The sequence below is a fragment of the Thermobia domestica genome, chromosome 9 (genome assembly GCF_964235325.1).
Source record: "Thermobia domestica chromosome 9, izTheDome1.hap1.1, whole genome shotgun sequence".
NCBI classification, from domain to species: domain Eukaryota; kingdom Metazoa; phylum Arthropoda; class Insecta; order Zygentoma; family Lepismatidae; genus Thermobia; species Thermobia domestica.
Genome location: NC_137462.1, coordinates 588,670 through 660,758, shown reverse-complemented (window position 1 = coordinate 660,758; position 72,089 = coordinate 588,670). Strand labels below are relative to the sequence as shown.

Below are 72,089 nucleotides of genomic sequence, written 5' to 3'. Positions count from 1 at the left end.
TTTAAGACAAAATTGTCTTATTCCATATACGATACGAAAATAAAATTATAAGTGAAGCATCAAACAGGTTCATTACATTACATAAACAGAACAGCACACTAAATGCAAATAAAACAATAATGAGTCGTGGGCCCTAAAATGTCTACTCTTAGGAGCACTAGAAATAATATATATTCGTATATTATTGTCAGATTTGTCAATACTGTCCCCTTCATTAATTTGTCGTGTATGGAACGGGCCCAGAGGCGTAACTAACGACCCCGCAGACCTTGGTGTGCGGGAGATTCCAAGAATTTAAGATATTCTCTAATTTTATTGGCCGATACAGATAGGACATCAAGAGTCATGACCTACATATAGCAAAAATTAAGGCCAACTGCTGTCGGCCCTTGTTTCCGAGTGTTCTAGGGCAACGTCCTGGTAATGAAAACAGTTTTTGGCGTGAGTTCAAACCTTGCCCAAGGATTTTTTAAATTTTCATAACACTTTTTTCATTAAAATAAGCTTGCACTTTTACTATAGGGATCCATAGTAAAAGTAATAATAATAATAACAATAATAATTAACTAACTAACTCTATGGCCTATGGAACCCGGAGGTTCAATGCCGCCTTCACAAAAGCTCTCCACTGACTCCTATCAGCTAACTGCATCCAGTTTCTACTTTGTATTCCTATCTCTGCGAGATCCATCTTAATATTGTCTTCCCATCTGCGCCTAGGTCTTCTTAATGGTCGTTTTCCGATTGGTCTTCCAGTCAAGATTTTGAAAGTTTTCTACTTTCTTCCATTCCAGCTACATGACTTGCCCACCTAAGCCTCCTAGACTTGACGATCATAACAATGTTGGGTAAACCGTATAAATTATATAGTTCCTCGTTATGAAGTTTCCGCCATTCCCCATTCCCGTTCCTCTTGGGTCCGAATATTCTTCTCAGGATCTTGTTCTCAAATACTTTCAGTCTATGTTCTTCCCTCAGGGTAAGCGACCATGTTTCGCAACCATACCGAACAACAGGCATGATTATGGTTTTATATATTTTAAGCTTCAAATTCTTCGATAGAATTCGCTACGACAAAAGATTTTGAACCGAATAGTAACACGAATTCCCTGCTTTTAGTCGACATTTAATTTCTTCGTGAATATGATTCTCGTCAGTTAATATTGATCCTAGATATTTGAGACTATCCACTTTATCAAAAGTATTATTTAATATTTTAACGCCTCCACAATTTGCCGTATTACGGTCCCGACGCACTTCAATGTATTTATTTTTCTCTGCATTTACTTCTAAACCCATGTCCCTGCAAGCGTTTAATAAGATCTCTGCATTTTTTCTATTGTTCTCCTATCTTCCCCTATTGAATTTACATCATCAACATATGCCATATCCTGGTGAATACCGTTCAACTATAGGCCCTGGTTGCTGTCTTTGATTTTCCTTATGCCATGATCCAGCACAAAGTTAAATAATAATGGCGACAACGCATCTCTTTGTTTCCGGCCATTTTCGACGTGAAAGCTCGTGGACAAAAATTTTCCTACCCGGACTTTACTTTGGGGTTCATTTAAACATATCTTAATTAATCTAATTAGTTTTCTCGGTATTCCAATTTCTGTAAGAACGTCGTATAATATTTCTCTCCTAACCGAGTCGTACGCCTTTCTAAAATCATAAATAATTGAGTGGGTATTGTATTCCCACATTTTTCCGAGTATGTGGCGAATGGTAAATATTTGGTCGATAGTTGATCGATTTCGTCTAAATCCGCATTGATAATCTCCAATAATTTCATCTGCGTCAATCTTGCTAATAGAATATTTGAAAGGATTTTATAGGATGTTGACAGAAGAGAAATGCCTCGATAATTATTACAGTCAGTTTTGTCGCCTTTCTTGTGAATTGGAACAATGATTGATTCTTTCCACTCTTGTGGCAATTCTTCCCTGTTCCAGATAAGGAGAATGAGTGTATCTTAATAATAATAATAATAATAATAATAATAATAATAACAATAACAATAATAATAATAATAATAATAATAATAATAATAATAATAATAATAATAAGTAGAAGTACTACTACTACTACTAGTAGTAGTAGTAGCATCATTGATAATAATTATATTGTGTATGTAGGATACTTGAACAAAGTACTTGAAAGTACACAGCATTTGGCTCGATATTCTTCGTTTTGACTCGACTCAAATTCGACTGAAGCTCGAGTCAAATTGAAGGAAGTTTTTCCAGTTTAGTTCTCGAGTCGAGCCCAAAAATCTCTGTTTTGAGTCGAGTCGAGTCGAGTTTGAGTGAAAACTCGCTTGAACTCTCTCATGCCCATCCCTACAATTCATCTTTACCTTCTAGTTTCCAAAGAAGAAAAGACGATATAAATTATTTTCACATTCTCTGAATTATATCAACTCGTGTAGAAATAGTGTGTGCTATGATTATCTAACATAACTACTAGTTTATTTTCTTATCTTTGTCTGAGAAATTAATTCAAAGTGTTAGGGCAGAGAACTGCCGTCACATCTACTTTAAACCTTGCTTTATATTATGTTGAAAAGTTTAACAGTTGAGAGTTGTAAGTATTCGAAAACGATGCCGACATAACAGCGCAATCCACACATTTTGCGAATATCATTATGCAATGATCCCTTAAGTGTGTAGGTCTTACAGAATCGTGTACAGCGAGAAAAGTGAAAGAAAAGATTATTTTATTTGATAACACCTGCACGTGAAATAGAATATATCTAGTTGAAGGAAATGTTTCTTCATTTCTTTTGTTTTTCATTTCAATTTGAAAAATCAGATATTGATTTAATTATGCTGGCAGTATTTACATTAGAACGGTTAAAAAAAGTGAAAAAAAAAAGCACTTGATTCGAGTAGTTTTTGCGTTGTCCACAATATGAGCATATGTCTGAAATTAAGTTATTGTGTTTCTGTTAAAAAAATGAAGATTCAGTAGACTACGTAATATCAGTACCCTATTTCCTGACGGTATTCCGGATTCAGCACTTAATAATGACTCAACATGGACAAATTCCAGAACAGATACTAGTTTAGACAATCTGAAGACTAACAAAGTTAGTACTATTTTAAAAATATAGTTGTCATTATTTTTCTCTGCTTTCACAAATCCAAGGCCGCGATGTTCAAGTGAACAACTTTCTCTGTACTCAAGAGGTTACTATATGAAATAAAACTGAATTTCTCATAAACTAATTTCTTTATTTCGAATAATGACAATGAGACAGAAATCAGTGTCTACTTCCTACGATTTCTATAACTTATTAAAAAGAAATATAATTTTTCAAAATAAATGAATAAAATGACTTAACAATAAATGTTCTTAACTCCAACACATGAGAGAAATGCAGTCACCTGTGTGTGCGTTTATCACTTTTAAATTACGTATTTGCTTGATACATTTTCACTTTGCTTTGGAATGTGCATCGCCTTTATTTAACATTATATAATTTATTTGGTTAGTAACTTTGTTTCAAGGTATCTAGGACATAGATTTGTTCTTTTCTTTTGTGCAACTGAAGCAGAGTCATTCAATGTGTGTATGTATGAAGTGTACAATAATTTACATTATTTTTTGATTGTTTTCAGTGGCGTATTTACGATTTTGTTTCGGGGAGGGCTTTGCTAACTTTATTCCTGGAAATGTGAAAATTCTGCAAGATACCGGTATTTCATTTACTTTAATATAGTAAATAAGATTTCGGGGGGGGAGCTTAAGCCCGGAAGCCACCCTCTTATATACGCCACTGATTGTTTTAATATGTGAATGACTAAAACTTGATCCAATATGGCCAGATCACAAAATGAACAAATTCTATTTTCTTCATGAATGTTCTTAAATTCGCTTTAAAACAGTTTTATAAACACTTTCGTTGTACGATGACTATTACGTAACTCTTGACGTGCTCCATATATACAAAATACATTATTTACAACTAGAATGTCATTTTTTCTGCTTAGCAATATATAATGGCTCTTTATCTAAAAGCATCACCCACTACTTCAAATATATCACAAATGGTCAATTTGCTCAGTCTCGAGTCTGGAGAGCCACACTGGATTCTTGCGTACAAAATAACTTTGTCATGAATGATGGAAACAACTACGTACAGAGACCTAACTAGAAAATCAGGTACTAACTTCCAAGAAGTACTAATGATTAAAAGTAGTATACGAAGGTGTGTTCACTATACATGTAGATATACGTGTATAACTGAAATAGTGATGGCAACTTTCACAGAACACTGACCATCTATAGAATCTTTTTCTGAGCAATCAGCAAAAACAAAACACTCGGTTAGACGGCGACTATCTTGCTGGGATCCACTTTCACCCTGAGAAACATGGTATCGTCTTTGATAAAATGCCTCTTCTTCAGCATTTCGTGAGAAACAAATCTTGGAAATCCGAAGCCAAGGGAATCAGGTTCTTTGCTTGGTCGCTGGAAATTTTTCCACGTTGGATCAGGGATGAAATTTTCCACAATGTTGCAAGCCTGAAAATAAATTAATTTATTAAAAAAGATTCTCTCTTTCTTGTTACGACAAAACGCATAATTATAAGTCTGAAAAGGCCAACGTTTCACTTTCAGCGTAACGTATCATTTGTATCGTAACGAACAAATTCACTAAACGCATAATGCAAATTTAATGTAAATCTAGCTGAAGTCAGATTTAACTAAATCTTTCAGTGAATTTGTTCGCTATGATACAAATGATACGTTACGTCGAAATGAAATACTTCGATTTTTCACTACAACTCCTATTACAGTAGCATTAAGCAACTTAGCGTGACATAGAAAGCACAAATAGAATATCTTGAGTTTTGTTTGCCAATTATGACATCTCACAAGGATTCAAATTGATACCCAATATAGTTGATTTAGTGTGAGCATTAAAATATGCTCAAAATTATTGTCAGGCGTATGACATAACACTATTGTAAAGTACCCAAAATTCTCACATGTATTTTGTAAATTTATTTTGTTTATTATAAAACAAGGAAGTGATATTCAAATTGTTTAGGAAAATAAAAACAGATAACGTAGGCATCACACCACAATTATAGGAAGTTTACCTATACGGAAATAACGAAGTAAGGCATTCATAAGGAGACCTGAGCTAAGCTCTACGCTACAACCAGGAAGCACCTGAATCCCGGAAAGGGGTTGTGCTGGTTGAGGACGGAGAGTAGACTGGGGAGTGGTAATTAAGATCGCATAGTGAAAAGACATCGATTGGAAATTATCAAAGCTGAACTACCTGTGAGCATTACATCTATTTACGATGTTGGATAGTCATAATGGTTAAGTTTCTGTGCCATTACGATTTAGTAAATTTTTATAGTTAAAACCATTTCTAGTCCTGATAGCTTGTGGTGTGATGTCGAAAATATCCAAAACAAATTGATTATTTCATTTCTTATCCTAAGAAGATTAGTTAAATTCATCCTTGAGTTGTTTAAATACACGGTGTTACAAATTTCAGATGAGCTACTCTCTGCCCCCAAGTATAAAAAGTTTCTAAGATACTAAGTCATTCCAGTTAGAAATTTGTAGCACACGTTAATATAGTATACACTACACTACGTATGCAATTTCACAATTATTGCATTTACAAAAAAATAATATAACTACACACAGTATTTTATGAATACTGAAGAGTTGTTACTTGATCACTGATATTTATTGAGAACGGAAAACTTTCCGGAAAAATATAAAAGAAAATTTTCCACCTCACATCACGGCCAAACAACGATATAGGAATACGTGGAGTATGGTTTTATGAATCGGAAAATTTTCCGGAAAATTTTCATCACTGTACGTGAAAGAAAACATCGCACCATGTGTTTTCCCGAGTACGAGAGACTGTGCAGCTGACGATCCTTAACACTTCAAACACCGCGCCAAAGAATTCCGTGTTCCCTGCTATCAAGGCTTATCGTTTGCCTCTTTGGACCAATCATAAAATCAAAGCATAAAATCAAAGCAAATTCGGTTAATGACATGTTTGGGAATTTCATCCTGTAGGGAATAATTTGTAAACCTATTAAACATTAATGAAAAATGCATTTTTGGATTGCATATGCATGACTTCCTTTATGTTGAGAAGAACAACCATCTACAGTCTCTCGAATTCGAAATAGGGCCACTTGAAATTTGGCTTTGTCGCGATTTTGGACAGCCCTATCTCTGAAACTATGCTCTATTCGCCATAGGTCCATATGAACTTTTCCCCTTAACAAAGAGAACTTAAAGAAGTCGATAATTTCACGTATCTGGAAAGTATTTTGAGAAGAGATGCTTACTGCACTAAAGACATCAAGCCAAGGATAGTCATAATAAAAGAACCATTCAAGAAGAAAAGAATACTCTTAAGTACCAGGCTAATTTTTGGACTTAAGAAGAAGTTGGTCAGGTGCTATATATGGAGCATTGGACTGTATGGTTCAGAGAAGTGGACATTACAGAAGTTAGAGAAAAAATATTTCGAGAGCTTCGACATATTTTGTTGGATGAAATTTTAGAAGATAAAATGGATAGAGAGAGCAACAAACGAAAGTGTTTTAAAACAGATAGGAGAGAAGAGGACAATATTTAGCCACCATCCTTTGTAGAAAGGCCAATTGGATTTGACACATCTTGCGGAAAAATTGTCTTCTTCATACCGACATAGAAGGAAAGTGGAAGAAAAGCATGGAATAGGAAGAAAAACACAACTGATCGATAACTTGCAAAATAGAAGGGAATATTGGGAATTAAAAGAGGAGGCTGAACATTGTGAAACGTGGAAAAGACATTATCATGCCGAAATCTAAAATTGAAAAAAAAACACGTTAGTCCCACAACCTTAGGAAAGGCAGAATATTTAATAATAATAATAATAATAATAATAATAATAACAATAACAATAATAATAATAATAATAATAATAATAATAATAATCCATTATGCTCAAGAGTTATCTTTATTCACTTTAACCGCTCCAGAGCTATTTTAAGCGTTCATCTTGCATAAGAACAATTTTCTCAGCTATAAGGAATTCGGTGCCCAGTAGTTCTATTATAGTTGAATGCCGCTATTCGATAGATATTCTTCGCTCTAAACATGTTAGAATGCTTAAAATACAAAGAAAGAGAATGGTATTTAACGAAATAGAGCAGGAACCAAATTTCAAAATTGCCTTCGAGAGAGAATAATGATCAATTTGGCAAACACTTATAAGTATATATTACAACCTTTCCCTTTTCATACGTACTGTAACGGTAAGAAAAGAAAAGCATAAAATAAGGTATGCCCAATACATTTTATAAATGATCAGTTTTGAAACTGTTAAATCTTATTTACAGAAGAAGCACTAGCCTATAATTAAGATTGTTTAAAGTTCCTATAATACAATAAATCTATAATAAGAAATGTAATAGAAGGGAACCATATGCTTAAGAAATCTCTTCACAACAGAACCAATTATTTGATTTCTAGAATTAGTTCTCAATAATGTTATGTCACTGTTATATCCTAAAAAGATAAAGAAATTTATCATGTCTTTAATGAATCATTCAGTCTTCTTCATCTTTCTGTTCATTAACTGATATTGAATTTTTGCACTTGCTCGGACAACTACATATTGGAAAGCACAATAAACCACGATTTTACATTTACATTTCAAACTTACATACTCAAGTTTCTGACAGCTACACATGGTGATCTTTCAACAAGCCTTCGGAATATCTATGAGTGTTTTCAAAACTGGCTTCAGAATTTTATCCTCCAAATACTATCCGGAGTCTTCTGGCCTTTGTAATCGATCTCACACTTATCATCGTTTCCCAAATTACTGTTTGATAATGGAACGTCTTTATAAGTTGTTTCAGAGCATTTCTAGTTGGAGGTAATCTCTCCAGCTGCATTTTGCTAAAAGTAGGAGCCTAGCTTCATCACAGATCTTCGCATTAATTTTGAGGAGCTTTGTGAAAAACACTTCTGCAGATTCAATACCTTTTACTGATAAATGTATATATCATAGGAAAAATTAGTAATATATTAATTTATTAGTATAATAGAAACACAGATATTCCTGTCAGTACTATCTGTTTGATGTTCTTATGATTTTGTTTGAGATTACACAGTTAAGCAAAATGGTTTCCTGTTGAACAACTGAAACATCGCATGGCCAAGGCACACTTTGTAGCGTCATACCTACTCAAAGCGACCTTTATATCTCTTGTGTGTCCAAGATCGCAGTGCCAGTTTGCTAATTGTGCTAGTAAACTAGAAAATGAGATGTTCTCTGTGATTATTTGCTTCTGTCGGTTACCCATCTGTATCCGGTACATATCTTGAGAACCGCAACTTTTCATTTAAAAAATGAGCTTTCCTCAGCTGTACAGCACTAGCGAGATTAACTGGCTATGAAATGTTAGCACTTTGGCAATTACAATGTCTTTTCGAGCCGCTTTGTTACGAGACTTACATAAAAATTGTTCCCACAAATTATGTTCATGTCTAATCATCATCTCCAGTTACGATATGATGTTTTCTTGGTTTAGGGTGAACAGAAACTGAGCTACGGTTTGATTTTACTTATGTAATATTGGGAGAGAGGAATATTCCCGCAATCTTATTTGTAATTAGAGCAAAATGTGGAAGCATCAACTCTTTTATCTGTTCGAATTTGTTGTAAATATAGTAACGGAAGTTCCCCAAAGAGTTCGCACTTACTCTTTAAACACGAAAAGAAGAAAAGAGAAATCACCCAGAGTGATAATTTCTAACACGAATTTTTATTCATACTTTAAGGTCAAAATTGTAGGCAAATATAAAGACAGTGACGCAATATTTACAACAATAGATGCATTGTTATAAAACAATGCATTTGCGCACTCTTGAAGAGTATGCAATGTGTCCTCCAAGAGTACGCATTTACTATGTGAGAATAATATTAAGACAGCAAATGAAAATGACATTACACAATTCAAAGAAAATTATGACAGCAACGCGAAAAGAAAAACAAAGGTTTTTATTGGTTTTGTAAGAAGTTAATATAAATGAATACAAATATAAGTGTAACATCAAAAGTATAAATTTCTTGATAACGAGAGAAGCCAACGTAGAATATAATTGAGACTTTGAACTTAACAGCAACTTATATGCCTAAAGGAAACAAATAGAAACATTATAATGAAATTATGCATCTATAACCTGGCATTTTTTGATCATTACCATCTGTCACACTTAAAAACACCGAGGCTCTCATAGTTTGAACAGGCAGGCATGACACTGTACAAAAGCGAAGGTTTATTTTAATTAGCTCAATATTTCTGTACCATTTTGAGCTACTTAAATAAACGATGGAATAAATTTGGATGGTCTATTGTTGTACCAATCAGAAGAAAAGCAAAGAAAGTCCATTTTAACTAGCTCAGCATTTTATACCTTTTTGGGAGATTCAAATAAGCAAAAGAATAAATTTGAGTTGTCTATTTAGTTATGGTGTATACATTTTGTCAACCAGAGAAAGGGCTACTTTAAAGTAGCATTGCTAAATAAATTTTAATTGCCTCTCCCGTCATATAAAAACATGCACTATATAAGCAGCTTTTTCCTAATGAAATTACACTAAAACTTCAACACTAGTTTGCCTTCAACACTAGTTAAGGTGCCCTATGCTATATTTAAAAGAAAAACTAATTTGATCTCAATAGAGTGTACCTTAGGACTCTCACTATACTAACAATACAAATGTTAAGTAACTAATTTGTAATGTTCCTTTTTTTATGTTATTTAAAGTGCATTAATGTTGAGAGGCTTAAATATCTGCAGCAACAGGAAGAATAATAGTTCTGAAAGTTGAATAATTCAGCACTTTTTGTAGATGGTGGGCAGCATGTATCTTTCTTATTTAAATGGTAGAAAAAGGTATAAAATACTGACCTAGTTAAAATGGCTGTTCACTTTCTCTTCTGGTTGGTATACATAGTAAAATATCCAAATTTATTCATTCTTCACTTTCTTCTGTTTGGTACAAAACAAAATATAACACTCAAAATTTTCATTCTTCACTCTTTTCTGGTAGGCTCCCTTCGTTGTTTAAATATTACAGAAAAGTACAAAATGCTGAGCCAGTTAAAATGGACCTCCTTCACTTTTTTCTGCTTAGTACAAAACTTAATAGGTCACACAAATTTATCCGGCGCTGTGTTCACAATTTATTAAGGGTTAAATATTTGACATTTGACCTCGATGATCAGTACTTTTCGGACATGTAGAAGTTGATGACCTACTACTAAATGTGTTTATCACCGTTGATCCGCATGGTCCGAGAAAGTAGAGAGGCCTAGGTATAATGCAAATCTTCGGCGATTCACAGGCTCACTGTAGCAATAACAATGTGAATCACAAATGATTTGCATTATAGCAATGTGTCATTAAGCCATTCCTGATGTGAATGAAGTAGGGCAAAATCAAAGAAAGGTGGGAATGGTTATTGTCAGAATTACGTAAAAACTATTAAATTTGAACCTTCTGCATGTGAGCTAACCTTGGAAAACTGTCCCGTAATTAAACTAACATAATGCAACGATTTTTGTTTAGCTATAATTCCTTGTAATTTAATTTTCTAGGGTCTGGGACGGATAAATCCAACGGTGGAGCCCTCCCCAATAAGAGGAATTGGCTCAGCACGTAAACGGTATTACATGCAAGGAACTGAAGAACCATGCATTCGACTATGCAGAGATAAATCAGATCAACCACAACTTCAACACGGAGAAGAAGAAAGCTTGGAAGAATTGGTTATATGCATTTTGCAAAAAGAATAATAACTTAATGTTGCGCTGAACGGAGAAGTGCAGCCTGGGAAAAGTAATTGGCTTCAACAAAACTCAATGCACAGTATTTTTCACCAAGTTACAGGCAATTTTACAAGACTAACAATTTGCATCTCATAGAATGTTTAATATGGATGAAAGTGACACTTGAACTGGCCCAAATAAAATTTCAAAAGTACTCTCGCCAATCGGGAAAAGGCAGTGGGTAAAGTTGTCTGGTGAGAGGGAACAGATTATTACTGTTCTTTGATGTATGTCTCTAACTGAAATTTACGTGCCTCCAGCCATCATATTTCCCAGAAAAAGAATGAAAATGGAGTTTTATGAAGATGGGCCTGCTGAAACTTTACGTCTAGTCTCAGATTATTCAATATAACAAGTGAACTTGTTTGGATGGGTTGAAACTCAGAATAATGGAGTATCTCTTGTTCTTGATAAACACACCACACACTGCATTTTGGAAGCAGCACAGTATTGTAGGAATAATTTCATTAACTTGCTTTCCCTCCGCATTTAAGCCAAATACTGCAGCCCCTTGACAAGGGGTTCGAACCCCTCAAGATTGTGTTTGTAACTGAATATGACAAATGGATGGTGAACCACCATTAATAATCCGGGTGGAGGAATAATACGAAGGGACATTTCCGGCATCTTTGCATTGCATACTTGAGAAAGTTAGGAGTCCCTGGCAGGCAACAAGGATCCACCCTTTTAATCCTGACGTGTTCAGCGATGTAGACTTCCAGCCTTAAGCATTGACCGACCAACTGTGCTCTGCTGATAGCGAAGAGATTGGTGCAACAACATTAGAAAAAGAAATGAAATCTTTGAGTTTTACGTTCCATGGTTATGCCGGTTAGGCTAATGGAGACGGTGATTATGAGAAATGAATGAAATGGTGGAATGAAGAAAGTGGAAGGAAACGGGAGAACCCAGAGAAACCCGGATTCAATATGGGCGCTCTTGGTAACACGGTAGATATCTAGTCGATAGTTCATTTGTTCCTATACTCGAATCAACATGATTTTGTAATGGCAGCAAAGGATTCTATGATCTGCTCTAGCAACTCCTGCAGATGTTTTGTGCTACGATTTTAAATGCTGCATGTTCCGAATGTGTTTTTTCTGTTCCTGCCTCACACAAACAGCAAGTGAGTTGAAGGTGGTTTACTGTGGAATAAAGGAAGGGGAGGAGTAAGCATACAAAGCGATAAACTGAAAACAATCGCTGTTACCAATAGTACAATAATCCCCGACAAAGTACGTCGATTAAAGGAAAATATCTAGCTAACTCAATGGCCTATAGAATCCGGCGGATGAATGCCTCGTTCACAAGAGCTCTCCACTGACTTCTATCCTTAGCCAATTGGATGGAGTTTCTACTTTGTATTCCTATCTCTGCGAGATCCATTTTAATATTATCCTCACATCTGCACCTATGTCTTGCTAATGGTCGTTATCCGATTGATCTTCCAGTTAAGACTTTGAAAGCGTTTCTACTTTCTTCCACTCTAGCTACATTACCTGCCCATCTAATCCTCCTAGACTTGATGACACTAACAATGTTTGGTAAATTTTGTAACTTATGTAGTTCCATGTTATGAAGTTTCCGTCATTCCCCTTTCCCGTTCCTCTTGAGTCCAAATATTTGTTGATGATCTTGTTCTTCAGTCTACGTAATTCTCTCAGAGTAAACAAGCACTCTCCGCAACCATATAAAAAAAACAGGCATTATTATTGTTTTCTGTATTTTAAGCTTCTAATTTCTTGACAATTCTCGAAGACAAGAAATTTTGAACTGAATAATAAGACGAATTCCCCGCTTTTAGTCGGCATTTAATTTCTTCGTGAAAATCATTTTCGTTAATATTCATCCTAGATATTTGAAAGTATCCACTTTATCAAAAGTATTATTTAATATTTAACGCATCCATAATTTCGCGTATTAGGTCCCGGCGTACTTCCATGTATTTAGTTTTCTCTGCATTTACTTCTAAACCCATGTCACTGCAAACGTTTAATATTACCTCTGCATTTGTGTCTGTTGCTCCCCTATCATTGACTATTAAATTTACATGAGCATACTCCATGATGTGGTGAAATCCGTTCAACTCTAGGTTCTTTTTCTATCGTTTATTTTCCTTATATCGTATTCCAGCACAAAGTTAAATAATAACGGCGACAACGCATCTCCTTGTTTCATTCCATTCTCGACGTGAAAGCTCATAGACAAAAAATTACTTACGCGGACTTTACTTTGGGATTCATTTAAACATATATTAATTAATCTAATTATCTTTTCCGGTATTCGAAATTCTGTAAAAACGTTGTACAGTGCTTCTCTCCTGATCGAGTCGTAAGCCTTTCTAAAATCAATAAATAGTTGATGTACCTGGATATTGTACTCCCACTTGGTTTCGAGTATTTGACCAATGGCAAATATTTGGTCTGTAGTTCATCGATTTCGTTTCAGTCCGCACTGATAATCACCAATAATTTCATCTGCATGTGAGGTCAATCTTGCTAATAGAATGTTTGAAAGGACTTCATAGGATGTTGACAGAGGAGAAATGCCTCGATAATTATTACTCAGGTTTGATGCCTTTCTTGTGAATCGGAACAATGATTGATTCTATCTACTCTTGTGGCAATTCTTCCTTCTTCCAGATAAAGAGAATGAATTTCTGTCTTGTTCCACAATTTTCCGCCCCCAGCTAAAACTAACTGAGCCAGAATTTCGTCTACAACCGGAAATTTGAGTTTCTTTAATTTCTTTATAGCAATCCCTACTTTCATTCGGTTGAGTTCTGGAATATACTGTTCTGCGGTGCGTATGTTCTTTCTCGACGCACATTAGATTTTTGCTGTGTTAAGCAAATCGTGAAAAAATCCTTCCATCTATTTAAGATGCTATCTGTATCAGTAGGAACCCCTCCGTTAGCTTTGTTTAATATATAAGCGCGAGGTTCATACCTTACTTAAATTCGTTGATCCCTTTATAAATGTCCCGGATGTTTTTATTTTTACTATTATCTTGAAGTTCCTTAATTTTAGCCATCAAAAAATCGCGTTTCTTTGTTCAATATGTTTTGGAAGTTTACCGCCTGATGTCTACGAAATTTTCTGAAGTTATTTCTTTCGGATTTTGTAGTAAACGTAATTTGGCTATTCCCTATGGAACCCGGAAATTCAATGCTTCTCTCACAAAAACTCTCCACTGACTTCTATCCTTAGCCAATCTGATCCAGTTTCTACTTTGTACTCCTATCTCTGCGAGATCCATCTTAATATTGTCCTCCCATCTGCGCTTAGGTCTTCCTAATGTTCGTTTTCCGATTGGTCTTCCAGTCAAGGCTTTCTACTTTCCAATTTCAACTTTTCAGACAAGCTTTTCTACTTTCTTCCATTCTAGCTACATGACCTACCCACCTAAGCCTCCTAGACTTGACGACCATAACAATGTTGGGTAAACCGTATAAATTTTGTAGTTCCTCGTTATGAAGTTCCATTTCCCATTCTCGTTCCTCTTGCCTCCGAATATTCGTCTCATAATCTTGTTTTCAAATACTTTCAGTCTATGTTCTTCCCTCAGAGTAAGCGACCATGTTTCGCAACCATACAAACCATACAGAACAACAGGCATGATTATCGTTCTGAATATTTTCAGCTTCAAATTTCTCGACAGATGCGACAAGAGATTTTGAACTGAAGAGTAACTCGAATTCAATGCTTTTAGTCGACATTTAATTTCTTCGTGAATATGATTTTCGTCTGTTAATATTGATTCTAGATATTTGAAAGTATCCACTTTATCAAAAGTATTATTTAATATTTTAACGCATCCACAATTTGCCGTATTACGGTCCCGACGCACTTTTCTCTGCATTTGCTTCTAAACCATGTCCCTGCAACGTTTAATAAGATCTCTGAATTTTTTTCTATTGTTCTCCTGTCATCCCCTATTAAATTCACATCATCAGCATATGCCATAACCTGGTAAATACTGTTCAACTCTAGGCTCTGGTTGTTATTTTTGATTTTCCTTAGAGCGTATTCCAGAACAAAGTTAAATAATAATGGTGACAACGCACCATCTTGTTCCAAGCCATTTTCGACGTTAAAGCTCGTGGACAAAAATTTCCCTACCCAGACCTTACTTTGGGATTCATTTAAACATATCTTAATTATTTTAATTAGCTTTGTCGGTATTCCAAGTTCTGTAAGAACGATGTATGTTTCTCTCCCAACCGAGTCGTACGCCTTTCTAAAATCAATAAATAGTTGATGTACGGGGTATTGTATTGCCAGTTCTTTTCGAGTATTTGGCGAATGGTAAATATTTGATCGATAGTTTATCGATTTCGTCTAAATCCGCACTGACAATCTCCAATAATATCATCTGCATATGGGGTCAATCTTGCTAATAGAATATTTGAAAGGATTTTATAGGATGTTGACAGAAGAGAAATGCCTCGATAATTATTACAGTCAGTTTCTTATGAATTGGAACAATGATTGATTCTTTCCACTCTTGTGGCAATTCTTCCTTCTTCCAGATGAGGAAGATGAGTTTCTGTTTCTTGTTTTACAATTCTTCGCCACCTGCTACAATTAACTCAGCCAGAATTTCATCTACACCCGAAGATTTGTGTTTCTTTAATTTTTTACAGCGGTTTCTACTTCTACTCGGTTGGGTTCTGGAATATACGGTTCTGCTGTGTGTATCTCTTTATCTCCACGCACATTAATTTTTGGCTACGTGTTCAGCAAATCGTCAAAGAAATCCTTCCATCTATTTAAGATGCTATCCGAATTAGATGTAAGAACTGTACCGTCAGCTTTCTTTAATATATGAGCACGAGGTTGATAGCCTTTCTTAAATTCACAGATTCCCTTTTACATGTCCCGAATGTTTTTGCTTTTACTATTATCTTCAAGTTCTTTAATTTTAGCTTTCAGAAAATCACGTTCCTTTGTTCTTAAAGTTTTGGAAGTTTCCCGCCTGATATCTGCGAAATTTTGTGTAGATGTTTCATTAGGATTTTGTAGCTAGCGTAATTTTGCCTGTTTTGTCTTTTCTGCTAGTTTAATGCATTCCTGGTCGAACAATGGTTTGTTCCTACGTATTTCCGAGTGTCCCCATTTTTCTTTTGCTGAAAGTTTAACGCTATCTCTAATTTTACACCAAGTATCCTGAACACTAGTGCACTCCGAATCTTCTAAACACGAGAATCTATTCGAAACTTCAATCTGGTATTTCTCTCTTACCTCGCTCTCTTCTAATTTCTTTAAAGTAAATGTCTCCATTTTCCGAAAAATGTCACCTAATAACACTGTTCTACAAAAAATTAGAAGTTCTATTTCTGGATAACAAAGTAGTGATTATGAAAGGATTTTCACTCCTAAATTCAAATCTGACTTAAGTTTTTCTCCATCGGGCACACTTTTGGCGTAATGAGCCCGTAATGTTTGTGTTTGTAAAGCATTACTATATATTGTTGACACCATATATAACATAGAATTATAGGTATGCGAAACAGCTGTGGACCGAAACTAATGGTTTACTTTTTTCTTTTGTGTTGAGTGTCTCTCTTGGCTCTAATGACACACCAGCAATAGTCTGCCAGCATGGTGGTCACCCACTTCCCTTCATAGCGTTTTTCAATGGTAGATATATCTTTATGAATGTACAGCAATTACTGGGGAAGTTATCCAGATGTAACTCCATGATATGCCCCTTCAAGGACATTTTGCACCCTAAATCCTGATAAGCTGCAAACATTTCACCTACCATCTCCTTGTATTTACGGTCCCGTGTTCTCCCAAGAAAGTTTTGGGTTATTTTCGTAAAACTCATCCATGAGAGCTTTTCTTTCTCTGTGAGACATGCCTCAAAACCTCCATCTTTCTGCAGTTCTCGTATCTGCGGACCTACACACACGCCCTCTCTTATTTTTGGAGTTGACAGTCGGGATAATTTGTCAGCAAGGTCCGCAAAAGCTGGCCCATTTGGATCAATTGCCTACACAAGCTGTTTAATAAGTCCAAGTTTTATATGTGGGGATGGAACGAGAACATTTTTAGGATCTACAAGACTGTCCCGTTGCACATTGTCTTAACCAACTGTCCAATTGCGTTTAGACCACTCCTTTTTCACATAGTGGGAAGTTCTTTCCCGTCTATCCTATTCACACAAAAAGCATGCATACTTCGTGTAGCCTTGTTGTGTCCCTAATAATAATGCTATTACTTTGAAGTCACAACACAACTTCCAATTATGTTCACTGTACTTAATTAAGGTAAATATCTTTCTGAAAATTTCGTAACTCTCTTTGGTAAGTGGCATATGCAACTGGGATTGAAGGCATTTATTCCCGATATGCAGCAATACACCTTTTAAGCTATTCTTCGAAACATCCAAAAATAATCTCCATTCACCAGGTTCGTATGTTATGTGCAAGGCTGTCATTAATCCATGAACATCCTTGCAGAATGTCACGGAAATATCACTGGCAAAATAAGACACAAAAGCACGTTCTCTGTTCCTGAAGGAGGTTATGTTGGTTGTTTCCTGGAGAAGGTTATATTCCTGTTACATCGAGCCTAACAATTCTGCTTTCTGTTTACTGAGTCCTAAGTCTCACACTAAGTCATTTAAATAATCCTGCTGTAATACACGTGGCGTGAGCGTACTTGTGGCTTAATACGGGGATCCCTTCTTTTTTTTCGGAGAAGATGTAAGTTCTGTAGTGTTACTTTCTTCACCAACACTCATCTCATTTATATCTGTGGGCCTTGAAGGAACTGGTAAAGCTTCAGAATGTGCCACAGGTGGTCTTGCTAACGGCACATCCGGATAAACAATATGTTTCTTTGATTTGCTGTTCGTGAATCCCTGAATTTTGGTGTGCAGAAATAACAGTCTGTCAAATGGTCCCTTGGTTCACTACAAACCATCGGTACAGCAAATAATGAAACATTTTTTCCTTCCCCCTACTTAATTAATTTACAATAACATGTAGTACAACACATATTAGGTGACCACTTCTTATCAAATTCACCAGCTTCGACGCCAAAGTACTGCTTATATGCTGTCTTGATGATGGGTGTGATTTTCATCCTGTTCCTCACGATAGTGAACTCGCCACAATAATAACAGAAGTTGTTAGGTGCGTACTTACTACCACGAATGCGAGGCAATTTTTCACTTCACTTAAACACAAACAAAATGAATCCACAGCATTCAGTTTACATACAGTAACTAGTACTAACGCCCGATAAAATACCAGGTTCACACGCTCAGTTTAACTCACAAACTACTCCCAAAATCACATTACAACAACAAAACACTGTCAGGCAAGGTTTGCCAAGCGTATTTTCGAAATACACTGAACTCTAGCCATAAGGCATTGTGAACGGGGTTAAGCTTGGCAACAATGTAGGAAAAATGAATGACGTTTACATCGCGATCACGAGTCATGACGTACATATAGCACAAAGTAAAGGCCAAATGCTGTTGGCCCTAGTAGCCGACTGAGTAAGCGCAACATGCTAGTAAGGAAAATCGTTGTTGGCGTGGGTTCAAATCCTGCGTTAGGAAAGTTTTTCTTATTATTTTTTTTAAAATTAATACTTCTTTCGTTAAAATAAGATTAAAATAATATTCAAAAAGTGATTTAACGATTATTTTTTAAAATTTTCATTAAACTTCTTTCATTAAAATAAGATTGCCCTTGTACTTATACAGATCCATAGCAAAAGTAATAATAATAATAATAATAATAATAATAATAATAATAATAATAATAATAATAATAATAATAATAATAATAATAATAGAAGTAATAGTAGTAGGAACGGGTTTGAATGCAATTCAGCACTCATTTATTTCCGTGCGATGTTGCCAAACCTAATGCCTTCTGGCTATGGCTGAGTGTATTTCGAAAATATGCGTTTGCCAACCTCTGAAAAATGAAAGCTGTTAATGTTGCAAGGTTTTATTTTCCAAATACTCTTTTGTCACCATATGAAGTGTTTCGCATGTATATGAATGTATGTAGTACTTGAATGCTTGAATTACTCGTAAACTATCCCTGACGGATCAAATCGGATGTCTCATTTGAACTTCCATGTCACATTCGTTTAATAGTAGAAAATGTTATTTCCGAAATACACCCCTTGTAAAACAGTGTAATGTGACACTAAATCATGCTGAGGCTCATTCCGTACCAGTCATCGAAACATTCTGCGTACACTAACGCAACACAGACACAAATGTCATGTAAAACTTCAATAACGGTTATCACAAGATTATATTCGCGTTTACGCAAACCGTTACTTAATGTGCCCACTGTCTTTTCTGAGAATCTATTCACACCGAAAAATTTATACTGTGAAGTCGAAGTTTAAATAGAGCATGATATTGATGAAAACATGTTTTTACTGTAGGTGACGTAAATGTTATTATAACTATTATGCACATTGTCGCAAGATTAGGGTTGCTTTACGCAGACCATTACGGAATGCTCCCACTGTCATTGTACAGTCTTGAATCAGAACCAAATAATTTATATGGTACTGGCATCCTGACTTAATGAATACCTCTCCCAGTGATGCCATTTGATAACTTCTCCCCAGTGATGCCAATTGAACCTACTTTTGGCTAAATCTAGCCTATTTGGAGAGGCATTCAGTCATACGAATCTAAGAAATGCTTATAGCCTTAAATATAGCTTGTTTTCTAAATTCGCTTGCTACTTTGGCCTTTTCTTATTAGCCGTTAAATTAATTCTAAAACTACTTTTTCTTTGAAAATAAAGTGTAATTTTGAAACCTTCGCTTATTTGTCATTATATTTGTCATCGTATTAATTGATTCCTCTAGACAGCCAAACAAACACTTGTTTTTCATTCTTCTTCTCCCTCCCCCCACTGATTTACAACTACTTAACAATACTTATCGACTCAGAAATAATTTTAATGGCGTTCTCTTAACGGCCCCGTTATTTGCTACTTTTTAATTATTTTGATTTTCCCAATTCATTGCAAGAGTGAAAGTTTTGTAATACACATTTAGTAAACTCTTCGGTTCTTAAATCCACAGAAATTCCTTTTGTTTATGAGAGGAAACTAATATAATATATAATTAGCTTTAAAATCACAATGCAATCATTATGATCCATGTGGGTGTACGGAGAAATAAGAAGTGTTTGTAAAGACTATAAACTACTAAAAGAAGTACTACTGAGAATGGGAACAATGGCAGTATACACAAACACCACCAATCCACAATCCAGCAGTGTTGCATCCAGTTCCACCGTCCACCGATTATGACTTACTTCAATTCAATTGGTAATACGACTGTTGACTTTCACAAATCAGATGAGTTTTGACAAGGTCGCTGATTTCTTTGTAACTTTGGCGGGGGATGTGGGCATTTAGATGGTCGTTTGGTTGCAGACATGTCCGTATCCAAGGGGGTCTAGGGGACCGCCCCCCTAAATTTTTGCTGAATATGGTTTAATCGGGCATCCCCTAACTTCAGCAGGCACGCACTACATCTTCGGGCTTTCCACCGGCCTGGTTGCAAACAAGGGTTTAAGAGGGCTTAAGTTATATGAGGATCCTAAGACAAATTGAATTAAAATTATGTCAAGTATTGCATATTCATAAAAAATACGTATAGGATGTTCGTATACGTATTCATAAAAATACAATAAAAATACGTATTCATAAAAAAATATGGAGCCCACATGAGCATTGTGGGACCGTTCCCCGGTCCCTCAGGATTGATGCCCTTGGTTGTTAATGAATTTTATTGTAATTTAAAGTTATGTATGTTAATTGTTAGTCTTCATCGAATAAAATTCATCATTTCAAATTGTACTATAGCCCCAATTTAGGTCAACAGTTCACAAGCTTATCAAGTTTTGCGTATAAGAGCTTATTTGTGAAGGCCTTCCATCCTATTTTCTTTAGGGGTTGTTGGCAACACTGATTGTCACGCAGCGTTGCCAACATGTACGACACATAAGTACGGTATGTGATATAATTACTCAAAACATTACCAAGACAGCCAACATCTCCAGAAGATAAATAATGCAGGCAACTTAAAGTTAATTGGGTAGTAATTTAAATTTTTTGTTACACTTCGCTACATTTTACGTTTATCATACTTTAAAATATCGTACATCATTTATCGTACATAAACCAATTCACCTGCTTACTTACGTTCATTATTACTAGGTAATTGGCTAATTGGATCATTGCAATTTAAAATATAATTTTAACACCGATACTATGTGAGAAATCGGTGTAAAATTGACCCACAATTCGTACTATAAAATTGATCCAAACTACTACTAGTATTTTGTACTGCAAACACCTGATTTCACCTGTGACGTACCGTCACATATTAGCGAGAAATTTATACCCTGCCGTTTATTTTTGCATTCATAAACTTTAATAGAAATTCTATATTTAATTTTTTTGCGTTCGGTTTAACTTTTGCGGACCTTCTAATTCCTCTAGTCTCTTTCTTTAGTGTTGCTCAATCGTTGCACGAAGCAATAGATAGTGGGTGGTAAGGTATGCATTCGTTTTTTATTAAAAACGTGGGAAACTGAATTTTGTTATTCGTAATTTTCTCGAAAAGGTGAAAAAAAAAAACGCGCCATCCTCTCTGTACGGAACAACTGGTTTTTACAAGTGGAGGTGCTTTTCTCCAACTGTTCAATTTTAAGCAAGTTTAAAATAAAATTGGACGTTCCATGTCTCTGAAACGTATAAAAAAGGTTGTATACAGGATTATTCTCAAGAAGTTACCAATGTTAATCTACATAATCGATGTGAACTAGAAATTATCAATTCTTCATCTGGTCTAGTGCATGTTTGTAACAATCAGTGCAGGTAGGCCATGACGGGATTCTAATTTAATTTGTGAATCGGTGAAACAGCTAGGAATTATACAGATCTCATTTATCTTCGATTGACATATTATTGCACTATATCACAAAAATATATCCTATATCGTATAAATGCCTGACAGCAAATGAATAGTGTAAGTTAAGAATTCGCGTTTTGCAGATTTTACGTACTGAAACACGGCAGTAATGATAAGTGTTACCATGTGCGAGTAAGTTTAATTGCCGAACTGCTAGCCATGTAGGAAGTTGCTGTCAGGATCGCTCCTTGATAGGGCGACCAAAATTAAGTAATATGCCTTAACATCTTGAATTGCCTGTAGTGCTCCCACCATATGTCAACAATGCGCTCTTGTAGGTAGAAATCCGAAATCATAACAATTAAGTTTTGTTCTCTAAGCTGAATTAAATAGTAACCAATACCATTTGAGTGTCTTCAATATTTATATGCATGTGTTAAGTTAGTATATAAGTGTCATTTCTTCTTATTATCATGTTTATTTAGTAAATTCTCATGTTTATATTCTGAAATGTATCCCATGTCTGAAATCAGATATGTTATACTGTATCGACCAATAATTAATGCGCAGTAATACTCTCTTCACAAGATATTCGACTTGTTTTCCCTTCCCCCAAGAGAGGGCTGTTCTAGAAATTTTGTTTTCCTTAGTTAGAGAACAGATAGTTGTGTTGTCTTAGAGTAATAAAATAATGACGTGGTAGGAACTGTCAATAGCACCTTATAAATTGAAATATAGGATAATAATATAGACACCTAACAATTGAAATATAAAGTACAATCCTTGTCGCTTCGAGTTTACTGTTTCGTCGCCGATATTAATAATTATGGGAAGTGTTTCAACCTTCATTGATCAGAACCAGCATTCCTGTTAGCTGTTATTAATGATATTACATCAAATTTTGGCATCCTCAATAAACAATAGCCAATGGCTATACAGAGAAAGTAAAATTTGTTACGTGGTGTGCCAATCTTGTAATGTATATGCCATTATTTACTTTACGCTAGTTAAGCACATTGAAGTGTAGCTATACCTAGTGATGGGATTTTTACCGGTAAATATTTTTTGGGTATATACCTTGGGTAAATACCCAGGTATTTACCCAAATTGGGTAAATATACGGGTATTTTTCATTTTCAATACTATATGTGGAACAGACGTTTTTTCGCAGTACGTAAAAGCAATCAAAATGTAAGAGTAGATCCAGTAGAAACTAGGACAAGTATTAAAAGGCAGTAAATTTATTATTTTCATTAATACAAATGATTTATGTTGTTGTTCCTGTTTTGATAATAGTAACATAAAACAAGTGTGTTTCTCCAGAAAGCAAATTTTAAAAGCTGATGACTGAAAAAGACAGCATTTTTTTTACTACAAATAAAGAAACTAAAATAATACATGGAACGTGGATAAGTACTTTTCTTTCAATTTACATTTTACAAGTGACTATGGAGAACATGTTATTAATATTGACATGATTTAAAATATTTTTGTCACATCATGTGTGCTTTATTAACTAGAAACGGTAGGAGTATATATGCGAGGACTTTCACACTTAAACTACACTTGCTAGCTAAACATCAACATGTAGTAAAAACTGAGCTGTCTGAAGCCAAATTGAAGTAACTGTACTTTCGTGTTTTGCGGGAAATTAGCATTCTTGGAAACAAGATAGTTCAAGGGCCATTGGAAAATGGGCTCCAAATGACAGTTACGTAAGTTTCTTTAATTAGTTTCTGTTTCGGTGGCATTAGATTTGTACGCCTAATTTATGCTTTAATTCAAAATTCAGCAAAATGCAGTTAGTTCATTCTGATTTCAGACATCTCAATTGGCAGCATCATCCACGTCATTTCTATCATAAACCTGGGGCCGCGGTGGCTCAGTGGTAGAGCGTTCACCTTTGGTGCTTGGGGTCCCGGGTTCGATCCCAGCCCCCGCCAAGTGAACTTTGTGGTGGACGAACACCGTGTGCGTGGGTTTTCTCGGGGTTCTCCCGTTTTCTCCCACTTTCTTCATTCCACCATTTCATTCATTACTCATCATCACCGTCTCCTTTAGCCTAACCGGCATAAGCGTGGGACGTAAAACTCAAAGATTTCATTTTTTTTCTATCATAAACCTAATAAAAGAACAAATGAACTACAGAACATTCAAGATTTAGCAGCATTCTCCAAATATTCTATACACATAACTGAAAAGCGTTATCTCGTTATGGGATAGCATTTCTACCAAGATTACTCATCAGATTCATCGGATACATGAAATGAATATATGGAATCATCGCTGCTAATGTCTTCATCTATCTCGCACACGGAAGAAATGTCACTGTCACTGTCGTCTTCAAAGGCTTTCCTTTTCCTTGGTACTATTGTGCATTTCAAATGCGATGAACTAGTATCTTGCGGTAACGTATTTTCTAAGCCTCTCTTCTGCTCTGACTCAACAATCTTCTCTGTCTCTGTACGGTGTGTTGATACTTTCGGCTTTTGTTTCCGGTGAAGCAGTTTCCAGTTATAAGCTATATACGTAATTTTTCCGGCTGTGGAAGTAGTCTATTCCTTGACTTAGTGTGAATTTTTGAGAATGTACTAAAGGATCTTTCTGTGGCGGCTGATGATGCCGGGGCTGTTAATATCCGCTGTGCAACTTCTGATAAGTCGGTACTTCCACACAAACCTTGCCACCAAACTACTGGGTTCATTTCCCCTGAACTTGTCCAAATGAACTTCTTGCCCCACAAACCTTCTTTGAATTGTAGTGTGTGAAGTCTTTCATCACATTTACAAGATTTACTTTCATGTTTCTGCAACCTTGTGTATGAACTCCAACATGTTGTTCTGGAGTTAAGTCAAACCCTGTGATGAAGGATCTAGCAATCCTGCGGCATAGTGAATCGGTTGGAGTGCTGTAACTTTTCTGCTTTCGAAATTATGAAGAATATTTGTTTCTTCTGCTTTGGACAATGGGAATTCGGGAACAGATTTTCTTAATTGCCCTTCGGTTTCTTTGACAGCGGGAAAAATTCGGTGTATGTTATATTCATCAGATTCTAATATATTTATCCAGGATATTATTGGTTTGAGAACGTATATTAGCTTTACAACTGTCACCCAGAAACCTTCATCGTCAAGTAACTTTGCTTTGTGGTCTTTGATAAATGCTGTATATCTTGCAGTGGTTTCGTGAACAGCTAAGTTCTGTAGGGTGACTTTTGTAGATTTCAAATTTTCAAAATATTTTAAGTAGCTTCCCCAACGGGTTTTACATGGAAGAGTAAGAGAAGTGTGTATGTTTTTCTAATTGTTAATTGCATGAAAAAGTGCATACAAGACCTGTGAATTTCTAACTGTTTTAATGATGTCTATAATATGTCATAAATGATGAAATTGAAAAACACTTCAAAATATCACTGCATACAAGGTTCAATGTATGTGCTATACATGACAATGATTGCAAATGGGGGTACTTTTCTTGGACAAGAGAAAAAGCTTTCTGCATATTTGCTGCATTATCGCCAATGAGAACAAAGAACTTACTGGGGTCGTATTTTTCAATGACTTCAAATACTTGATCTCTAATATACTCAGCAGTGTGACGGTTGTGTTTCGTGTTTATAAAGTGAACAAATATTGGATGAGGGTTGGTAATAATGAAATTGATTATTCCCTCATTGCGAACATTACTCCAACCGTCACATTGAAGATTTAGATATTTCGAATCCTATAGCTCTACACGCAGCTGTGTTTGCATTTCATTAAACTGGGCATCAAGTTGCCAAGTTGACAACGACTTTCTATCTGGAAATTTGAATGATGGTCTTAGACGCTTGAAGAAATCTATCCAGAGAGGATGTTCCACCATGGACAATGGCGCTCCAGTTACGTAGGCAGCTTTCGCTAGCATTCTGTTTAACATTGCCTAGAAGATAAAATATAAAAATATGTTGTAAAATAAACCATCCTAGGTTGAACATGTATCTTAACCTATTCCACTAATAAATACATAAGATTATTTGCACATAAAACCAGCATGCACTCAATTTTCACTGTAGGTACAAATTTATCACATGGAAAACATCAGCTACAGCTATATCTGTTACGTGTTCCCTTTACGGAAAGTTGTTAACCTAGAAATCTAGAAATGGAAAACAGTTTCTGATCTTAGCCAAGTACAATTCAACCATTTGTGTGAAGATTGTGTGTTTGGTTGGAATTGGTTTTTAAAAGATAATATTAAAAACGAAATAATATTTAAAATAATGCCCTTGTGCTTAACAATTCTATATTTCATAGATTTTCTATAAGTGTTAGGAAATGACGTCACATTTGACAATTGTCGTTCACCCCCATGCAACCATCATTTTCTAAAAACGTACTAGCAGGAATATGCATTTGTTTCTCCTGAAAACACTGCTGGTATTTCCTAGCTTTCAACATAAATTGCTGGTACGCTGGAAATTGATCCAATACACACATGCTTGTGGTATATGAGAAATTTTGCTGGAGCAAAGTGAAAGCATTAGTTTTAACGTGAGAAGTGAGTATTGTACATATTTTTGTCAATAACGAAGTTCATTGTACACATGTAATGAAAGTAAAAAAATCAATGTTTAAAAGTTTTCTGCTAGGGGTAATAACGCAGATAAGAAACCAATGAATAAAAGATGAATAGTTCTTGAATCAATTCACACATTAAGAATGTCCTTCCATTCTAATTCTGAACTAAGCGAGTAGGAAATGCCATTCTTTTAAGTAATTCATTCGTTTAATTTCGATGAAAACAATGGTAACAAAATTTCTAATAAACATTACTTACGTAGTGATTAACGTGAACCTTGGGAATTTGGATGCATGTCTTAAACTACAAGTATCATACATTTCTTACATAAACGTCAATATTTTCTTGGATAATGTTCCTAACTCTCGACCATTACTTGACTTAACCATTTGGCCATTATTTACAATATGTAAACTGTTTGAGAGTATTTGGAATGTGTTTGACCAATCAATTTTGACCTGTCGTTTCTTAATTCATTCGACAAGGTCACATGACAAGCTCTTGAGTTATATGAAACAAAATATGTAATACAATTAGTAAAAAACACTTGCGTCATTCATTTTTTTCGACTCTTCGATTCCGTGATTTGTTCTTTCGGTGCCGCACAATTTTATAAAAATGGTAAAAACTTCCCTAATCTTAAGCTAACCTGTTCCTACCTGTACTTTACTTATCAGTATCTTGCTCTACTCTATCCTACTCTACTATACTACTCCCTTTGAAAGCGGTCTTACCTTTGGATGTGCAGTTGGAGCATTGGAATCGAAAGAAGAAATCACTGAACCGAAGAATTGAAAAAAAAAAAAAGATTGAAATGGCTAAAGTAAAGACTTCCAGTTACATTAATTACACTAGTTAACTGTTCTTTGCCATTTGCAATTTTTATCTGATTTTTGAGACACGTTATAGGCACTTCGGACGAGCAAACTATTCCCTTCTTGCTCTACACAAAACAGAACTTGATACGTGATGGACATGTGAGCACATTAACCCATTAACTTACATGTGTTACGCTATGCATATGTAAACTTACGTTTTCATCAACTGTCATTGTATACATAAAAGTAGCAATGATACTAGATGAACTTTGTTCATTAGTGGAGGAGCTCCTCTTATATGAAACTGGCATCAAAGTTTTATCAGTCACACTCGTCACTAAAGAGTCATCAATGCTCTTATTGGTACTACAACTTGGCGTAGGTGGTGCACTTTCATTCACTTGTTCCGTCCCAGTATTTTGCCAACAATGCGACAAACTTCTTCCTTGTAAACCTTTTAAAATTATTTTCTTCACATTTTCAGGACAACTGAAATACTTATTCACCTGATCTGACATTTTATTTACATTTGCGTGTTTATAATTTTTACCACAGTACTTGCAGTTTACCGATTTATCACTTCGTACATTGTATGCGCTCCAAACATAACCTTTCCTTCTACCCATTTTCAGTTTCTTCTCTCTCTGAGTAAAATAAAACTTAGGAAACTCAATTAAGGTAAGAGGCACGTTTACTCTCAACAAGTCTCAAGCTAATATCATTACTGAACCAAATTAGAAACGGGGAAGATTGAAACAGTGTCACCAGGTATAAATTGAGTTTCCAGTGTTGCAAGTTTGCATCTTTCTTTAACCACATTGTATCTGGAAGATTTTGTACTGTTATTTTAGAATCCACTATGTCTTCTTATTATGTAATCTTGCAGTTTGTAATAAATACCCATTTTTTGGGTAGGTAAATAAAATTTCGGTATTTACCGGGTATTTACCCAATTTTTATTTACCTACCCGGTGGGTAAATACCCAAGTCCCATCCCTAGCTGTACCCGACCAAAAAAAAAAAAAGCCTTTTGTTGAATGATGGATAGGTAAATTGCTGGTATTATTATGCATGGGTTCAAATGATAGTAGTGAGTGTTCTCTAATAAATGACAGTGTGGTTTAGTAATTGAGTGAAATAAGCTTTTTATGTGTAGACACCAGCTACTCCATTTATTTACGTTGTGACTGTTACTTTATTTGTGTAGCCCCATTGTAAGTTTACGTCGACGTATTAAAAATACTATGAATTTTGTATATGATGTTTAGTCCCTGAGCGGATTAGAGCGCAGCTGTATGCGCCTCTTAGTTATAATTCATGGTAATTGTGAAATTCTTCGTTTAAAATATATTGAGTTTGGGGCTCTTCGCTTCAAAGAGGCAAGGGATACCAAATTTTATGGTTTATTTGGATATGGTGCCTGGTTTTTTTATATGCTTCACTCAATACCATCATGGGAGTATCCACCGTAACAGTATATGATCTGACAGGTTGATTTTCATCTAAATAATTGAGATAGGCTAAAATAAATTCAAATCAAGGGGTAGTCTACCTAAAATAAATTAAATATGTCATTAATATCTGCTGAGTATGTCTTAGCGAGTGATAGGCCACCTTTTTCAAATTGATACTTCCTCTGGATTTCAACATTTTGCCTCCATTTATTTGTTTAAAAAAATCCGTAACTGGTCAGAGGTCGAGTGCATATTAGATAGTAGAAATTATAGGGATTTGCTTGCTTGACATTTGATAAGTTCTATCAATACAACAGAAGTTTTAGAAACTAACAACGTTAGTGGTCCGAAATAGTTTATACGCTAAATACATATGAAGTAACTTATTTCCCATGAGCCGTTTATGAAAACAAAATTAATGTTTACTGTTGTACTTGAAGCCAACATTTTTTTCTTTCCGCCTTTGTGTTAGGGACAGTTGAGTAACAATTGAAGGATTAATGTTACAGATTCATAATATTTCATTTATACTGCGTGAGTGTGAACAATGGTCTAAGATATTTCGCTATTTAGTAGTTTTTTTTATTTCTGCGCTCATTGAAAAGGGCAATCTTAAAAAAAAAGAATCAAGGTTATTTCCGGCAAATGTAGTGCAGCTCATTCTCTTGCCTACTTGAGATTGGTAGTTTCGTGAGTCTATATGACTATTTAGAAATAAGATCCCTGTTTGAATTTTAGGAACATTGAATGTTTTAAGATAGTACTAGCTTCGTAAGCCCAGAACATACGAAACGTGTTACATTGTTGCTACTAGGAAGTTATCATAACTTAATATTTTAGTTTGCATATTTATGTAAGGTTTTGTTATTTAAAGTTGAGTTCATAATTTATCTTCGTCCTTTGTATAAATAGTCGATAATTTTCATTGAATGCCAGTATCAAACTGCGCACTTGGAAAATATTGACAGTAAATTGACAAAAGCAAATAGTAAATCGAATAGAAGTTTTTCACCAGTCAATAATCTTTGAATCCTTTCTAATATTATTAAGAGATGAAACTGTACAAGCGAAGTAACGATGGTGAATGCTCGGTATTATTGACCATAAATTGACATCAGCTTATGTAATCCAACCGATAATAACAATAATAGTTCTCAGTTCACTTATTAAGTTAAGGTGAATGATCAGATAAGCCGGATATTTTTTCTTTAACGATCTTATTGATACTTTGTAAAAACTAGTTATATAATAATCATTGGACTTGAAGCCGGACTACTTCTGCTGAAGAGTTAGTGTAACTTATCCAGATAATAATTTCAGTGGTATTTTGCTCTTTTGAATATATATTTTTGATATAAAAAGTTTCTTAATGAAACTTTCATCAATTTTCTCCACTTTTGCGGTTTACTACTGGGCCATTCCATCGTCACGGGCAGGACATTTACACTACATTTTTGATGCTTTAAAGTTGTATATTTCTAAAAGAACAACATAAATTCTGCTAATTGTATGATATATGAGCAGTACAGACTTAGGAGTATATGTAGCTGATGTTTTCAGTATTTTTTTCTGTTTAGAGTAGAAAATATTAATTCCTAAACGTCTGTCACGGGTGGGGACAAAAAAGAGAAGTGACTTTCCACACACCAAGTGAATTTACAAAACTCTGTGAATTCTTAGCTCAAACTGTTTTTATTTAAACGGAAATGTATAAATGATGAAATTTTTTAACAAACTGTACATAAGAGAAATTTGCCAAATATTTATTTAATTAATAAACTAAACTTTACTGTGTCACGGGCAGGACACCGTGTGAATCAACACAAAACATCTCAATAAGAATGATTTCAAAAATGAAATAAAATAGAAAATAAGTCAATTTCTGCTGTTCGGCTATAGCATTTTACACAATTATATTTACTTTACTTGAGGCTTGCTTTTATCACATAAAAATAATAATATGTCGTACACTTATTTCTCACCACCTACACTTTAGGAAATGGTTTTATTTGCTCATTTACATCCACCTTGTAGGGAAATTCGTGCAAAACACTATTTAACAGTATATAAAATAGGTGTTGGTATCCAGTGCCCGTGCCGTGGAGAATCAGAGCCCGGGGCGAGAGTATACGACGCGTCGCTACGGCGCCACCGTAAAAATGAGTGAGATCGACAGACCAGCCGCAAAGCGTCACCATGGTTGGCGCGACGCGTAAGAAAATTTTCAAAAATAAACCCTGCTTTTCCTTGATTTTGAGCACTTTTCAATACTGTTTTCCTTCCATTTTATATATATATATAATTTTTTCCTCCTGAATTTTGCGCCCCCTTTGGCGCCCGGGGCCGTCACCCCGCTCGCCCCTCTTTCCCCGGGGCACAGCACTGCTGGTATCAAAGGTATTAAGGTATTATTTGATCGAAATGCACGTAAGACACATCTTCAGTCTTGAAAATTTTACCGCAATCGCTTAAGGTTTTCATACGAATTTCCTTGACTTCTTCGTCCTCTTCCACTGGGCTTTGTGCGATAGTTGCATGTCTATGTTTTCTTTTTCTGTCCACTAGAGAAAAATTCCATCAACACAAATGTTTCTTGTGTTATATCTTCAACAGCTGGTCTAACGCAAGCCTTGTTAACATGCACTCCTAAGTCGTTGCTCAGGATAGCTTCATGGCTTTCGGAATCAGCATTTTCAGAATCTGAATAAAAGTCTGTTAGAAATTTAAAGATTTTATGCGGATGAAGCTCAGGTGTAAAAGTTCGACGAACTACCAAATTTTCGCTGTCAAATTGCAGGAAAAACTGCTTTGATTGGGGACATTCAATTGACAAGAGCATTTTCCCGTCTTTTATTCAAAACGACGTTTTTTTTCAATTTCTGCTGATGATAGTATTAAAACAGATATATTTTGAAACGAAGAGCTTAAAGCTGCTACGAAATCAGCAGCACATTCTACAATTACTTTCTTTTGTTTCACAAAGTTCCATACTGGCCGTTTTGTACGTACTCCAATCCCATCTACTGCTCCCTTGAAATGAACAAAAAGCTGACGCTAATGATAATATTTATATGACACTTATTTTACTTTAAAACATCATACTGACAGTAATAGATAATCCTTTATTTAAGTAAATAATGTTCATGCTTAGAAAAACTTTATTTTGGTACACATTGAATCATTTTCTATCATGAATAACTAATGTACACAAACTATCCCACCAGTGGCATGCCCACTGTTACGGGCAGGACAAGTTTTCAAATTGAAATAAATCGAAATATATTGTTAGCATTAGTCTAAAGTTTGGTAAATGTGAAGTACACGTGCAAATTGTTACTTCTACTAAGTATAACCACATTCACAAATTTATTAATTCAGTACAATAACTTTGGGTAGTTTTCTGTCACGGGCAGGACACTCAAGTTGACGTTTATATCTTTAATGATATTATAAACAATTTTTATCCTGTTAACACTTTTTCAACTGCAGCTTGTAGCAAAAAGAAGCATCTTGAATAGCTCAAAGTTACTTCAGCCAAACATGCACAATATACCGTAAAATGTTGCCAAATACAAGAATACAAGAATAAAAAAAATCCTCGCAGCTGACATGTTACAAATTCACAACTCAGACTTAAAATTTTACGTGAATTCTAAGTATAAATAAGTTTTTCTTTATGAAAAAGTAAATTTCGTTTTACTTACTTCATATATACGTAAAAATGCATTGGTTTTGACAGTTTTCGAAAATTTGGGTTCAGGCTCACTTTCGTGTGGAATGGCCCTACTAGCATTTAAGTTTGTGAAGCACATTTCTTTTACTTATCTTCCTTGTCGGGATTTTTTTTCTTGAAGTGGTATCCCGTATGATTGATCGTATGGAACCTTGTGAATACTATCTCTAATGCACGTTTTTATCAACGTAACCTAACGTAGATTAGAGTATTTGTTACTACGTCATTCAAGTAAACAATTTAGTCATTCAAGTAAATCGAGGAGAGTTCGTTGCCTCTGATTAAAGTTGCCTCATTTACCAATGTGTTTAAAATACTAATTTTCACTTGTATCCGGATGCGCTCGAGTATTTAAAGGAAATAAATGAAAGTTATCATTGACTTCATAGATGGAACTTCGATGCGTCGTCGTAACTGCCATCTATGATAAACAAAAATAATGTGAACTGTTTGTTTGACATATTTTGTCTGTTGCCGTAAATTGTATTCTAATTGTTATTAAAAGATATATTATTGGTGAGATGTAATACGAGTCGTCAGGCAATCCTCGTTAATTTAATATCAGTGCATAGTAAAGATCTGTAAACCGTTAGTTTTGTTAGCATTGAGTGCAAGCTGAATCCAGTATCAAATACAGTGAAACCTCTCTATGTTGGCCACCATCGGTTCCATCGAAAAGTGGCCAACTTAGACAGGTGGCCAACTTACAGAAAATAAGTGTGATTTGTGTATTTTTAGAATAAGATTTCTAGTATTACTTGAGTGTAAAATTTTAATAAGCAGTGGCACGACAGCTACTTATAAATAATGTATATAATCATAAAATATACAGTACTGGTACTAGAAAATATTACTATAGTGTACAAGAGCGCCGATTTCTTTGTAAATTTGGGGGGCCCATTCAAATGCAGAAGGTATATATATGAAGATTTTAAGACAAATTGCACCTAAATTATACCAAATATTGTATACTCATAAATAAAATAGGGGCCACATGAGCTTTGGGGGGTCCGGGGCCCCTCGGTCCCCCCAGGATCGGCGCCCTTGATAGTATGTTTAATATATGTGCATACCTTTCTCTTCCTGAAAACTAGTCTGGTACATTGGATTTTTCGAATTGAAAACAATAACACAAACAACCATAAAATAGAAGTGTATGTACGCAGTTTATTGAAATTGATATTATAGCACACTGAATTATTCAGATTGAAAACAAGAAAAGCTAAGTTATAAATTGAGAAATTCATATGCAATTTATATGACTTCTTTTCACTTGTTACTGAATGGTGGTTCATTCTAGACGTATTTGTTTTATTCTTTTTGGCAGATATGTACATTCTAATATTATAGTTAACTACCTCTTGTTAATGAGCTAGAAGTGTTTCCCTCGAAGCCAAAGGTCTTTTGAGAAAATCTTCAGGGAATTCATATGTGACAAACTCCGCTATCTTTTGACAAGCCGACAGGTGCCAATAGTTGACAATTGAGGTGGTTAGTTTTGACCTTAAGAATTTTCCAGAATTACTAAAGCTCCCCACTGATGAGAGGAGTTGATATAGCTAATGGTTTTACCAAAACAGACAGGGTAAACAAATACGTACAACCATTTCCTGAATTCCTGTACGTGCCTTTTCTTATTCACAACTTCCTTCACCACCCCTTTATGAGGGTAGTGTTCTGGCCATTGACCTCCAAGAACAAATCGTGCGAATCTATCCTTTTTTGTGTCCAGTCACAAATACAGAACATCTGCCTCTCATATGGTGGCAAGATACACAGGTAAATTTATCATTATCATCATAGGGTAAACATTGCTTCAGTGTGGCCAACTTCCAAGATAGACAGGTGGCCAACTTATAGAGTAGTAAGTAACGAATGTCTTGTGGGAAAATGCAGGTTCAAGACGAACTAGGCCAAGATAAGCAGGTGGCCAAATTAGAGAGGTGGCCAAGTTGACAGGTTTCACTGTAGTAAATTTATCAGTGAATTTATTGAGTCAGGCCTACCTTATGAATTTAGTGTAAATGCGTGTTAAATAGCCTTCTGCCTCGTAGATCTTTATATCGACTAATGTGTAACAGCAGCTCATAAGATTATATACCAATAATGCATTATATTCATTGAACAACCATGTTCATCAAAACATCAATACATTTAAGGACCCGAACTATTCAGCTAACGGTGTTTGTTCCCCGATTCAGAGGATAGTAACTCAATCTGACTACAATCGTTTGACCAATTTATGATAAGGTGATTCAAACTGTGCAAACAATTAGTTTCGAGGAAATATTACTTCCTTTCGAAGTAATTCACAAAGGAAAAACTTAATGTTTATTAATTTCTTGAAGTGCAAATAATAACTTTCTAGTATTACTGCACATAGATATATTGGGTAAAATATTGACTAACGAACTGGAAAGATTCTTCATGAGATACTAAATGGCTGATATTACACGAGCTAATATCAAAGACTAACATTCATGTTATGTGCATTCATTGAATTTTCATTTTTTTCTTATTTTTATTTTCACCTTTTTAAATACTAAACTCGGATCTAAATAATTGTTCAATTAAAGACTGTTCTTAATTGTCTATATATTAGTATAAAGTATAACCATAAATCATTAAGCATTCTAAACATGGTGTGTCAAGTGCTTTATATTCCATAACTACATGAATATCTAATATCTAGCGTGTAACATAAATGATGCTACTTTTACTGTTGTTTATAGTAAGATTTGTAACCATTCCAAGAAGTTAAATATATATTTCACCATACTCAATATTCATACCAGTCAAGACTGAGTATAGAGGATTTTTATTGTCTTTCATATTATAACTTGTGTTTATGTAATAATATATAACTGAATGATAAATAAAGGTTTGAACAACTGCGTTCGCAGTCAAAGCTAAAATGGATCAATATATTAAGTACGAACTGTGATAATTTGGATTTTTGCTGCGATATTCAAATACACCATACGCATATTCTATTATTGTGTTGTGATATTGCAAATATATCGACTTCAAGTATTTTTTTTTGTTTATATACATTTTTGTATTGGGATGCTGTAGCGTAGTATGCTTATAATAGAAATAAAAGGAAAGATGGTATTCATGTATTTAATTCGTATCTCCTTTATTTTTTTTAAAATTATAATAAGAATAAGGGTACATATATGAATATATTCTAATATAAGGTTAAAAATCAACAGAATAAAGCTTAGAGAATAAAACTTAATGTAGTTACATAAACATAAGGTAATAATATAACATTATTTTCAGATATATTAGAAGAAATGATATTTATTTTCTCTATCGTGTTCGGTTGCGTAAATGATAATAGTTCTTTTTATGAAAGTAACCTCGAACATGTGTGTTTATAAATAATTGACGACAGATGTGATGTCGATACAAAAGATAAAATGTAAGTAAGGAATAATTAATATCGAGAAAGTATATAACGTTTTCTCAAGTTAGAAAGTGAACAAGGCTCTTTAAAGTTGCCGAAAACTACTTATTCAGTAATTAAGCTAGTAAATTCAAGTTTAAGAAGATTTCGACGTCGGAGATCTTTCCGTTTCTCTCCAACTATCCTTTCCTTCATGACTTACCCTAATCTTCCTCTCTTTCCTTCATCTTTTCTCCCTTTTTTCTCCATCTTTCTAGCTTTCTACATTTCTTTATCGTTTACTATTAGATTCTTCTAGTGTAATCTTTTCCCCTCTCCTATTTTCTTTCTTATACCTACCTTCCTTTTTGAAACTACATCCATTCTCACGGGTTGCTTGTGAGTATGCTAAATATGCGGTCAACAAAATTTCAAATTATCTTCGGATGAAGTTCGCCTGACTGTGTCACAACCAGAGTAACACCAGGGTAGCAGGCAAACCGGATCGAGTTTGGAGGGGACGGAGCGTTTCACACCTGTCATCAAGCCGGGTACCACGACCACGCACACAGAAAACCGATCAAGAAGGGAAAATTACTAGCTACCTAATGGAGATAAATTTTCAGAAGTAAACATATAAAGTGTTGAAGGGAAATTTGATTTTTTTTTTTTTTTTTTTTTTTTTGATAGACTGGTAAAGAATTAAGCTTCAATCTTGTTTCCTATGCAGGTTGTTAAATATGGTTTAGCTGTACAATTTCATATTAATTTTCTCGTAATAATGATTATAATCATAATAATAAAGCTTGGTATTCTGGCTGAAAATAAAAGATACGACAATTTTACAATAAAAACAATAATTTTAAGTTCTGTGAACGATAATGTGTTCCGATCAGGTTGTCACGCGTCGTCAGACGTATTTTCTCATTTTTACCATAAAACAAGATGCAGATTGCTATTGGATAAGAACACCAACACAACAGTAAGAATCATCTGCACATTTACAGAGTGAATTACGATCTATGAAATTTAGGTTATAATTCAAGATTCCTAACTTCCTACAAATATGAAAGAAAAAATCGAAATTTATTTCAAACATGTCTTTGTATGTGAGTGGTCTCAATATGTTCAGCCACTTCGTATTATATAAGTGTTAAGCACTCATATAATATGTCATTCGAGTAATTAACTGTAGGAGTGATGAGTCAAAAAAAAAAAAAAAACTCCCTGAGTGGGGATGGGCAGTGGGAATATTCCCAGTGGAAAGGAATTTAAAAATGGGAATATTCCCGGGTATTTTCCCTTGCCTATACATTCCCGGAAAGAAATTTATTTCCACTGGGGGCCAAAAGTAGCAAAAAGTAGGATGATTTTCGGAAGAAATGAGTTGATAGCGTTTTTCAAGTAGTCAAGAAAGTATTCAACCTTTTTTTTTTTTTTTAGGGCAGTAGTGGATTTATACAAAACGAAAAGGTAAGTGGAAGTGATTTATGTGAGAAAAGAAAGTGACTCGTTGGTAACGAAGATAGAAAACAGCGTGCCATGCGGGGCTCTGACCCGTCTTCATTCGTCAACGCTCGCTTTGCAATGCTGCCTGAATTTAATGTTGGTAACGTAATTTAACGTATGAAATCATAAGACAACCGCATCGGTATAGAATATCGCAAAAAAAAGTAGGTGCAAAAGCTAGGCCCCAATGCTAAAGAACAGCCAAAATTAGCAAAGTACTAATTTACAAATGATGAAAAGGTACCATTTTGTAAAGTAATTTAGAATTATGTAGAAATAGAGATAAAGTACTATTAATAAACCCTGAATCACCATTAGTAATAGACGTCGGTCTGTCTCCTGTCTCTGACTCGAAATTCTGAAGAGGTACTCGGACTTTTTTTTACATGTGAATTAATTTATGGAATTTCGAGAAATAGGTAGAATGAAAGGTCCACTTACATATAAAGTTAAAGTGTTACTATATAATTTTTCCACAATCATTTAGTTGATAGAACATTTATGCGTACTCTCTAAATATAATAAAGTGTTAATAAAATAACATATTACCCTTCAGAATATACATTTTAAAGAATCCTCTGTGGACAACAGTAATAATATGCTGTGATATAAAAATTAATTCTACTTTGAAATCATAATATAGTAATAGAATGCAATTTTCTTTCTGATTATACATAAATTCCCGGATAAATTTCCATTTTGGAAATCTTTCCATGGAATATTCCCGAAAAATATCTTCCTGGGAATTTACCCATCACTATCCCTGAGATGGAAATAAATACTACGAGAGAACGGTAACCCTACTTGAATCCTGTTGGGTAAATGCTCCCGGGATATTTCTGAAAGGCGAGGAAAATAATATACTATTGTTTGTTAAGTATAGAAAATCGTAAAGGTTTGCTTTTGGTAAATCACTCAAATAATTGTAGAAAAATTATAATTCGTTCACTAATTTTCTTATTATTGTCCCATAGAAGATTTGCGCTGAGGGATCTCCCTTTGTATAGATAAAAGCAGCCAATAGAAGTAAATGTTGAAAAATTACAATTGTTTTATGATTTGCGTGTAAGTACACCTTACGCATGTAGTCCTTAAAACACAAACCAACCCATGCTAAATGGCTTGTGAAAACAATTACTAACTAACCGCGGCAGGGCAGGGCCAAGCTTGTTGGCAAGCCGGGGTGTTTTGAGGTAGCGGGCGCGTCAGCAATGGTAGGTATATGCGTAAGTGAGGTTACTGAAAATAGATGTGGTTTGCCAATGTAATAAATTTCAATAGCAATTGCCATCATTTTCTACTAGCAACACTATTTGTTAATATAAAATACCATTTCTCTATACTCCAAAGAAAATACATCGAAAGAAATAGTAGCACCTAACAGACTCCTCTTTCTTATGCACTCACTTATTTTTGTTCGACGTAATGCACTTCTAATGATTTTACACTAGTAGACCAGCAATATCAAATCTAAGATACAGCTGTATTACTTTTTATTAAATTCTGTCGCTTGAGAAATTTGCTTTTTTAAAATTTTGTTCTTTGGTGCAAACTATCTAATTTCACCTGTAAATCTTCCAAACTGTGTTGCGCCAAAACAACAGCACCAGACAGAAAATGACTGTTTTCTACATCCAAATAGGAAAGATAACCATTTAAATCGTGAACTACCTACTAATGTAAACAGCAATTTATTTGGGTAAAATAAATTTTGTTTTTGATGTTAGGCTAAAAGGAAAGGTAACATTATTGCTATTCTCACCTTTTTATTTTACTTTCATTTTTAGCATAAATGAAATTTCTAGCTAGCACATGCGCTGTTTGGTGTTAAGATTTGTGTGGTATTGATTTTGATTGTCTGATTATCGAAAAACATTGTATAACCATAATACCATGTGTATATATTTATCGAACAGTTTTACTTAAGTAAAATATACCGTATGTTTATGCACTTAATACGTTTGTTCTTTCGTTAACTTAAGGTAGGTATGATGAACTATAATAAGATTAAATGAGTATATACCCTATTGCATCCCATATAAGAACTCTCTAGATGTTCTGCGGTTAGCTTGTGCACCTTCTACGCAAGATACTGATTTATTTCTGGTAAGATCTAATGTTGATAGGATCCAGCATTAATCAGTAGGTCCTACATACTGAATATTTTTACCAAAGTGATGCTTAACGCGATTATAACGAGAAATACCATAAGTTACTTTTAAAAAAATGTGACTAATATTGTGAAGCAAAAATACCGAAAAAAAGGTAAGTTCTTAAAATTAAAACATAGGACAATGAAAACAAAATGAATTTACTAGAAATTGCTAGTGCTATTGCATTTGAGTAAAAACAAAAGACCTCAGGGAAGAGCGGATTTTTTTAAAAAATATTACAGTAAGTTTCGAAAACGTTATGCATTTTTAATTGGAAAATTTGTATAACATGCTTTCCATATTTTATTTAAAAAATATATTTTCTGTCCTCGTGCAACGCTGGATGTTGAGAATTCGTAACTACCTCAAATCGAAAAGCAAAAATAGTACATCGATAAAATGAACTTATGTATTAAAAAACACTATACAAGAGAGGTAATATAGGTCTATAATATACTCACATAAAGTAGAAGAAAAAATATAAATATCAGTATTTCGGTACGAATCTGTATTTTCAGTATTATGGTATATCAATATTTTAGTATCGGTATTAGGAAAATTTTAGATATTATAAAATAGTGATTTTAGTACCTTTCACTCCCGTAGTCTGATCCTAAACGATTTCACTCACCAACTGAATTTTACCTGAAGCGGCTTTTACCTTGTCTTCCTCTGGCCTACTCATAATTTTTGTTAATTTCTTTCTTATTGTTTTCAGCCTTGTTTGTTGAGTGCTGAAGGTTTCAGTCTCTAACGTGGACAGTTTTTGTGTGAGCGAAATTCCTTTTCATTGTTTGTACTTTGGTCGTAATAAAATTGAAATGAAAATAGAAAACGATCATATTAATGTTGAAATGAAAACAGAAAACGAGCCATTTGAAGAATGTAATTATGTACTAAGTTCTAGTGACACTAGTGATCACAAAGATCCTCTTAAAATACGTTTGGATGTTAAGAAACGAGAAAGTGCAACAGAACGAGAGAATATCGCTTCAGAAAGTAATAAGGATGAAACAATATCCGATTGGAAACTAACTTCGGAAGCAATATGTTTAGTCAAGCGTTTATCAACAGATGAAGTAGTCGTAAATGCCAATCATTTTCACAGTAACATCGAGCCATGGTCCCGGGATTTTACACACAACACGGAAGAGTCAAACAGTCACTTGTCTGGCACTATTGGAGAGAAGGGCGATCAGGAAGTGGATGTTCAAGAAAATGATAAGCGAGAAGCGGGTAACGATGCTCGAGCCCTCAGGTACGTTTAAATTCGTTTTGTTTCACCATGCGTATGGTGCGTACAAATATGTATTTTCAACATTTGAAATACGTCGTTAACTATTCTTTTCTTCGTTTACTTTAAACTGAGTTAATTGAATCGCAAACGTTTGAAAAGTAGAGAATGCAACATAACGCTTAAGTTTGTAAGGGGGGAGAAATTTTGGCAATGAAATAAGTATCCAAAAGTAATTACAATTTGCTGTAAAGGTCGTATTGCTATAAGGGTTTTGTGTTAGGATTGAATACTGACACGCTTCTGACAAGGAAAGGACATGAACCTGTCAACCTAATCAAACTCAGTCGATTCGATAAACATAACAAAGGTATTAATCCAATGTTCTCGGTATTGCTACCAGAGTGAATGTTGTGCTGAGCTTTCGTTACGATGCAACGGTAACATCTTCAGAGCTTTTTCTTGGAGTGTGCTGGTATTACAATGTATATTGTAATCTTATAACGTTATCGTTATATAATTCTCAATCAACCCTCATATGCAAAGAGAAATTCTTGGAGTTACTATGCAGCAGAACAAAAATTCTTAGGAACCGAGATGATGCGAACTCCTTTGCTCGTATTATGTGTGTGTGTGTGTGTGTGTGCATCCACCCGGCTACTTTCCTCTTCGTGCGACCAAATATGGACAAAAAATTCTACTCAGTTTAACATTCTCCTCCCTCCTACCCCAAAGCTAAAAGGCAGAAGTGGACTATACGTCATAATGTGCATTTTTTACAATAATTAGTTATTACGTATATTATTATGTGTTTAAATATGATTAATATGTTCCCAATAAGATAATATTCAATTGATCAACTTTTATAAGTGAAGAAAATGCTTAAAAACTAAGTGTTGTGTAGGAACTATTTTTTCCTCTAGTGTATCTCTACGCCTTCAGAGCGATTACAAGGTGTAACGCGTAAAAAGGCAGGCACGACTTTGATACTGGAAAGGGATCGGTAAAGATGTAACTTGAACCCTCTCACAAAATGTTTTATATTTACAGAATTTTGAAACCACAAGTGGAAAATGTGGAAATAGATATCTCCAGTAAAGTTTTAAAAATTAATAAGAAGTGCATATACAAAGTAGAATGGTGGAATTATCAGCAACCAAAAGAAATAGAAAATATGTGAAGATACCAAAAGAACTACAAGCCGTTTTCAGAAAAAGAGAGGTGATATGTCCACATAAATGGACTTATCACCTCTGTTTTCAGAAAAAAACATAAGTGGACATTAGGGTAATCCAGAAACATATGGCCGAAAACGAAATTTGTGCAGGAGACTGCGGCACCCTCTAATTTTTTTACTTCCAATGTTAGTATTATTTTGGTAGAATTTCAGCTTCCTAGTCCCACTGGAAGATGGTGCTCAACCAGCTTTTTCCTTAAGAAATACAGTGGGACCTCGGCTATCTGATAGTTTTCGGGTATTTCCTAACGCCTATTCAACCGATATGTACCAAATTTGGAGAGTAAACTTCTATTGCTATCTAGTTTTGTTCCTTATTTGAATTGTAAAAAAGTTAACTTTTTACATGCTATTATTTTTTATTTAGAAACGAGTTAAATTAGAGAAGCATGTACATACAATTACATTTGAACAATTTACATACTATATTTAGACACATTTATACCGGTGTATACAAACATGGAAAGTATAGCAAACACAAGTGACGTCCTCCATGGTGGATTATAGAAAGACCGGTTTCATAGGATGAACTCAGTTAAAAGAGCAAAATAAAAATAAATGCGCAAAGTAATAAACAACAAAGAAAACTGAAACAAAGTATTTTATATCTATCTTATCCTGATAAAACAGTGAATGTTTAACAGTAGCACAGTGACCAATTCACAATTGCAAGGCATCTTTCGCGGACTTCTTAGTTGTCTGTGTAGGAACTGTTTTCCGATTTGCCTCAACAACTTGCAGGAGAAACTGTTTATCTTCTTCGTCGTTTGTTAAGAGATTATTAAACTCCTCGAAGAGCTTGATCCCTCTTTCTGCGGTGTCATTCACGACTCGAAGTTGTTTCACTGGCTCTTTGCCTTCGAGATAGTCTTGGTTCTTCTTCCATTCACCCGGCGGAAGGTTAAGAAATTCATCTCTAATCTGTAAGCTGGAGAGAAGCTTTGACGTCCGGCTGGTTGCAAAATCTCCGAGACTTACTCCTGCTTTGAGTAAGTTCGCATCACCTCTCACGTTCCTCTATCTGGGCTCAGTTCTCATTCCTTGGAAAATTTAGTTTTTCTCTTCTGCTGTAACACTGAGAACAAGGCGAGACCTACCAATTCATCGGAAATGTACCATAAATGACGTTCGAAGACTTTTCTTGCGATGATGCTGATCTCATTATTGATATCTTGATATTTCTGCAACTCGATCCAGAAGCTCAGATCTCCAGCAGGAGCTTCAGCTGCTAGTGGAGCTTGTATCCATACCTTGGTGTAGAGAAGGGCTCCGAACAGTACGAAACGCTCAAGTTGGGTTTCCTCCTTCTTCAGCAGCTTGAACACATCACGCTGATCTCGAAAAAGGAAGATTGTCATTGCGTAAATTAACTTCGCCATCTACCGAGCGTGGTGAACTGGCCCTGGAGCTCTCCAATGAATCTTGTTAGGGGGAGATCCTAGAACAAGCATCGTCAGCTCGATGAGTTCTTGATAACCGTCTCTGGGTTGCAATTCCCTTTCGATAGTTTCCCTCAGGAAGTCTACAGTTGAGACCATGAAAATTTCACTTTCCTTCTTGATTTCCAATGGCCGAAAATTGTCTCTCTGTACCGGATCCCAAACCGCCTTGAATCTCTTGAAGATAGGAATGTCAGGTGAATTCGAGCAACCATAGCACAGGGCGAAGACTTTCACCAAAATCAATTCCATCACGTGGTGACGACAAGCTAACCACAAGCTCTCGGCCAATCGTGTGTTCAAGAAGAAATCCCACTCCATTGATATAACCTGTGTTCACAGGGGTGGTGTCGAAACTCATGGCCTGCACTTTGTCGATAGTTTCCACTGTGTGATAAGGTCATGAACGATCTTGGCTTGATTCTGCCCTGTCCCTGAATACAATTTTAGCACACCAAGAAGCTTCTCGTGACCATCGCCAGAAACAAGTACTGTCAGATGGTCAACTTTTCCCCCACCGAAAATTTCAGGTAGAATTTTCCCATCCCAGTGGATCACGAGAGGATATTCCGGAGAAAATCCTCTCTTCAGGAAATCCGCTCCCTTTTCTCTGGATTTCTTTCGCTCCCTGCGGACTGAGCGTCGTGAAAGTGGAAGGGATCTAGGGTCGCAACAAAGAGCTACTGCTATCGAGACCATTAACCGGACTGCTTGGCGATCAGATGTTTTATTTCGATCCAGAGAGTCTGTTACTAACTGGGTGAAGATCTTGGGTGTTGTGACCTTTTCCGTCCGTTTCTGTCGTTTCCGGCTTAGACATCCAGCTGGTTCAAATTATTCATCCGAACTGGAAGAATTTTCGGAGTTTTCTTCTTCATCTGTAAAGCAAACATTGGAAGCTGCTGCTGATGATGATGAAGCAATTGCTCTTTGTCTGCGTTCTTCTTCTTTGTTTCGTAGCTGAAGAGTTCGCTCCTGCTTTTGTACAAGTGCCTTGTCTTCTGCAGCCAGAAACATCTTACGATCCCCCCGTTGATCTAGGAGAAAATCACAATCTTCCTTTATTGTCATAACCGTAGTGGTTCCAATAACTTTACAAACTTCAACTCCCTACTGCGCTGGGCTTTAGAAGTGCGCCCCTTGTTTTTCTTCAGCAGCAACCAATTGCAATGGATTTTTTTTCTATTTTTTCAACTACATGTTTCTTCAGAGTTCTAGGAATTGCAGCCTTAGTCCACAACATCATCAATTCTTTGGTTGTCGCCTGGCTCGCATTTCGCACCGAATTATTGTATGATACATTTAGGTGATAATGTAACCGTTGTAATACCTGCTTCGTAGTTGGAAGCTGTTTCAACCTTAATAGCGGCTGTAAGTCACGGACACCAATCAGGAAAAAACTTCGTTGCTCGAGCGAGGTGATGCCATTTTGTGACAAGTTCAGAATGAAACACCATTAAGATCACTTCGAAACCTATGTTGAATCGTACTTACAGTTTTGTCCCAGACTCAGTTTAACTTACTAGTATAACACTAACACAAACACATGAACATAAATACTAAGCTAAGCACAGTCTTTGCATGAAACTTTATTGGTTCTGGTCCCAGGTTCCTATTATTCTTCCCCAATCTCCACCAACAATACTTTCTTCTTCTTCCTTCTTCATAAATTTTACTGCGTTTTTAAATTTTTAAAAGTTTCGAAAACAAAAAGCTGTTTTTCCAATATATTTCTTTAATGACTCGCCTGCCTCCATCGGCAACACCGAAAAATAAATAAAAAAAGTATGCAAAAGATTAATTAGCATTTAGGAAACATTATTCCTTATTCTAATCATTAAATAAGTAAACCAACGTAGATAACAGCAATATACAATCCAGTGTTCCATTTAATAATTACTAATAAAGAGCTTATACCTAAATATTGAACACGAATAAAAAACAGCAACTTTAACCATATCTCATGTCTCACTAATTGTATGTGTATATCTTGTAATAGAATAAATAAGGAATGTCTCACGTTTATGATATGTTATTTAAAAATGCTATATATAACAAAGCAAAATAATGGGGAAAATGTGGTCTATTATGGGGTCGTTGAGCACCATCTTCCCTTTGAGGTAGAAATCCAAAATTTTACCCTAAAGTTACTATGGATGAATGTAAAAAACTTAGGGGGTACCCCAGGCTGTAGCACAAAAATGAATTTTTTGGACCACCCTAGTGTGCATATAAATTGGACTTATTACTTTTGCTCACATCATATCATGATTCCAAAATATATCTTCTTGGTTTTTTGCCAATTACCTCGTTGTTACGTATGTGCATTTAGAACCATTGCTCACAAATTAACAATAAGGACTTCGGACATTATCCGTATCAGTCATAACCCCATTTCCGAAAAAAAATTGGACATATCACCTTTGCCCAGATACCCATCAATATATTTAATGTAGCGTAGTTCAAGGTTACATTTGTCCTCTGCAACCATCTGGTGCTTAGTTTGCTTTTTGCACACGTCACGAATTTCCTTCCAGACGCTCTAGAAGAAGCTCGGAAATATAATTTTTACAAGATTGTAAAAAATAAGGTCTATCCCTTTTGCAGTTCTATCCCTTGTCAGCAACGGTGATTACGCGACCAATTCCGTCTTTATTAATCCGATAACACCCGAACCTAAAGACCCTCATAGTGTAATGTTCCCTTATCGGAACATAAACCTCGATACCGTCATAGAATGGCTTATCCCGAACGGAAATACACGGTAATCGAACCACACACTGTCATAATCTTAAGCAATTGCTGTATTTCTATTAGTTTTTGTTATTGGGCAATAGCGTGCTCTGGTGTTGCTGGTGGAAACTGTTCTCTGACTGGCTGATGGTTCTTTTCGTACTGAGAAGCTGAAGCCAGATATCAAGTGGATGCTAACCTTCGTCAATGTTGGTGGAGGCATTGTGTTTACCAACGAATAGAGCTTCATGTATTTTCCTGTCGCAGAGCTGTTTGCTTTTCTTTAGAACTTCAATTTGGCCCCACATACCCGTGGTCGGCTATTGCAGATTTTTCAGGTTATTCAGTCTGGTGTTTCGCTGGTGTTCTTTCATTCTGTCTTCAATATTCCTTCCCGTTTCGCAATGTAGGTGGCGCTACATTCACATGTGCTACTATGGATACCCAGTGTCTTTAATCCCAATGAGCCTTTTTGGGTTGGTAGAAAACTTGACCTTAGGTGGGGGCAAGGTACCGTCTTGATGTTGGATTTCTTCAGTAGTCTTGCTAGTTGATTAGAGGTTTTTCCCACGTGTGGAATAACAGCAACATTTTCCTTGTATCCCGTTTTGTCTTCTTTTGTGGCGCAATTTCTTTACTATATTTTCTCATGGCTGTCTTGATCTGTTTCGATGACTGTGCGTTATATTTAAATACCGTTTTATCTGACAGAATTGTAAGCTCTATAACATTAAAGGATAACTCATTTATTATCAGTTAAGAAAAATTAACTTTCTAAGTAAACCTCGTACAAAGGCAGCTCTGAGAAATTTCCCTTCGCAAACAGACAAGTGTATATGCATGTGTGCGTCTTTGCGACGCAGAAAATCCTTTCGCTTCTACAAATATGGTTACAAAATTTACCCCCTCTGCATTCTTAACCACAGTGCTTGATGGGTATTTTTAACTATTATGTTATCCATTGCGTGGCGTTGGTGGCTGAGAGCATCGGAGTGAGGAGGGACTGGCAACAGTGAATTCAGTCGGAGATGGACGACGGTGAAAGAAGTTTGTTAAAATAATGTGAATGTCTCGACAAAAGAAGCTCTTAAAAATATTATTTCTAACAAACTGTGAAACCAAAGTAAAATTCATAAAATACAATGAAGGTTACCAACAGTGCAGCGTTTCTAACCTGAAAACAGAGGTTCGACACAGACAATTTAAAGATATAAGTATAGCAAAAATAGAGTTTTTCCCTCTAAGATGATGTTTACGTGATCGTGAATCGCGAAAAAAAAAACAGGGCCTTAGGTAAAGATATAATTGTACGATTAGAATACAAATAATTACATAAGTGTTAACAATGTTTAGTTGAATTATGTATATAAATTTCTAGATATGCATAATATTTTTGCGTTTTCTTTGATTTCCTCTATGCATGAAAATGAAGCGTTTTAAGTAAACTAGTAACTCCATGTTCCGTTCATAAGTGTAATTAAATACTTAGTGTTAACGTTGTAAATACCGCTTAATATTGTGCCCTTATACTGGGTTATACGAACACATTCTAGTGTCCGAATTCTGGGTAAGCGGGTTGGAAGTGATGGTTGTGACAGGTTAACTTGGTGGGTGCCATTAGGTGTATCTGTGCGCGGGTCCGGTATGCAATAAAGACGGTAATATTGCATGGTGGATCCGGGCGGGGTGTAGCTGGCGGGACCCGCAAAGTGAACAATAGGCAAGGCTATTATGATGGTAATGTTCCTAACCACTGAAACAAAAGCACTGTATTATCACTCACCCACCCACTTACATTTTAACAATAAAGTAGCGGAATGCATCAGTGTGTCATAAACGAAATACCGCCACAGGTTATCTGCATCTACTATTTGGTTTTCTCTGTGTATTAGAATATTTACTACCCCCATCTTCTGTGTAAGATGATGAAAACTGGTATCATCAACGTAGAGATAAGTGTATATGGGTTTCCTGTATATTGACTGGCCTAGACTTCTTGTTTCTTGAATACGAGCACAACCATTCTGAATTCTATACACCGCAACATTCAGTTCACAATGAAAATAGAAAACTCCCGTTCCTGCACATACTCGTATGCAAGAAACCAGATGGAAGTCTAGGCCACCCAATCTATAGGAAACCCACGCACACTGATCTCTACCTCGACGATACCAGTTTTCATCAGCCTGCACACAAGATGGGTATGTTAAATAATCTAATACACAGAGCACACCAAATAGCTGAACAGATAATATAAGCATAGCGCTCTCTAACCTGGGAAACGTATTTAAATTCAACAGATATTCGTCGGAACAGGTCAAGGCAGCCATGAGAATATTCAGTAACAGAAATTGCGCCACAAAACAAGACAATACGTGAGACAAGGAAAATATTGCAGTTATTCCATACGTGGGAAAAACCTCTAATCAACTAGCAAGGCTACTGAAGAAATTCTACCTACCCCAAAAGATCCATTGGGATTAAAAACACAGGCCATCCATAGGTTCACATGTGAATATAACGCTACTTACATAAGCGAAACGAGAAGGAATATTTAAGGCAATGAAAGAACACCAGCAAAAGATCAGACTGAAACAACCTGAAAAATCTGCAATAACCGAACACCGCATACAATAAAATCATACTACTATGTGGAACCAAATTGAAGTTCTAAAGAAAAGCAAACAGTTCTGGGGCAGGAAAGTACAAACTTCTACACACTCCAACCCATACCAATTGCATACTCCAACCCACAACTCTGAAGACGTTACCGGGTAACGAGAGCTCAGCCAATATTCACTCTGGCAGCAATCACGAAAACACTGGATTAACACTAGACCCCAACAAATCTACATAACAAAGATATGTCCATGCACAAAATGTTAGGTAATGTGGACAGCGGAGTAAACCTATTGACCCTGTTAGTATAAAGAAAATCGTATACTCGCAGTTAAGTAACTATTGCATCATGGTTCACAGTTCATTCTCTTCAGCAAGAACCAAGCTTGCCACACGTGCTATGTGTTTGGACTAATAACTTACATGAACTTTGAAAATTGGGAGAATGTCGGGAATATTCTTCCCATCATCTTTGGACTCATCTGGAGTAACCCCGGGTATAAAGACACAATCAAAATATATCTCAAAAAATACCATAGGGAATAAGAAATGTGTGTACTAAGTTTTGTATTGCTAGCGAGACTAAGTATGAGGGGAAATCGTGTATTGTTATACAAGCTTTTCTCATATCTATTCCGTTTATCAATACAACCTGGGGTGAACATACTTTTTGTCCCCTATGGTATTTTTTGAGATACATTTGGATTGTGTGCTTTTACCTGGGGTTCCTCCAGAGGCGCCCAAATTTTAACGGGAGGAATTTCTGGAAGGAATTTTCCCGACATTCTCCTAGTGTTCCCTGTTCGAGTACGCTAAGGGCCCCAATACATAGCACCTTTGGAAAGCTTGTTGATGCTGAAGGAATCAACTATAAAACATGACCTTTCAATGAACATTGTTGATGCAATAGCTATTTTACTCCGATTCTGCGATTTTCTTTATACTAACAGGATCAATGGCCTCCAAGAGTTACTCCGTTGTCCTGGCACCTAATTTGTTGTGCATGAACATACCTTTGTTATGTTTATCGAATGCATTAGGTTTGATTAGGAAGTCCCGCTATCATGTTTATGCCCTTTCCTTGTGAATAATGTCAATATTCGTTAATAAGTTTCATATTATAGAGAACAGTACCACAAACTCATCTATAAGTTTCCCCTCTCACTGAAAATATTTTCATACTTTTGTATCCATATTATTTATGAGTTAAGAAACTGTAACATTTTATGTGCAGAACATCTTAGCAAATAAGAACGCAAACGCTGTTCACACGAAGGAATTGTAAAGTTTTTTTTTTAAATAATAAGTTACGGAATCCTTTCACTTAATATGATTGCACTAATATTGATGTATGTCGTATCACGAATGTATTATAACTAGACCAACCCGAAATAGTTTATTTTAATATCTGGCTCCATTAACTTCACTTGTAATAGTTCGTGTCTCACGAGAATATTTCTTAAGGTGGTATATTACCTGTAACGAAATGTCATCAAATTATAACTTTAGGGTTTCTGTAGCTTCGTATTCTATTATAATTCTTATATCATCGTTTAATGAGAAACATTGTAAACGATGGTTTGTAATTGTTTAATAAAATGGCAGAGTAATACTCTATTAGGATAATGTGTATTGTGAGCCATTTATTAAATGAGTAAGCATTTAGTTCTTTTAATGAGTGGTTTTAATACATTGATCAACCTAAAAATTGAAGATCTTCAAGTAAGAAATTCAGTTGTATTTTAAAACACGTCTGTTGAATATCAGTTTCTTGGGAAACATTTATAACGTTATTTACTAGAAGTTCATTAATGCATAATTTGATAACGCAATGTTCGTCTGTATCCTTTTGTAATTTTGTAATTTTTAGTTACTTTCAATTTCACTTTCAACTACAGTGCTGACTCGCGTAGGGAACAATTTCCTTCTTTTAGCATCACTAGAACTTGGCTTCAGGCAGTTTTGTCTCTCTTCGTTTATGTTATCTGTAACCACTACTCAACGGTGCTTGTATGATATTCATATGATCTATAGTTACTGTACAGGAAGATGTTTAAGTGAATACCATAGGGATTCACACATCTGATTAGCAAGGAAATGTCAGTGCTGTTTCTATTTTCTTAATTTCACCACGGGAAATTCAATTCAATGATTTAACTAGTTAAACATACATAAGAAATGCTACCATTTATACACTGTTTTGAATTAAGTGCTGCTAAGACATCAACGGTATATCACGCTGGTTGTGAATAGTGATACGTCATAGTAGTTCATTGAAGGTTATTGTAGACAGTGGTCTTAGTGGATCGTGGTGGGAAGTTGTTAGTGTAACACGGATGCAATACATTAGAATAGAATAGTTTATTGTCATTGAGCTTTACAAGCAATAGACAACGTCCGAATGAGATATACATATAGATGCAGATATATAGAAAAGTAACCATAACATACAAACAATCAGTATTGTTTAATATTATAATGAACAACTTAACAATATTTGAAACAAGGTGACGCTGAAAATTAGGACACAGTGTCTTGACATTCACTATGCTTTTGAATCGAGTAAAATGGATTCATTCTTAACCAATCGTAAATTTTTCTTTTAAATCTTAAATGGCAGCTGCTGTATGGAGGATGTTAGTTTATTAAACAGCTTCTGTCCGATAACTAAATAACTATTTTTGATCTTCGATATTTAGTGAAGGGTATATCAATTTTTTTACACAATCTAGTATTATATATATATATATATATATATATATATATATATATATATATATATATATATATATATATATTTCATCTCTGAGTGTCATATTTGCCAGGTTTTACTTAGTGTAAAGTAGCACTTGATAAATATATACATTAACGACTGTCGTTATCTTAAGCCTGATAAATAGTGGTTTACAGTGTTCTTTATCATATGTTTGAACAGTAATACTGATGGATTTCTTTTGCAAAACTAGAATATCATGGGCTTGGCTACTGTTACTCCAAAGCAAAATCCCATATCCAATTATGTTGTGCAAAAATGAAAAATATGATTCCTCATATACTCATAGGGAACTGTATCTTAGAATTTTCTTAACATAAAGAGCATTCGGGAGAGCTTTGTACATACATATTTGACATGTTCTTAGGTTAGTTGAGTGTCTATACATATACCAATAAATTTAACCTGAGATTCATCATAGTTTCCTTTATCATTGCAGTGATTGAGACTAAAGGTTACTTTTTTATCTTCATTTAGCGCAAAACCATTTCTTTTAAACCAGGGCGCTGCCTCTCTTAATGCAGTTTGAGCTTCTATATACACTTCTTCAAAGCTTGTATTTATATTAAGTAGGGTAGTGTCATCCGCGTATAAAATTGATGTGGTATTAGTATTTAGAGACAAATCATTTATAATTTTAAAAATAGTACTGAACCCAGAACATTACCCTGCGGTACCCCATATTTCACTTTTAAGATGTTTGAGTGCATGTTGTTAACACTATCTGTTTACGTTCATTTCAATAGGATTTTACAAAGTTTAATTAGCTACTATGGAATCAGTAATATGCTAATTTATCACATAGGATTTTATTATCTACACAATCAAATGCTTCACTTAAATCACAGAATGAAGCAAGCCCTTCTTTCCAAAATTTCAGTTATTTTTTCGTTAGTGATTCTACTGCATCAGTTGTAATTTCCCAGGCCTGAATCCAAATTGAGCTTCCTGAATTAAATTTTACTGAGTAATATATTTATATAGCTGATCTTTAACAATAGTTTCCATAATTTTAGAGAAAACTGGAATAAGAGATTTTGGACGGTAATTAGACGAACATGATCGATCTCCCGTTTAATATATAGGAATAACTTTTGCTACTTCAAGCGCTTAGGAAAAATACCTTGACAGAGATTTTTATTGAAGCATATTGTAAGGATTTTCGTAATGTGATTAATGAGAGCTTTTATTAGGTTGCCTGATATTTCAAATATATCCTTACTATCAGAAGTTTTCGTTTTTTTACTAGTATTATGACATCGTCAGGACTTACATGATTAATAAGAAAAGAACTATTAAGTGGTCTCTGTTGAGTTATATACTGATACATATTTACATTAGTATCTGCTTTGTTTTTTTTTTTCCTGTACGGAAGTAACAAAATACGTGTTAAGAGTATCAGGCGACAGCGTAATGTTATCGTTATTATTTTTTGTATTGGTTACCTTGTTGATTATCTTCCATGCAGTCTTGCCTTTATTTGATGATAATTCAATGCAAATTTCATTATATATTGCTTTCGCTACCTTTATAGCAGATTTATATATTTTGAGACTCTTTTGAAACTTATAAATATCACTGTATTCACTAGTCATTTTGTTCTTATATATATTATAATACAGCATTACTTTACCTTTCATAGTAGAGAGTTCAAGGGTATACCACGTTCTTTTACCTAACTTGGTTTCTTTTGTGAATTATATTGGACCACCATTTTAGGCACACACATTTAAAAAAATATTTAGAAACTTAGTTAGGAAAAGATCAAATGTATCGCTGACATTGAAATTATCCTACTTAATTTTTTCATCATAGTTTGTACACGATAATAGTTGAATTAAACTTTGCAATTTAGTTTCTGTGATGGGCCTAGTTGCTATAAGTTTGGTGGAGGGAATACTAAAATTGCAGGACTTTATTATTCCCTCTAATTAAAACAAATACAACTTTTTGTTTTAATTAGATTGACTAGCAGGGCATCATGATCTGAGAAAGAAAATTAACATACATTACTGGTTATATATTCCGTTTTTACGTTGGTAAGTGCATTATCTAAGCACGCTACGCCACTAATCGGTTTAAGTTAATCACTTGAAGATTATGTTGTCTGAGTGGATTAAGCAACTCATGGACAGTTCCTTTCTCAGTTGTCACATCAAAATGTGCATTTTTTCATCGCTCCCTATTACTACCTGATAATTATGCCAGTTACTGTCAATAACTGAGAAATGCCAATAACTTCTCCATTTTTTCTAAAAAATATTTGGATTACTATCACAAGTTCTATAAACAGATACAATTGTTAACTTGTACTGATCCATTGTACCCTATCCAATTGTTCTGTACGCTAGGTCTGTATGTTTATTATTGATAAGTTATAAATATTCAATTGTTTAGTTTCTTCAATATTTATTCTAATGTTAAAAAGATTTGTAAATTGTTCTACACGCATTTTTCTCCATAAATGTTGCTCTCTTGTCGTTAATCTCATTCCTTTTAGCACTATGGCAAATATTTTAACTTAGTGAGCTTCTCTATATTATGATTATTATTATTAAAAGTAGTAGTAGTATTACTCACATTGATATTTGTAATTATATTGTCTTAAGACGTTACCATGTACTACTGTACACTTTTGTTATGACCTCAGTCTCTTTCCATACCACCAGATTAGTGCTTGATTTTTTCTTGTGGTGCCAAGTTTATAACTAGAGGAAAGAAACGAGCTTGAGCGCCTTGACTGGACTAAGCATTCATCCTACTTTATTTTACTTTACAACAACAAATTTCCAGTAGATTTTATGAACAAAACACCTCCTAGAGTATGACGTCAATATTTGATACTTTGACTGCCTTTCTGCTCAAAAACACAAAACGCGCTTTGTTGTATGTTATGGTATGTAAAGGAGAAACTGTTACAAAAATTTCAGATTTTTTTATTCGGGCCCATTAGAAATATTAAAGAGTAAAAGATGTTAAATTGGCATAATTCCCCAACTTCATTATTTTTTTCAAAGCTTTGGGAGCAGCTACAGTTCTGTAAATTTTGGCGTATTATAACGACTCTATAGAAAAGCGTCGTCAACCTGGTTCGTCTTGAAGCGATAATTACTTTTCTTTATGCAAAAATCAACTCAGATATTCAAAGATTATTAGTCTCACCTTTATTGCTTGATATGTCTTAAATATTCTCTTTAAGACCGTAAAATACATAAATTCACTTGACTAGGTCAACACATAACATGTACATAGTCACAACTATACCATAATAATCTCTTACATATATTAAAAACATTCTTCTTTTCTGTTAATTTAAAATGAACATTCTACTAAGTATATTACATATTTATGAGCACTTTTTGCCCACGGTACAGGTAAATATTATACTAACTAAAGTATTTCGTTATAGAAAATGTCGCCCGAAAAAGGGACTGAATATAAAAGTCATGAGCGGGCTTGGCTTTTATATTCAAGAACCACTGGTCTGATTAGATTAATGTTCGTACATTACATATGTTCTTTATATTTTGATCACACCTCGTATATATCTTCATTACTTTTTGGTTAACCCTCATATATATATAAAATATTTATTATCATTCACATAAATACATTTACAATAAATCTTTGATTTCATTAATATTTCTCTTTTATTACATTATTATTTATTCTTTATCATTAAAAACATCGTCGCTTAGAAATATAATTAACGAGGGTGAAACACAAATTATCAAGATTACTAGTTTCGATCATTATTACAAACGATGATGTGACAAATAATATTTGTTCTTTTCGGGCGCATTGTATAACAAATAATTTAGATGTTGCAATTGTAATGTATACATAGTAGCACTAAGATGTCCAAAATAAAGAAGAATTTCACTCAAGGTAGTCATTGAATAATTGATTTTATAGAATGGATCTTATTCTTAACATAATCTTTGATAATTAAACACAAATCAATCTGATATAAATAATCTTTGCCTTTAACTAATTATAAATTGAATTATGATTCTTCACATTAATAAGAAAGAATAAAAATTAAACATAACCTACGTTTGAATAATCAACTGGAAGTAAATAAATTTATTTTACAGAAACAAAAGACACCTTTTTGTTATTAAATAAACACATTTTTCATTATTATTGTTATTTTTCATTCTTATTTATTTGATCAAGAATGTTGGGTGCTACTAACTCTTTAACTAGATGCATTTCAAATATTTATAACCATCGTTTTCATTATTAATGTTAACACAAACTTTAAAACGAAAATTCACAAGAATCTATAACCAACATGGGTTTAACCTAATTTCGTTAACGGTAATCATGTTACATTCGCACTGGCATATGAATCTAATAAAGTGCATTGTACCGCACAATCGTGGTTAGGTTCTACATTAGGTTGTACATGTCTTTCATCGTGATTTGAATTTGGATACGAAGTACCATCTCGTGAACAATGATTATGTCTATACATAGGATTGGTAGCATCTCTAGGATTTCGACATGTATTTCTATTATTTTTGTGTCTACTTCGGTTGATTAGGTTAGGCGGATTCCCTACATAACCTTGTCTATTTTGTTCATTTTGATTGCTAGAGTATACTCGTCTTAGGTTCGGTTCATTATTATTCACACTTCGGATATTCAAATTCCGAACAGGGACCAAATGATCTGAATTATTCTTATTTTTACCCATTCCTGATTGTGTTAGATTCATAGCATGGTATTGAGTTTCGTAGCATTGTACAAGCATTAATAAATGACTGAAACTCATACACTGTGTGGAAAATAAGATCTGCTGTAATTTAAATGGAAGCAAATTGCGAATCGATGCAATTATTCTTGATTCCGATTGCAAGGGATTGACAACCTTTAATTCATTATAGACATTTACAACAAACTCTACAATAGATTTGTGCAATCGAGGATTGAAATGTTGATTTCTAAGAGTGGCATCTCTGTTTGCCAGCAAAAAGTCATTTTCGTAATTCGCGATCAATGCCGCTTTAAATTCCTCATATGTACTAATGTGATCACGTATTGCCTTAAACCATAAGGAACAAGGTGGGAGTAATACATGGGGTATTAATTTCATGTATTGTGATCGGTCGATAGACATTATATTGCATTCATCTTGGAACTTCTCTAAGAAAGAACTAGCAGTTTCATTGCACTTACCACTAAATTTACTCATGGCTTTGATTTCGCTCATCTTGACACTTAACTTTACCTTTCTTTTCTCACTCCTTGTTCTTGTGGTGTGATTGTTCCGGTCCGTAGCGTGCTGTGTCATGATACCATTTATATTTCGTTCATCAGTGATCTTCGGACAATTTTCCTCTAATATAATATCCTCCTCAGATTCCGGCGAAGGCGTATTTATATCCGGTGATTGGGGAAACTCGAAGCGATCACTGCCCAGATTATTGCGATAAATGGTGTCTCTAGCCTGTAACGTTTTAATTTCTTCCTGCATAGTAGCCAACTGGATCTTTTGATGTTTAACGGAAGATTCTATTAACGTTAAATCCTTTTTTACAGCACAGATTTCATGATTTTGATGATCGTGCTTTTCTTGACACTCATCGGCTAACCTTTTTAACTTCTCTTCAAACTGCGAGGATATGTCGTTCATCACCTGGACGATTGTTTGTTTCGTATCGTCTGATTTCAGTTCTATCCGTTCTATTCGTTTACTTAATTCTTCATACTGCTTGCTAGCTTCGTTGAATTTCAGTTCTATCTTCTTTTCCATGGTCTGGTTAGCTTCATAGAACTTCAGTTCTATCTTCTGTTCCATGGTCTGGTTAGCTTCATAGAACTTCTGTTCCATGGTTTTGTTAGCTTCGTTGAATTTCAATTCTATCTTCTGTTCCATGGTCTGGTTAGCTTCATAGAACTTCTGTTCCATGGTCTGGTTAGCTTCATAGAACTTCTGTTCCATGTTTGTGTTAGATTCATTGAGCTTCTGTTCCATGGTTTGTTTTATTTCAGTCGTCATTTGCATAATTTGTCGCTGCACAGCTAACAAAAGTCGATCCTCAGATGACAAACTTGGTGTTGCACTAATTTCACCTGGATTACTGGTATTAGATTCCTGTTGCACTATTTCACTATCCATTTTCCTTTTGATGACCTTACCGCTTCGTAATACGGTTAAGTTCGTATTCATAAATGGTAATATCCAAGTAAATTCAGCCCTACTTTCCTTCTTCGGGAACTGAATTTTCAAAAGTCCCGGGTTTTTGGCACCAAATTTTTATAACGACTCTATAGAAAAGCGTCGTCAACCTGGTTCGTCTTGAAGCGATAATTACTTTTCTTTATGCAAAAATCAACTCAGATATTCAAAGATTATTAGTCTCACCTTTATTGCTTGATATGTCTTAAATATTCTCTTTAAGACCGTAAAATACATAAATTCACTTGACTAGGTCAACACATAACATGTACATAGTCACAACTATACCATAATAATCTCTTACATATATTAAAAACATTCTTCTTTTCTGTTAATTTAAAATGAACATTCTACTAAGTATATTACATATTTATGAGCACTTTTTGCCCACGGTACAGGTAAATATTATACTAACTAAAGTATTTCGTTATAGTATTAACTTATGACCCCGGACTACATCCATAACCAAATTCAGACCTCTTCGTCAGTTGTTTCCTCTTCCCAATCATGTTTTTAACGTCCAAAAATGTTGCTAGTATAGACCCTGATTTTAGCCTGTTCAAGTGGTTTTAGGCAAAAATGTTAAATCAAAGTTTTAGTTTTGCAAGACAAATACTTGTTGACATATTCAAAACAACGTTAACGCCTAAAATCGGAAAAAAAAACTCGCGGCAGCGGCTACGTCGCCATAGTACGTTTTTTTAAAAAAATTAATTGTGATTTCGAAGAACCCTGATTTAGGATAGCCTAGACATTCTTGAAAAAATTAGATTTTTTAGAAAATAGCGAGCGGCAATTTTTCTTTTTTCTCGATCACATTGCATGGGTTGACCAGGTGCGATTTCTGTAACAGAATGTCCAGAAAATTAATGCACTACTCCAACTTCTGAATTTCACAGCTCTGTGAGAAAATACAATGGAGGACATGTTATCTACATTCTCCCGCGATTGAAAATCTGCAGGTTCGGGATCTTGTTTGTTACTGAGATGAAAATCGACAAGTTTCTGAAAGCATTTAAGGGAAGTAAAGGGACTTTGATGAGATAATATAGATAAAATGTGTACACTTCTCAGAAAGCATTGGTATAGACGTGGAAAGAAGTTATTTTCTAATGCACTATTTTAAATGTGAATTTCCTTTCTAGTTCTGTTGTTATAATGGTCTTCATATATTGAAGGTTTATCAAAATATTCGGATTATAGTATATAATTTTTACTTTCCCAGTCATTTGTTTAAAAATTTATATACTGCATGAAGTCTTAAAACTGCATAGATATACTTAGTAAAGTCTTGTACAGTGAAAATTGCAGAGTAGTAACTCGGGAATGATGCACGTAATATGAGTATAAATTACGCAAGAGGATTTTTTTTTTTTTTTTTACATTTTCTTCCCAAGCAGCAGAATAATCTACGTAATAGAAGAAGGGGAAAATATCGCTATTTAGATAATGGAAATACTTTGTTGGTTTGAAAACATGTCTAACGTCTTATTCCACGAGAGCTTCTACAGTTTAAGACGTTGTTCATGTTAAAATATGGAAATATGTCTGTATGTTTTGCTTAAGATGCATGGATTCACAGGTGAACAACATTTTATGCAGTGGTGCCCACCCCCCCTTATGTCTATGACGCACCCCCCCAATTGTCTATCCGTAGGTGTTCTTCCATGAAAAAAAATCTTCTTTTCGATTAATTTTACCCCCCCTCATCAAACATATTTATATAGATTTTAACCCCCCCCAAATATTTCAATGACGCAGTTTGCGTCATAGCCCCCCCTTGTGGGCACCCCTGTTTTATGAAATCCTCATGAAAAGCTAATTTACCTGAAATTTCTTGTAAGCAAGCAAAACTGTGACATTAAACTGGACATTCATTATTAATTTTACATAATGTAGTAATTTTATATATATTAAGCAAACTACGCAAATTGCCGCTTCAATCTCTTAAATCGTAGATCAGTTGCTCACTGGTTTTTAGTTGAAATTTTATATAGCATATTTCACCTTTCTAACAATTCTAAATATTGTTACATATTATGGTGAATCAAACAAACTTCTTCGCTACTCACACTGTTTTGCAACATGAAGACGTTGAACACATTCAAATGACATAGGTGTACTCGGACCAACATTGAAAAAATAAAGAAAACTGTTGGGTTGGAAGGTTCTGTGGTTCTTGTCAAAGTGTAATCTGGAGGACTATTGGAGCAATAATAAATTAAGTAGTCTCACACTACCAAGATCGCTATTGTCGCAAAACAGATATGAACTTCTGTTGCGATTGTGGCATTATGCCGACAACGAAACTGCTAATGATAATAGACATCATAAAGTAGAAAACATTCTAAATCTGTTGATTAGCAAATATCAATGTATATATCCTTGAGGAGGAGAGGTGTGCATGGATGAATCTATTATCCCCTGACGAGGCCGACTATCGTTCAATCAGCATGTACCTTCGAACCGCCGCAAATACGGAATGATTGTCTCTTTAAGTTATGTAGTAATGATGATTATACATTGTATTTGGTAGAACTGTAAATCAAGATAGTAAATTCGGCAGGGAGTGGTTGTGTCATTGATCACAGGACTTTTTGGTGAAGGACGTTCATATTACGTGGACAATTATTTTATCATTAATGCTCTAAATATCACTTGTTGCGCGAAAACTCTCATCTCGTTGGGATCTTGTGAGGAAAGAAAGAAAAAAAAAGCATTCATAAGGAAGTGAAATATGTAAAAATGAAAGGAAAAGAGGTTAATGGTAAAAAATCAGGAGGAGGTGTTTCAGTTTTGAAATTGAAAGCCCAAAGAGATATCCTAATGATTTCCACTGCTAAATCTGCAGAAGACTATGTCTTGAAAACTTTTCATGGCCAAGAACTTAACAACTTCATGGCCTAAGTGCATTGCAAATTACAACCACGAAAAGAATTTATACCTGTGACCAGATAGCCATATATAGTAGGATTCTAGAAGATATACAAAGTGGTAAGGAAAAATTTTTATTTAGGCAATTTGAGGTACAAGTCATGTAATTGCTCAGTATCTCTATAATTGTAATACCTTGAGAGAGAAAATGAGGATCAAGGAATTTCACGACGCCATAATGGAATCTTTATGTTGCGCATCAATCCAAGATAAATCAGCTCTTGTTGTACCAGCAAACAGGAAAATAGTGAACATCAGCTAATTTTCACACCTGCATGTATTTCCCCCACCAAAGTTCGAGAAAGGTGTATGGGGTGCTACAAAAGGTACGCGAGAAGAGGTGGGTCAACACAAGGACAAAGGAAGTAGGTCACACAAGCTATCTGGAATGCGTGCGTAGGCAATCCATATATGTGCCCAGAATGTTTCAACAACACACACTAAAGTGGCCTAATCATTGTGTAGATCTATAATATTTTATGTGACAGGAAGTGATAATTTACATAGTTACTGCAAATATGCATTAGATATAGTATAATATTACCATCAATATTGAAACATATAGAGTAAACTTCAAACAGATGCGTAAAGATTTTACTTTTTGTATACTCTTTGATTGGCTTGTGCAGGATAGGTTCAGTTTTATTGTACCTAGTACATATGTTTTTAATAGATGCTATACGAACTTAATATAACCTACACAAACCGACGTTTGCACAATCCACCATAAATACGTATGAAAAATAAACATTGCAATCTACCAAATGCGGATTTCGGATGGATTAGCTAAATGTTTACACATTTTATTTAGCGAAAACATACTCACACAGAAAAAAGTACTCAACTGACGCGAGAATTAATACTGCAGAATGTTTTTCTAGGTCCCTGAACGCCAGTAAGTTGTTATATATGTATACTCACATCGATAAGAAGAACTTTCCTTACGTATCAGATGTGATAGATATGATACATGAAGCATAGACGGAACACATTTGTATCACGTATAATACAGACGGCATAACCAATGCCAATAACGTGCTTTAAGATGCAATAGCAAATATAACAGAAAGCATGTATTTTATATGGAACTGTTTGCATATCATTAGTGTTTCTTATCTAGCGCGATATCCATTAGCGTCTTTATAATTTTGTTGCAGGTTACATAAAAACACTGTTTGCAGGAAAGCATATATGTTTACTACACAAAAGGAAATAAATTGTCATTCAGGTGGGAAATCTCATATTTGCAAGCAGCCTTACGCTGGGTTTCCTCAATCACATTTCGCAAGAGATATGTTAAAATACACAGGTGAAAAACCACACACATTCCGAGAGTGCAGAAAGAAATCCAATGTACCTTCAAGTTTGGTTGGACAGATGTTAATACCAACTGGTAAAAAACTCCTCATATGCCATTTTTGTCGAAAGGGATTCCATAAACGTTCAGATTTGGCTAGACACATATTAATACATACTGGTGAGAAACCTCACACATGCCAGGATTGTGGGAAGGGGTTTAATCGACGATCCAATTTGGCTATGCACATGTTAAAACATACAGGTGAAAAACCGCACACATGCAAAGAGTGTTCTAAAAGTTTTAAACATAGTTCATATTTGAAAACACACATGTTAATACATACAGGTGATAAGCGTCATGAGTGCCTAGATTGTGGTCAAACGTATGCACGAAGTTCATCTTTGAAAAAACACTTGTTAATACATACAGGTGTCAAATTTCACATATGCCATGTTTGTGGAAAGGGATTCAATCATCCATCCTGTTTGGCTAGGCACATGCTAATACATACAGGTGAAAAACTTCATACATGCGAAGAGTGTGGAAAGGGATTCATTCGTAAATGCAGTTTGGCTAGGCATATTCTAATACATACAGGTGAAAAAGTTCACAAATGCCAAGAGTGTGGTAAGGGATTCAATCAACGATCCAATTTGGCTAAGCACATGTTAATACATACAGGTGAAAAGACTTACACATGCCAAGATTGTGGTAAAAGTTTTACACGAAGTTCATCTTTAAAAGAACACATGTTAATACATACGGGTGACAAATTTCACATATGCCATGAATGTGGAAAGGGATTCATTCAACGATCCTATTTGGCTAGGCACATGCTAATACATACAGGTGAAAAACTTCATAAATGCCAAGAGTGTGGTAAGAGATTCATTAATAAATTGCGTTTGGCTAGGCACATTCCAATACATACAGGCCAAAAACTTCACACATGCTAATAGTGTGGTAAGGGATTTAATCAACGATACGATTTCATAAACATATGTTAATACATACAAGTGAAAGGCTCACACATTTAAAATGTGTGGCAAGTGATTCATTCAAAGTTCAGCTTTAGCTGGACACATGTTAATACATACAGGTGGGAAGCGTCACACATAACAACATTGTGGTAAGATTTACACGAAGTACATATTTGAAGGCGCACATGTAAATACATACAGGTGAAAAGCCTCACACATGAAAATATTGTAGGAAAGGAATCCTTCATACTTGACGACACACATGTTAATACATACACTGGAAAAAGTTCAACAATGTAATGTATGTGGGAAGGGATTCAATCAATGTTCCCCTTTGGCTAGACACATGCTAATACAAACAGGTGAAAAACCTCACACATGCAAAGTGTGGCATAAAATCGATCAAAGTCCACGATATCATGTACTCATTACATACATGTGAAAAACTTCACACATGCCATGAGTCGAAAGGCAATTAGTAGAGAATCATCTTTAGCTAGACATGTTTGTATATACATTGTAAAAGTAGATGCTTACTATGATTGTAAAAAGGGATTTGGCCAAAGTTCACAGTTGTACACACACATGTTAACCCAGACGTGGAAAAGATGACACATACGCTTACTAAGATTGAAAAAGGGATTTGGCCAAAGTTCACAGTTGTACACACACATGTTAACACAGAGGTGGAAAAGATGACATACCAAGAGTGTGGAAAGAGTTTTTCAGATTTTGTAACACATTTTGATCGCGAGATTTATGTAATCTATGATCACATTTACATTACGTGTTTGTGTTTGCAAGTGAGAAAGTCAAACTTGCCAAGAGTGAAATATTTTAGTCTAACTTTAAGTATGTTTCACACAGGAGAAACTCTCGTTCGTGTTAAGACTGCGAAAAAGAATTTAGCCGAAATTCAAGTTTTGGAATTCAGGAGTTTATATATACAGTTAAAAAAAAAACAGGGCCTAAGAGTGTTGGGTGTAAGGGAGTTTCAGATGTGGCAAAATATACAATGTGGTTAAATATTCGGTTTAAAGTCAATTTAGGTCAAACAACTGAAAATTTCGTCGCAAGATTGTGCGAGAGCATTTAGTTGAAGTTAGCAGCATGGATTGCAAACGTATCGAATAAAGTGTTGAAGGCGTTATATTCAAAACTAATTTTTCCAACATATAGAGTGAATGACTGTATATGTATGAGTGTATATAGGCGTGTAAACATGAATCTAAAAACCTTCATACAAGCAAAAAGTGTAAAAAACGACTAAGTTCAAAACTAAATTTAGCAATAAATTTTAGCAGATAAGAGTGACACACAAATTGTATGTGGAGTACAGACAGGAGGTAAAAGTATCTCTGACCTCTAAGAAACGAAAAAAGAACATTAAAGTTTGGCACAATCTTTTTCCACACATAAAAGGGTAATTATATATATATATATATATATATATATATATATATATATATATATATATATGGTAGTTAAGTATGCATAAGTTTACACATGTAGACAAAAATATTGACGTCTTAATTGGGGAAAAGAATTCGGTTCAAAATTCAAGACTTTAAAAACACTTCTTTAAAACCAAACGCAAAAGGCATATATAATAAAGTAAGTTTCAGTAAGCATTGTATTATATTAGTGTGTGCATTCATATACCAAACTAAATATATATCTTATGTATGGAAGTGCCGTCTCCTCAAAGTAGTTTCATACCTTTTAAACGCCGTGTTTCTTGGTTAAAAAGGCAAGCACATACTGATCTATGTAAAATTTTCCGTTGTTACTATTGTGTTTTTTGAAAAATATACGTATGACAGTTTAAAACTGATAGTAAAAAACATACGTAAGTGATTCTTATTAAAGTTTCCTCTTAAGCGTGACAAGCTTAATAACGCAAGACAGTGCCGTAGCCTGGAAAAAACAGATCTGATTGCTGCCTCCGATCTCAACGAAAGTCAATGGCCAACAAGTCGTAAGTTCACTTTATAATTTTCGCTATATTTGGTACCCGAGCCATGGTCAGTCTCTGTTTGCAAACAGAGGCTTTACACGTCGCGAGTTTCTGAGTTTGATTCACTGACTCTTTGTTATAACTTCATACACACACACACTCTCTCTCAGAAAACCTAAAATGTGTTACTGTTCTGTAGGCCAGGGCCACATATTTTTTGGGGATACTTGGATCTTAAGGAATAAATTGATCTAAAATTTCCGATATGGCCATTTCTATATTAAACTTTACTCCTTACGGGGAATCCTGGTATAAACGCTCATTCGAAAATGAAATTTCGTGTAGCTGAATATTAAATACAATGTAGATAACAATTTTATCAATAATTTCCGTAGGGGGTGAGAGTTCTAAAGTGCAATTTTGGGCGCCAGAATATGTTGATTTGGATGCATACGTGGTTAGCCTTTTGCTTCAAACGTTTCAAAAGCTATGTGTAAAGGTATCTGTATAATGCTTTGCTATATATTGTTGAGAGGACTACACATTGTACATTTGAATTCGGTAGCCAGATCATAATTTTGTTTCTATTTCATCTCGTTGAGTTTTAATTTATGCCATTTGTGACGAATTGGATACATAGTAGTACGTTTTTTAAGCTTAAATTAACTAGGCGCCAGACTATATATCCAGTCTCCATTCTTAGAGGTCTGTACACATATATATTTTATGATTGGGATTTGAAGCCCTCTCGTAATAAGGTTTCGGTTACGCCACTGAAGTTGGATACTCTACTCATCGACTTGCTATGAATATGCAGTTTTATTTTAGATTAAGCATACATTTAGAATGTAGCTATCATATTTCTGGGAATGAAATCGAGAATGGACCACCACTTTAACAATCTGATGTTATTAACGATTAACTACACTAGCATACAATTACAATTTTAAGTTTATCGGCTTACGGATTTTAAGTTTCCGTTCCAACAGTCAGTATCAGGGGCGCAATAGCGTAGTCAGTAAGAATTATCAGTTTGCCTAGCAAGTGAAGGAACCGAGTTCCAATCCGCCTACGGGGGTATTTTTTTTTTTTTTTTTGTCAATCCATCTTCGTTCCGTTGTGGCTGTGGGACCTAGCGGCTTTAAAAACAATAGTTTCGACATTCTATTAATGTAAAGTGCCATAGAAAAATTCTGATTCCTTAAGTTTCGAAGCAGGGAATAGTTATGTCCATTTCGACGATGTATGACACAAAGCGGGTTTTTATTAACCAGAATAGAACACACAGTTTGCACAAAGCAGGCAATGGGATATAAGAAACTCAACAAATTAGTTGCCAGAGTATTACTGTTTCTCATGAATGTTTCATAATAAGAAATATATTCACGTTCACTTTTTCTGCCAACCAAACTAATCTTGAACAGGAAGCTCAACACTTTGCATAAAATTGATAATTAACGTTAAGAACTTATGAAACTAAACATATAAAAAAGTAGCTCAAATTCATCCATTGCTTGTTGAAACTTTCAGCTCTTGTTTTGAAGATTATAAGTTCTGTAGCTGAAGGTTCCTTGCTTTTCTCACAATGACCCGCTTTGGATTTTGGTATGTTTCAATAAAGTTTTAACAGTGTGAACCGAGCATAAAAATATTTAATGGAACCGAAATAGTAATGTCCCTATTTTAAAGGAAATCCTAATACGAAGTTACAGGTATTAGAATTCCCTAAAATGTAACGTAGGTCCGTTTCTACAACAAAAATTAATTTATATTTCCCAAACTTGGAAATATTCTAATAGAGCAGATTCAATGGTGGACACTAAGTGATAATTTATGTGTGAAAATGGCATAATCTATTTTCAAGATTTTAATTTTTTTGATTGTGAAGTATTAAGAAATTTGTGCTGTTTAGCAGAAAAAAAATAGATTATTAGAAAGTGAGAATCAGAATATATTTTACAAACTTCCGGTTTGAAAATTTAAATGCCTAGAATGTTGCAACTGTAACGATGTGCAGATCTCTTTCTGTTTATTTAGCTCGTCAATTTCCACATAATGTAGAGAACTGTTCACGCTATTTCTTTAGCAGTTGTCACAAAAGAATTAAATTACACCATGATTTTCATGGGAAAAGTGGATTAATCCAGGGGAATGACAACATTATTTATAAATAGTAAGTTTATTACATAATTAAAATGGTAATATAATACAATATTTAATTGAGTAATTCACAAGAGTTATTTGATATCTGATAGTTCATTTGATAGTTTTATATCTTAACATAGATCGATTAACGGGCAAGTTATTCATATATTTAAGTATTGGAGATGGAAGATGCAATACGAATATGCGACAACAGTTCTTAATCTTGAAAGTTTTACTATGGGTAAACAGAACGTTTTGAAGTACTGTATGACGTCTCTAAACATGAAATTACTGATGCAAGGTTGCTCGTACATACCTTATAGCAGTAGTCTTGTAACTTGTAGAACTTTGACGATGATTGTCAGCTCACAACCTGAGTCTCGAATTTCGTATCTCCGAATGAATAATTTGAGACCTTTAGGTCCCATTTTATTATTTTGCGAGGGACACACCCAAACCTCGTATCAGTCAGTTTATCCGTTTGCATGAGATCTACAAATATAGAAAGTTATTGCTCTTTTGCATTCTGATTGGCTCTTGACAAGGGCCGCACCCAGGATACATGGCATGACACACATGTACACACGTGTACTGTCATGGTCGGAAGAATTCAATAGCATGATTTCTAAACTTTTCCATAGATTCTTAACTATTTTCCGCACATTAATGCGGCGTCACGTTGTCAAAATCATGATTAAATATATATCCTGAATGATGACTATGAGTAACCTTCGACAAGTAAACTTCCTACAAAATTGCGCAGCAAAAGCAACATCAGTCACCTTCAGTAAATTTTACGTATTTCCTTTCTCTGTTGCTATCTTGTGGCAAGGAAAAAGAGAAAAATGTCTTAATATGCATATTAATTCAAAATGATCTTTTCAATTCCTTCAATAAAGAGCAATGTAACCATAGTTTTGGATTCAGCGTAACATTCCCACTGCCTCATAATTTTCGACCTCGAAAATTACCAAGAAGCGAGCGTTACAGCCAGAACATGTGTAATTACTTTCCGAGTGATTCTCGTAGAAGAACTTATATTGAAAAAAAAAATTGCAACGTAAAGAATATTATAGGTGATGCACCTAATTATGAACCTGTTGTCAGCATAGTCGCATTTCATCTTTCCTTAACAATAATACAGAGAATGGATGGCGTCTCTGTTTCATAACTCAACACAACTAAATGGAAATACAAGTGATCAGGTATAATTAACTGCAAATTAACAAATATATGTTAGTTTGACACAACATATAGCAGTACTGATGTACTATATCAAAGTTAAAGGTCAACAACCTTTTGAACATGCTATAATTGCAAGTAATTACGTGAATGAAACACTACATTAACGTTGAAAAGTCAATAATAATTTGAACATGCTACATATACAAGAAGTTACGTGAATGAATTATCACATTAAGGTTGAAAAGTCAATAATATTTTGAACATGCTACATTTGCAAAAGGTTAACATTATAACAATCGATTAATCCCCTGGAAGTTCAGAATAGCTATTAGCTCTCATCTCCTCCAGAGATTCATTACAACTGAATCGTGTACAAACATTGACGTGTACCATAAAACATTGAACGACAAACACCCACTTTTTATTGGAATTTGTTATGTGCAAGGAGAGGGCATAGAGCGAAAATAACGACATATAGTAATTTAGACTAGTTAACAATAACAGAAAACCGTTCGGTTTATCACTCCAGCGATAATTTTGTAATGTTCAGAACACTATCTCAGATTCGAACTCAGTTTTTTTAGTATAGTTGAGTCACTATTGATAGAGTCTGAAACTTTTATTAAGAGTATGTATTGATATACAGTTACGTATATTAAATGCTTACAATCTAGTGAGAGGTGTACAATCTCACATTCAACGAAATAGGGTCCTATTAAAATTGAACAATACACAAGTAAGTAAGAATTAGTATTGCTATAATTAGTAACGAACGTTGTATACTCAGGAGCACAATTAGTTTGAATTATTCCATTACATTACATAGATTTTATTATCAATATTGTGCTTATGAAGTGATAGAATTAATAAAACATCAACAATTGGTTAAGAGATTGAATCATTTGTGGCATCTAATTAAATAACATTAGCAAATTGAAGAGAAAAATTCTAACATGGAAAAGAAGATACGCCAATACATAGTTTATGGTAGATTGCGTTACAAAGATTAGTGAACATTTACAAAGTAGGCACCCCAAATGAGTAATTAGTAACAACAACAATTAATGGGGTTTAGAAGTAAATTTCTGTAGTTACATAGCAATGTAAAGATTCGATTACATACAGATTCGAGATATCTAAGAGGGCTGACTTACTCATACTTTATTTTATACAATGAAATCCTAGTATGTAAGATCATGAAGAATCAAGGGTGGACTACTGTCACTGGATTTTGCAGGTTTTTAATACTACATTTTTTTAAATTTTAATTTGCTATTCTATTGTATTTTATATTATGTCATGCATGAGAAAAGCAACAAGATAAATAGAAGTTTAATAATGAGTTGACCTGTAGTCGCCGCCTTGAGTCTACATGTCGGTGAAACTATAATATTGGAACCCTGTTTCGTTATGAGTGCTCTCATTTTGAACCCAAAATAAGGGATGATTTCCTCTTTTTCCTTTCTGCTCTTTTGTGCATTTTAAAAATTTACAGGTGTATTCAAAAGGAGCGAGGAAGGAAAAGGATCCCTTGTTGTTTATTAGTCGGGGACTTAGGAGAATCGAACCAATAATTAGATTTGGAACCTCCACACCTAGTGGTTCATACTTCCGCTTGAGGTCGTGGGCGAGTTATCAGGTATACCGAATTTAGCCAATTAGATAATTTTAATCATTCACATTTTATTAACTTCTCGCTAGCATTAAAGTATATTGCCACCGGCGATTATTCGCAATCTTAGATTATTTAAAACCGCAGGCATTTCCTGTTGACTGGCTATAATTTGCATAGGCAGGAAGCGTGTGCCACTTCGTCTAGGAAAACGTTTACAAAATTTCCAACTGAATAAGAAGTAATTCTATACTCCTTTTTGTTTTTACTGTTGGAATCCACAAGAATAAGGGGCTTAATTCTGAATGCTGTTGAGTTTTCATAATTAAAAAAATGTCGGGTTCGATACTTCTTGATTGAGTCAATGTTCCAAGAATGACACCATACATCATATAAGGAAAGTAATAGATATTTTGTAGTATGCAAAAGCTTGTGATCACTCAGTTAAACGGTGGTAATTCGCGGATTGACATGCACAACGTTGTTACTCTTGTTCTTGAGAATCGCGAAGTGATCGTAATATAGGTGTTGGTGTGAGTGTTGTTTAAGTAAGAAATGCATATTAAATGCAATTACAACAATTCTAACCAAAATATAACCGTGTGCTTAATACTGCGGATAATTAGGGATTTAAATCATATTGGAAATATAGTCGCGTCGGCGTGATTTACTTCAGCATCCCACCAAAGGATTAGCATTGGAAAAGTGTCAAGTGGTAAGTAGAAACTATATTCTGACATAGTATAATACTCTAACTCTTGCAAATAATGTCACGTTTTGAATGAAATACGCCACTGAAATACACCACTATACACAATTAAAAACAATTACTTCCTAAAGTTGTAGTCTGATGTCCGAAGTACAGTAATGAGTTCCAAAAGGGGGAGGGGGGAGTTTTAAAATTTTACTCTTAGGTATTCTTCCATTCTTCAAGGAACAGAACTCGCACTCAGAAGTCAATTAGATCCATGAAAATAGAATAAAACACTATTAGTTTATAATATACCATTTTCAATTAAAAGATTTAAATAACTAATAAATAAACAATAAAATAATTCTCCATTTAACTAAAAGACTGATATGATACACTATAGTATAAGCAGAATTTCCTAACGCAATGTTGATAAAGATTATATAGATATATTATGTAGTAAAAAAAAAAGAAAAATTGAACTTATAGTAAGGAAAAAATTAAAAGAAAAAAAGAATTTAGAGTAAAAGAAAAATAAAGTTGTTTGCAATAGTAAATGGTAGTTACAACGATTAGAAAACCTCACTAGTATAAGAAGGGAGCGTAATAAATAATAAGCGCACAAGAAATACGCACAGGAACCCATGCAAGTGGTCGCAATGGAAGTAGTTGTATTAGAAGAAGGTATTCAAATAATATTGACTCATAATCATGCTTATAGTAAGAGTAATAAAGACAATTGTTATATAACATGTACATTATTCAATTAAACGTAACGAATTTAAGTGTGGATCGATGGTAATTTACACGGGGAATCGAAAAGTGAATACCTTATATATGCTCATTAGTATTATTATTTAACTTAGATGACGGTACAAATTAAATGTATTTTAACACGGTTATTATTATTATTATTATTATTATTATTATTAACATTATTAGTATTGCATGAAAACTTTTTGAGTAAGGCTGCTGCCATTCAACTTGACCTAATTCCAATAGTAGAGCATTAATCTGAAATAGTAATGGTGATTTTATATTTTAGAACCTTCTCCTTTTTAAAGTAATGCACTTCATTGCATGCAAATTAAAGATAAAAAATTTTGTGTTCTTGTCGAGAGCGTGTGCTGATAACGATTAGTTGAATAAGAAAGTATATAACTTACTTCCGGAATAGAGAAACTATGCAAGAGAACACTATTACATAATAGCAGATAATACTGTTATGAAGTAAGATCGTTGAGAAAAGAAACAATGTTTGATTTAATAAATATGAAATATATCACAATATTTTATTTAACAAGTATGAAATATATAACAAAACATATACTTGTTTAGAGAGAAAGACCTTTGAAAAAGGTACAGAACGTTGCAGGATCAAGCCGGAAATAGACCGGAAATGAAAAAAAAGTAAAGGGGAAGAAGGAGTCCTGGCTTCGTAACAGAGTACATTGCCTACATTCATGCCAATCCAAAAAGAAAGGGGGTACACCGGTATTTCGGGGCTACCTATAGTGCTCACGCAAACGGTGAATTGTGAATTTTCATCCATCTGCAATGTTTGTAATACAATAATATATGTAACTATAATATTTTATATAGAATATACTATAATGTTGCATTGCATTAATACAAACAAAGCA

General features: G+C 34.7%; 1 protein-coding gene across 6 annotated transcripts; it reads left to right on the top strand.

Moving 5' to 3' along the window:
- The first annotated feature begins 20,922 nt into the window (after positions 1-20,922).
- LOC145694323 (uncharacterized) lies at positions 20,923-71,415 on the top strand. Of its 6 annotated transcripts, XM_081770425.1 has the most exons (4): positions 21,459-21,768; positions 37,202-37,231; positions 40,139-40,678; positions 61,734-71,415. In XM_081770425.1, exons 3-4 carry the CDS (start codon positions 40,242-40,244, stop codon positions 62,830-62,832), a joined length of 1,536 nt encoding a protein of 511 aa, XP_081626551.1. In that variant the 5' UTR covers positions 21,459-21,768; positions 37,202-37,231; positions 40,139-40,241; the 3' UTR covers positions 62,833-71,415. The 6 variants fall into 6 exon arrangements, with proteins under 6 accessions (XP_081626555.1, XP_081626551.1, XP_081626553.1 ...); XM_081770429.1 differs by lacking the exons at positions 21,459-21,768; positions 37,202-37,231 and adding an exon at positions 20,923-20,983; XM_081770427.1 differs by lacking the exon at positions 37,202-37,231 and having other exon boundaries at positions 21,459-21,653.
- The last annotated feature ends 674 nt before the right edge of the window (positions 71,416-72,089 follow it).

Bases quoted from the DNA above. Each gene is read 5' to 3' on its own strand.
- LOC145694323 (XM_081770429.1), top strand. From the start codon at position 40,242: ATGAAAATAGAAAACGATCATATTAATGTTGAAATGAAAACAGAAAAC. The intron at 40,679-61,733 runs GTACGTTTAAAT...ATTTTGTTGCAG, and splicing joins AACGATGCTCGAGCCCTCAG to GTTACATAAAAACACTGTTT.